The 72089-nt window shown below is 36.1% G+C and overlaps 2 protein-coding genes across 3 annotated transcripts; one reads left to right on the top strand and one right to left on the bottom strand.

The window, feature by feature from the left end:
- Positions 1 to 23522: 23522 nt before the first annotated feature.
- On the bottom strand, positions 23523 to 42433 carry LOC136229875 (DNA polymerase delta catalytic subunit). The gene is made up of 30 exons (XM_066018748.1): positions 42058 to 42433; positions 41858 to 41968; positions 40756 to 40862; positions 40501 to 40660; positions 40168 to 40363; positions 39932 to 40067; positions 39694 to 39831; positions 37564 to 37641; positions 37275 to 37366; positions 36883 to 36949; positions 36719 to 36790; positions 36291 to 36377; positions 35823 to 35942; positions 35629 to 35727; positions 34150 to 34257; positions 33962 to 34057; positions 33745 to 33810; positions 33569 to 33625; positions 32515 to 32602; positions 32347 to 32426; positions 31125 to 31238; positions 28618 to 28732; positions 28362 to 28534; positions 28155 to 28226; positions 26070 to 26144; positions 25882 to 25971; positions 25628 to 25788; positions 24411 to 24484; positions 24237 to 24324; positions 23523 to 24105 (listed from the first exon to the last, which is right to left on the bottom strand). Exons 1-30 carry the CDS (start codon positions 42323 to 42325, stop codon positions 24018 to 24020), a joined length of 3276 nt encoding a protein of 1091 aa, XP_065874820.1. The 5' UTR covers positions 42326 to 42433; the 3' UTR covers positions 23523 to 24017.
- A 24813-nt stretch (positions 42434 to 67246) lies between these two features.
- Positions 67247 to 69030, top strand: LOC136230008 (uncharacterized). 2 transcript variants are annotated; one of them, XM_066018916.1, is made up of 4 exons: positions 67247 to 67263; positions 67380 to 67781; positions 67859 to 68070; positions 68146 to 69030. In XM_066018916.1, the coding sequence occupies exons 2-4, from the start codon at positions 67772 to 67774 to the stop codon at positions 68815 to 68817; spliced, it is 894 nt and encodes a 297-aa protein (XP_065874988.1). In that variant the 5' UTR covers positions 67247 to 67263; positions 67380 to 67771; the 3' UTR covers positions 68818 to 69030. The 2 variants fall into 2 exon arrangements, with proteins under 2 accessions (XP_065874988.1, XP_065874987.1); XM_066018915.1 differs by lacking the exon at positions 67247 to 67263 and having other exon boundaries at positions 67334 to 67781.
- The last annotated feature ends 3059 nt before the right edge of the window (positions 69031 to 72089 follow it).

Below are 72089 nucleotides of genomic sequence, written 5' to 3'. Positions count from 1 at the left end.
GTTCGAACTTCACCATTTTTTCGATTTTCATCTTAATCGTTTTTTGAGCTTTTTCTTCTACAGTTAGCTTGTTTCGTCTGAGGTAGATTCCTCTTTGAGGTAGATTCTTCTCTGATGTAGATTCCTTTTTTGCAGGAAGCTCAATGTAAAAGATGCTTTTGATTTGATTTTGATCCTGAACCCTTCCGGATTCAATCATTCCTGCTCCCCAATCACTTGAAATTCAATCAGAATTGAATGTAGATTCCTCTTTGAGGTAAATTCCTCTTTGATGTAGATTCCTCTTTGAGGTAGATTCCTCTTTAAGGTAAATCTTTTTTGAGGTAGATTCCTCTTTGATGTAAATTCCTCTTTGATGTAAATTCCTCTTTGATGTAAATTCCTCTTTGAGGTAGATTCCTCTTTTGCAGGAAGCTCAGCATAAAAAATGCTTTTGATTTGATTTTGAACCTGAACTCTTCTGGATTCAATCATTCCTGCTCCCCAATCACTTGAAATTCAATCTGAATTGAATGTGATTTTGATGAACTTTATTGCCATTGCTTTAATAGAAATAACTGAGTGCACTTTGGTGAAAGCATTTATCTTTTTTCTACACCATGTGTCTTAACAGGCCTGATAACTGCGTGCACCAAGGTGAAAGCATTTTGCTTTTTTCTACACCATGTGTCTTAACATCATTGATAACTGCGTGCACCATGGTGAAAGCGCTTTGCTTTTTTCTACACCATGTGTCTTAACAGCCTTGATAACTGCGTGCACCATGGTGAAAGCGTTTTGCTTTTTTCTACACCAGGCGTCTTAACAGCCTTGATAACTGCGTGCACCGTGGTGAAAGCATTTATGCTTTTTTCTACACCAGGCGTCTTAACAGCCTTGATCCGCGTGCATTCATGGTCTGTTACACCCACATGTCTTAACGGTTTTGATAACTACGTGCACAAAGGTGAAAGCATTTCGCTTTTTTCTACACCGGGTGTCTTAACAGCCTTGATAACTGCGTGCACCGTGGTGAAAGCATTTATGTTTTTTTCTACACTAGGCGTCTTAACAGCCTTGATCCGTGTGCATTCATGGTCTGTTACACCCATATGTCTTAACGGTTTTGATAACTGCGTGCACCAAGGTGAAAGCGTTTCCCTTTTTTCTACACAAGGTGTCTTAACAGCCTTGATAACTGCGTGCACCATGGTGAAAGCGTTTCGCTTTTTTCTACACTGGGTGTCTTAACAGCCTTGATAACTGCGTGCACCGTGGTGAAAGCGTTTATGCTTTTTTCTACACCAGGCGTCTTAACAGCCTTGATAACTGCATGCACCATGATGAAAGCGTTTATGCTTTTTTCTACACCAGACGTCTTAACAACCTTGATCCGCGTGCATTCATGGTCTGTTACACCTATATGTCTTAACGGTTTTGATAACTGCGTGCACCAAGGTGAAAGCGTTTCGCTTTTTTCTACACCGGGTGTCTTAAAAGCCTTGATAACTGCGTGCACCGTGGTGAAAGCGTTTGTGCTTTTTTCTACACCAGGCATCTTAACAGCCTTGATAACTGTGTGCACCATGGTGAAAGCGTTTATGCTTTTTTCTACACCAGGCGTCTTAATAGCCTTGATCTGTGTGCATTCATGGTCTGTTACACCCATATGTCTTAACGGTCTTGATAGAGACAACTGCATACACAATGGTGAAAGCGTTAGCTTTTCCTCCATATTATATATATATAATTCAGTAGTATGTGTCATAAATAAGGTAAGATGAGAGGTCTATCAGTGAAGTCCTAAAGGAAGGCGGGCCTTCCAATCAGAATGAGGATGAAGGTCGAGTTCCTTGAGGATTGAACCTCCTTGAGGATTGAACCTCCTTGATGGTCGAACCTTTAGAAGGTCGAGTTCTTTGAGGATTGATCCTCCTTGAGGATGGAACCTCCTTAAGGATGGAATTTCCTTGATGAAGGTCGAGTTCTTTGAGGGTCGAACCTCCTTGAGGATCGAACCTTCTTGATGATCGAACCATCTTAATGATCGAACCTTCTTGAGGATCGAACCTTCTTGAGGATTGAACTCCTGAAGGAAGGCGTACCTTCCAACCAGAATGATGACGAAGGTCGAGTTCTTTGAGGATTGAACCTCCTTGAGGATCGAACATTCTTGATGATCGAACTGTCTTGATGATCGAACCTTCTTGAGGATTGAACTCCTGAAGGAAGGCGGACCTTCCAACCAGAATGATGACAAAGGTCGAGTTCTTTGAGGATTGAACCTCATTGAGGATCGAACCTCCTTGATGATCGAACCTTCTTGATGATCGAACCTTCTTGAGGATTGAACTCCTGAAGGAAGGTGTACCTTCCAACCAGAATGATGACGTAGTTTGAGTTCTTTGAGGATTGAACCTCCTTGAGGATCGAACTTCCTTGATGATCGAACCTTCTTGATGATCGAACCTTCTTGAGGATTAAACTCCTGAAGGAAGGCGTACCTTCCAACCAGAATGATGAGGAAGGTCGACGTTCTTCGAGGACTGAACTTCCTTGATGAAGGTCGAATTCTTTGAGGGTCGAACCTCCTTAATGAAGGTCGAAGGTCCCTTGATGAAGATGAAGGTTCCTCGATGACGGTTGACCTTCCTTTATTCATAATGAGCGTTGTACAATGCAATTGCTTTGAGCTTCAAGTAATTTGCATTCCATGTCTCGTGAATCTTAGGCGTTGAACTTCTTTAATGGACGTAGGAGGCTTCATCTCTGAAATGGATTGCTTCAATTTCTCTTTCAGTTATCATGTAACCTAAAAAAATTTCTGATTGTACTTCGAAAGTACATTTGTTAGGACTTAGCTTTATAACGTGGGTCCTTAATATATTTAGCACTTTGTCGAGCTTTTCCGTATGTGATTCACCTTTCTTTCTTTTGATGATCTTGTCGTCTACGCAAGTTTCTATGGTATTACCCAACAAAGATTTGAAGACTTTGTTAACCATCATCGGATACGTGGCTCTTGCATTTTTAAGCCCACGAGGCATAACTTTGTAGCAGTAGGTTCCTCTTTCAGTGATGAATACAATTCTCTCTTTATCGGGAGGATTCATCTTTACTTGATGGTACTCCAAACAGTTAATTAAGTTTGCCTCTGATTCTGAGTTCCTTTTGGCATCAAATTAATAGTGAGAGAATTTATAAAGCCTTAAATTTATTAATAGTTCCATTCGCCCATTCTTTGGAACTAGATTTTATCTTACAAAAGACCAACGGGTGTCATCATTTTGTTTGAAGATACCAGAGGTTATCTTGTCCAGCGTTTCCATAGCACTTTTATTGATGTTTAGAAGGCGTATGAACTCAGATAATTGGTCAACAGCAGAAGTTGGAGCAGAGCCAATTTGCTGCTCGACTTTGTTAAGCTCAGTGGTCAATTGTTGGAAGTTGAAGGAAAGACTTTGAGAGATGTCATCAGCAGTAGCCAAGTTGGTGTTAGGGATTATTGCCAGTTAATCAACTATAGCGCAGCGGAATTGCAGTTTAAAATTTATTTCTAATCCCTTTTAGTTTGATCTTTGTCCGTTAACCATTGATTGAATAAAACCTTTTAATCCGTTTAAGGATATAAACATACCCAGACTGTCTTTTCTAGAGACGGCTGAAGAATCCACAATGTAGTAAAATCTCTGTAGTCATGTGTACGAACAACTATTGAGCTAGAACCGGTGCTAGCCGAAGAACAAAGAAGAATTGGAGAGATTTTGCAATTTTACCAAAATAATTCACTATTTTGGAAAGTGGTGGCCGAACACAATTTTCCACCAAAACAAATATGTTGGCCGAATCTGAGTATCTTTAGGGGGCGTTTGGTTCACAAGAGGTAGGGAAAAGGAATCAAGAAATGGAAACTAAAGGAAATGAAAGGAATATGCATTAATTCTTCAATGTGTTTATCCCTTTGTGGATGTTTGGTTCAAATAGGGAATCAAAACTATTTTTTTAACTTCATATATAATAAAAAAAAAAATCAAATCTTTTACTATAGTTTCCATAAAACGTGAAATAATAACTTCATATATAATTTTTATATATACATGTACCTCTATTAATAAAATATAAGAATTAAAATCAAAAGATAATGAAATAGAAGAAACTGAAATAAAATTAATCAAAGAAAATGCATAAACATTATATTTAAAAAGAAAATAATTATTTTAAAATAATTAAAAATAAATTTCAAAACTGAATAATATGATAAAAGAAAAAAATTTGGTCAAAATTATTTTTCAGGGTAAAAAGGTAAAAATAAATAAGTATAAGGATCAAAAGTGAAATTAATCTAGTAATAAAAAATATAAATAAATAAATACAAAGGATTAAACAAAAATAAAAAAGTAAAATTTAGTCAAAAATATTTTTTGAGTAAAAAAATTAAAAATATATAACGAAAATGAAATTAATCCAAAGATAAAGAAATGTAAAAATAAAAAAATATAGAGACCAAAATAAAAATAAAAAAGTAAAATAGAGAGTAAAGTAGAATTTATAAAGAGTATAGAAGTTTAAGTTAGAAAGAGAGGGGAAAGGGAATAGAAAACCTTAGGGGGATTGAGGAATGGATTAAAGGAGTTAGGGGTAATCCCAAAACTAAAAAAGGGTAAAGAGAATCATGAAATTAGCAAAACAAACACTAACAAAGGGAATGAAACCTCCCCTTTTCCCTTACCCTTTCCTGAAACCCCCAAACCAAACGCCCCCTTAGTTAATTAGGTTTTTAGTGTTTTAATATATATATATATATAGTGTATTCTTAAACTTAATTAGTTTAGGGTTAATTGGTTAATTATAAAACTAATCCAATCCTAATCTAGTTACATAAACAAATACCAATAATATTTATTCTATGCAATTAATTATGATTAGATTAAATTTAATTACCCCAATTAAATAAATAATACTAATTAATAAATTGACGTATTAATTTAATTAATTATTCACCGAATGAAATTTCATTAATTTACAAATTAATTAATTACATTCCGCAACTAATTAATCAATTAAATACTCAACACTTAAGACCATTAATTAATTACCTTGACATTTTACTGTCAATTAATCAATTAATTTCATCTCTCCAATATAATGTTCTATAAGTTCTAACTCAGATGTTCAATGTGCACGATCCTATGGGACTGTCCTTAGCTAGCAGTGGGCTCATGGCCCACAGACAGTAAGTGGGTTCTAGCAAACCATTACTGCCCCTAACCAGAATAGAGTTTCAGCAGTCTAAAGATGCAGAGACCTTGTAGTTATCTCTTAACGTCTTTTACCATTTGATATTGATATGATAAACTAGAGGCATGGCGGCTGTCATCCTCTCTGATGTTTATGATATTTCTTGATCTTAAGTAGATTGATGAATCAGATAAGTAAACTACTTATCAGGGTGTGGCCACACACTTATCAGGGTGCGGCCGCACACTTATCAGGGTGCGGCCGCACACTTATCAGGGTGCGGCCGCACACTTATCAGGGTGCGGCCGCACACTTATCAATCTCATCTATCAAGTGGCATGTGATATCATATCACTGTTATGTGAGTGGTAATTCCATCACTTCACTATCAATACCAACATGTTCACCTGTTCACCCAATCATACTCGTATTTGGCATCCTGTTACAGACCTGTTAAGCGTATGTCAAAGTGAACCAGATCCCACATTGATATTATAATGAAATCTTGTCTGAAGACAGTTAGAGACCTACTTAAGAAAACTAATGACACAACCACCATGTAGTTTTCTCGGGCGGATCGATCCAGTCACATGTATGCAACAGGTACCCATATTCACAACTGACTTAACAAGTGATATGGCTAGTATTATTTATTACCATACAGTCATCGAATATACAAGTTTGTGGTCCTAATCATTCCCATGATAGAATAGACTTGGGATATGGTTTTACGATTGTCAATTAATGGATTCTCTATTCATATTATAGCACAAGGTATAAATGAACTAGATTCATGCCTTTATTAATGTGACACAAATACATTTTATAAGAACCAATGCCTATGAACTAGGGCACACCAACAGTCTCCCACTTGAACTAGTTCCAACCAGGTATTGCCCTAAACACTATAGATCTAGTACTACCAAGTGCCTTGGTAAACTGATCGGTGACATTATTCTCAGTGTCAACCCTCTACAGTGTAATGTCACCGGGTAATGTGTTACTATCTAAGTACATGTTTGGATCTCTTGTGTGACATGGGCTCCAGTGCTTCTGCTATGGTCCCATTAGCGTCACAGAAAACATCAACTGATCTTAGGAGAGTTTGACCTACTCGTAAATCAGTTATGAACTTATCGATCCAAATTGCTTCCTCTACATCATCGCATGCAACGATGTACTTAGCTTCCGTTATAGAATCGACAATGGTTGGCTACTTTAAGGATCTCCAACTAATGGCATCGCCATTCAGGAGAAATCCATATCTAGTATGTGATTGGTTATCATCCTTAAAGCCTCGATCAGTGTAACCTGATATTTCCATTCCTTCTATCCATCAAATACTAAGAAAAACATCCTTGGTACAGTTAAGGTACTTTAAGATTGCCTTGACTATCTTCTAGTGTTCCTTATCGGGATCTAACTGGCACCGACTAGTCATGTTTGGTGCAACACGCAACATATGGCCTTGTACATAACATGGAGTACATGATGGATCCTTGTCTATGTCGATGCCTGACTCAAGCCTAGAAGTTGGTTAGATCTTGTAGATCCTAATCGGCTTCTCATAAGTCTTTCATTGTGAAGCATTTACTCAACCACAGCTTGATCTTGCAGTGTTAATATATTGCCTCCAATGAACAGTATGTCATCGATATATAATATTAGGAAAGTGGGTATGCTCCTACTGAATTTCATATACACACAGGGTTCATCAGGATTCTGTACGAATCTACTTGAAAACACCACCTGCAGCCTTTCGTTTTAACACCCATAGGTGGATCCACCAAGTTCTACACTTGGTTATCACGTATAGACTGCATTTCAGCCTCCATGGCTTTATGTCATTGATCTGAATGCAGGCTTTCAATATGCTCCTAATAAATCTTAGGTTCCTCCTGGTCAACGACTATGAAGTCCCCGTCATTAGTCACGACAAAGCCGTAGCTCTCTGGCTGATGACATGTCTTATTAGACCTTCTAGGTTCCTGTGTAACCGGATTATCCTCCTCAAGGTTTTGAGGACCTATATCGGTTCCCAAAGCATCCTCAGCATAAGCTGCAGGAGTTTGTGAGTCTTGAATCTCAACGAGATCAATATCACTCCCACTGTCTAATTTGGAAATGGATTCCTTTTCCAAAACGATTGCAAACCAAACCATGAATGTTTTACTCTTGGCTGGGTTGTAGAAGTAATAACCCTTAGTTTACTCAAGGTAACCCACAAACTGGCATTTGACAGATCTGGACTCGAGTTTGCCACTCATTAATTTCTTGATGTGTGCATTATAGCCCAAATCTTCATGAATGAAACATTGGGCTTTTGGCCCATCCATAATTCATATGGCGTTCCTTTGAGTGCCTTGCTCGGTGTACAATTATGTAAGCAATTGTTTCCAAAACAATCCCCAAAAGGAGATAGGGAGAGAAGCTTGACTCATCATTGAGCGGACCATGTCGAGCAAGGTCCTATTCCTCCTTTCTAACACACCGTTTGGGTGTACCATAAGGAGTGAGTTGGGATATTATCCCACACTCTCTCAAGAATGAGACAAACTCTTGGCTTAAGTATTCACTCCCTCTATCAGACAGGAGCACCTTTACTTTCCTGCCAAGTTGTTTTTCTACTTCGTTCTTAAAGTCTTTGAATCTCAAAAGAGTTTCAGACTTATGCTTCTTCAGATACAGATACCCGTATCGGCTATAGTCATCTGTGGAAGTAATGAAGTATAGAAACAACAGATCTAGCATTCAGCTCATTAGACAACATACACCTAAGTGTATCAGCTCCAATAGCTCAGTGGCCCTTGTACCAGTTTTGGTGAAAAGTGCCTTATTCATCTTCCTTTTTAAACAAGATTTACACTTGTCATAAGACTGAATGTCAAATGACTCTAGCACTCCACTGATGTGAAGCCTAGTTATGCTTTTCTCATTTATGTGACTAAGATGATAATGACAGATATATTAGGATTTAATTCATAGTTTTAATCCTTTTAGTATTCATGTTATAAATTGAATTAATGCGTTTTATATCAAGGATATATAAACCATTTTCAAGAAATGTGGTTGCATAAACAATATTGCAACATTGAATAGAAATTCTACCATGTCCAATATTAAAATTAAAACCAGAAATATCCAACATAGAAACTGAAATAATATTCCTGCGCATTGCAAGTACAAGATAGCAATTTCTAATTTCCAAAACTAATCCACTAGGTATCTCTAAGGATAATCTCTGATCTTTAAGGCCTCTACATGAGCACCATTGTCGACTCGAAGATCCACTTCACCAGATCCCAGCAACCTCCTATTTCTTTATCCCTGCATATTTGAACAAATGTGAGTACCACATCCAGTGTTTACAACCCAAGATGTAGAAATAGCCAGATTAATTTCAACAACATAAATACCTGAACCAGAAGCTTCGTCCTTCTGTTTCTCCCTTAGCTTTGGACACGCATTTTTCCAGTGTCCCTTCTCATTACACTCATGACAGATATCATCTGTTGAGGCCAACCTACCTTTAGAAGCCGCCGCCTTCCTAGCATTGGGCTTGGCCTTTTGGGCCTTCGCTTTGGACTTGGACTTGGCCTTTCCCTTAGGCACGTTCCCTTTGTTAACCAGCAACACTTCTGGAGTCCTCCTGCAGGATTGCTCAGCAAGTTTCAACATGCCATGCAATTCTACTACAGACTTATCAACACCATACATGTGGTAGTGCATGATAAACTGATTGTAGGATGCCGAAAGTGATCCAAGAATGATGTCGACTGCTAGTTGTGCAGGCACTGGTGAGCCAAGCCTTAACAATGTGTCAATAAAACCCTTCAGCTTTAGCACATGTGTGCTAACAGAAGTCCTGGCTTGCATCGTAGTGCTGCATAGCGCCTTTGTTGTCAAGTATATTTCCTGACGAGCTTGATCTTGGAACATCCTTTTGAGTTGATCCATGATCTCAAAGGCGTGATGCTCCATGAATTGTTTCTGAAGATCAGGAACCATGGTACCCAGCATAATGCATGACACATCTCTGTCATCCTTAACATGTCGGTCGTACTCGGCCATTTGATCAGCGGTTACGCCCCGACCTGTAGGACGAGCTGCTGGTAAGGCAGCAGTTTGCACATATTCCTTCGACTCGTGTATAAGAACTATTTGCAAGTTCCTGGACCAGTCAAGGAAATTAGTCCCTGAAAGCTTTTCCTTTTCTAGGAGTGGTCTGAGTGAGTTGTTGCTTGTTGCAACCATTTAATTTTCTTTTCGTGTAATTTTGATATGGAGTTTAATCTACGTGGAAAAATTACATTAGAGTTAGAATAAAGGGCCTAAGCCAAAGGTCAAATTAATAATCCATTTTAATTTGTTATTGGTGATATTTATTTGGCTATCTTGACCAAGATCCACAATCCATCAACAATAGACCGAGCTAGGGCTCCACCGTCGACCATTGACGATTTGGTAGGATAAACTATCCAATCCTCCGCGAGGACTCTTGGTTTGTTGGGCTTTGTGACACTTAGCCCATCTGTTCTTAGGACCCTCTCTGAGCTAATGCTACCCACGTTGAGTCCAACCACCATACACGCGTTAGCCATACCGAAGTATCCTAACCCTCGACGGCCCACTAATTACTACAGCATACCTGCTAGGGCACGTCATACACTGTAGCACTACCTGGGAGGAAGAGGTGTGAATCTAGAAAGCACTTTTAAACGACTCAATATTTCATTATCCGGATTAATTAAGTGATAGGGCTTTAACATATAATTATCGCGGGTGGTGATCTGGTGATCGTTGCTACTTATATTTCATGTTATACTAAGCAATTGTATAATCAAAATAAACATAGAGACTCTATGGGCCTTATAATACATCCTAGTGAAACTAGATATACTATCTAATCTTCACGGGCTTGCCTCAAGTCTCATTGGGCTCCCACCATGGGCTTGGACCATCTGGACTTCTTCACGACCAATTACTTTTATGAATAGAACCTATTCTAAAATTACATTAATGAAAGAATGGCACGCAGGCCATATTTCCCAAAATAAATTAAATTACAAACCGATTTTAATTTAGAGCCCATAGAACTCTATAACACATTGCTGCACGGTAAGACATACAAATATAATGCATGATCATTGCATTCCAAAATCATCTAATAAAGTTAAGCCGAGTTACTTAGGGTGAAATCGTCAAATTTACCATATGTGACTAAGGCTCATAAAGGCCCAAACGGTTAACATCCATTTGTATGCAAACTTATAATTTTGCTCCCACTGAATTTTAGGATCTTCACATATCTAAAATTTAGCCCTCCCAATTTCAACCGATGTCACGGTCAATTGGACCAATTTCACAAATTAACCATGTTCAATTTCTATACAAATTATCAATTTGATCAAAATTAAATATGCATGTCAATCAAAAACGTTTTAATACCAATTAATTTTTATTCAAAATATGTTTAATAAATTAAACGGTATTAGGGTCCTGATTTTAATAAAATACCCGTGAAAAATTTTAAAAACTTAAAACCAGTCCCTATAATCTAAATTTAGACTAAATTTACACCCAAAACGGACCCGAGACAGTAACGGGGTTGCTGTCCGCGGACAGCTGCCCGGTGGCTGCTGTCTGGCGAACAGCAGCAGTGCTGCTGTCCGCAGCCGCGGGTTTGCTACAATTTTTTTTTCATTTTTGTTGTATATGGATTTTCTGGAATTTTTATTTATTGTTTTTAAAATAAAAATCACCACAAACAAATAAAAAACGAAACAGAAAAAACATAAACGAAACTTTCCAAACTAATTACTAAACATAAGAATTAATAGGAATTTTAAAACCGATTTGGAAAAATAGTAAAAACCAAATCTTATTAATATTTCAATCAATCAAAACGGACTAAAACATGGCTCTGATACCACTGTTAGGGATTATTGCCAGTTAATCAACTGTAGCGCAGCGGAATTGCGGTTTAAAATTTATTTCTAATCCCTTTTAGTTTGATCTTTGTCCGTTAACCATTGATTGAATAAAACTTTTTAATCCGTTTAAGGATATAAACATACCCGGACTGTCTCTTCTAGGTGCACGAACAACTATTGAGCTAGAACCGGTGCTATCCGAAGATAGAAGAAGAACTGGAGAGATTTTGCAATTTTACCAAAATAATTCACTATTTTGGAAAGTGGTGGCCGAACACAATTTTCCACCAAAACAAATATGTTGGCCGAATCTGAGTATCTTTAGTTAATTAGGTTTTTAGTGTTTTAATTTATATATATAGTGTATTCCTAAACCTAATTAGTTTAGGGTTAATTGGTTAATTTGATTATTTTAAATTTTATTAATAAAATATTTGAACAACCTTAATTTGTCGAGTTAAAATAGAAGAATTAATATCGATAATTATCAATTAGAAAATATAAAATTAGTACAGATAGGCTCCTAGCAATTTCACAAGTCTAATTGAACCTTCGATCGGAATTAACGATATCAGTTTAATGTTACGTTACAATTCCGATGACAAACAAAAATTCTTCGATAAAAGTGTTCTGTTTCAAATTTAGTATTTATATAATATTTAAATGATTTTAATTTGTCAATTTAAAATAAGTTATAAATTAGAAAGATTATTACTGATATTTTCCAATTAGATAGGTATAAAATAGAACACAAAATTGTTACAACGAATTTAAATATAAAATTAGTACAAATAGACTTATGATAATATAACGAGTCTAATGATATATTCGGTCTAAAATAGTTATTCCAGTGACAAATAAAAATAAGTTTCAGTTTTAAATTATTTAACTGGCTTTGAATACGTTTTATTAAATTGTTTAAAATAGATTGTTTAAAATATTTATATACTTTTGATTTTGATTATTTGAAGAATAATTATTTATTATCGTGTTATTTTGAAAATTGGGTTGAAAAATGAATTTGACTATTTTATGCGAATTGTTTTTGGATTGAGAAAGTTGTTGCGGTTGTTATTGTTATTATTTTGTGATTTGGATTGAAGTCCAAATATGATTTTTATGTTGTGATATTTTGAAAAAAATATATAAAATGGTTTTGTCCATCTAGGATTGCCCGGGGTAGGAGTTGTAAGTTGTAAGACCATACCTAAGGGCGGTATGGCCAGAGTGCACGGCTGGTAGTCCTAACGTTAGGCAATGCGAGATATGAATGAGATATCTCGATTATTGATATTGTTGATGTATTGAGAAACTACACGGGTGGAATTCGAGGATGGACACACATAAATTTGGTATTACGTTTTTGGCAATATGTGAGAATTTGAAAAATATATTTAATAGCAAGCTTATTTTGTTACAGATTTTGATGAAACGTTTATTTGATTACGAGATGGTTTGTTAAAGCGGATTATTTGATTATGAGTTTGTTTGATAAAACGGTTATTTGTTCATGAGCTAGTTTTGATAAAACGTTTATTCGATTTGATTCGTTTTGATAAAATGATATATATATATATATATATATATATATATCTATATATATATATAGTAATAAAGTGAAATATACAGTTAAATGATTAGCGTGTCGATCAATGTATCAATTAATTAATTAAGAGAACTACCTAAAATAGGTAGAATTACGTGGCTTTGATTCTCGATTTAAAGATTCAAAGATATTCGGGATACGTAGGAAGCTTGATAGAATTATCAAGTCCAAGCCAAATAAATAAATAAAACTTTAGGTAGACCAAATAAATTTTTAACTATAAAGGAAATACATTTGGATTTTAGACTGTTAGAAGTTTGTTGCCCTATTTTCCGTTCATACCCGATGTCGTTTAGGGTCGGGTGTGACATAAGTTCTCCCATCATGGACATTTCAAACTTTGTTTGCATTTGTTTGCTAAATTCTCTACAGAATGTCTCATCCGTAGCACCAAAAATTATATCCATCAACATATACTTGTGCTAAAAGGGTATATTTACCTTTCCTATTGACAAATAAGGTTGTATTAGATTTGCCTCTGATATAGTTTCTAGTCATAAGGAAGCTAGTTAAGCGTTCGTACCCAGCACGTGGTGCTTGTTTCAATCCATACAAAGCCTTTTTGAGTTTATAAACATGGTTCGGAAGCTTGGGGTCTTCAAAATTAGGAGGTTGATTTACATATACCTCTTCATTTATAATCCCATTGAGGAATGCACTTTTCACATCCATTTGAAATAATTTAAAGTTCATATAACTTGTATAAGCACATAAGATACGAATAGCTTCAAACTTGCTACTAGAGCAAAAGTTTCTCCATAGTCAATACCTTTCTGCTGACTGTATCCTTGTGCAACTAGTCTGGCTTTGTTCCTTATCACATTTCCTTCTTCATCTAACTTGTTTCGGAAGACCCATCTGGTCTTGACGGTTTTCTTGTTCTTTGGCAGATGAACTAAGTCCCATACATCATTTCTTCTGAACTGGTCTAACTCTTCTTGCATAGCAATCGTCCAGTATTCATCTCCTTCAACTTTTGGGAAGTTCTTTGGTTCTACGTTTGACACGAAGGCCACATTGTTCAGAAGCCTTAGCTGGCTTCTGGTTCTCACTCTATTTTGAACATCATATAAGATATTCTCCACATAGTGGCCTCTAGGAACTCTTACGTCTCTAGGGAGAGGATTGTCTTCAGCTATGGGTGTTTCAACAATCTATGCATGAGTAATTTCGACAGTAAAAATAATATCAGAGTTAATTTTACCTTCTGACGTTCCAGTGGAAGATAGCTCAGTAGCTTGAATGTTCTCGGTAGGTACTGAGACTAAATCTACTACTACAAGTGTGAATCTTCTTCCGACCAAGCTCAGATGCTGTACAGGCCCAAAAAGATCTAAATGTAGTAGTTCTAGAGGACGTTTGGTTGACACAAGATTTTTATTTTTGAAATATTTTCTAGTTTGCTTTCCAGCTTGATAAGCATTGCACAATTGATTCTTTTCAAATTTCAGAGTTGGCAGTCCATCAACTAATTGCTTTCTTGCTAATTTGGCCAGAAGTTCCATGCTCACATGACCAAGTCTTCTATGTCATAGCCAAGAATTTTCTTCCTTTGAGACAAGACATATTTCTTTTGAAAGCTTGTTTTCTAAGTTCAGCATGAAAACATTGTCTATCCTAGGAGTAGTATGGATTAGAGAATTAGTCTACTGTCTATGAGTTGACATCCAGAGGCATCGAAGATAACCCTTCTGTCTTTGTCACAGAGTTGAACCACGCTTAGTAGGTTAAACTTCAGGCCTCTGACTAGGGAGACTTCATCAATAGCAGGGTTGGTTTCGATGGATCGATAGCCTACTATCATTCCTTTCTTGTCATCTCCAAAACTTACAGTACCACCTCTTTTACGTTCAAGTGTGATGAATTGAGTTTCATCACCACTCATATGCCTTCAATATACCACATTTTCGACTGTTGTTTTGTATAGCCATTTCTATGCCAACAATCCTTAGTGGTGTGGCCATATTTTTCATAAAAGTCACATTGGACATTCTTCTGTGGTTTCCATCCTTTCCTACTGGAAGAGTTGCTTCCATATTACTAATGATGGTGGCTATAGTGATTCGGAGTCAAATGACTCTAAATCGATGTGATATCATTCTAAAGGCTTTTAGATTCCTTCTGAACTTTAGAGACAAACTTATGCATGATTTTTAAATTCTTATCTTGCCTAGTATTGTCCTGAAGGAGATGTCGAATGTCAGAAAGTTTGACTTCCTCAATCTCATCACATCTTCTATTCAGTGCCCTGATCTTCTTATTACACTTTTTAACAAGTGTATAGACATAACAGAGGGCATTTATCATTTCCTTTCTAAAGACATGAAGAGATGTTACCTCAAGATTCTGAGTTTCATTCTCAGAGGCAATTGATGGTTCTGCTTCATCTACACTCTTCTTTTCTGTCTCTATAGCCATGAAGCAAACATGTGTTGTCTTAGCAGCATCAGCTTCTGAAGAGGAAAACTCATCGCTATCACTCCATGTGGGTACTATAGCCTTCTTTTGAGACTTATTGTCCTTCTTCAGTACTAGGCAGTTAGAGCTGATATGAACAGGTTGATGGCATTCAAAATAGATGATGGGTTTGGAAGAGTCCTTCTGAGATTTGCTTTCACCGTGTTCTCTTCTTGGTCTCTCAAACCTTCTGTATGGCTTCTTGTATTGATCACTCTTTCGAAACATATGTTTCATCTTTCGAGTGAACATTGCCATCTCGTCATCGTCAGTAGTGTTGTCTTTTGAAGAATCAGCTTTAAGCACTATTGACTTCTACTTCTTATCTTCTGACTTATCTTTGGCTTCGAAATTCTTCATTGATATTTAGTGAGTCAAAAGGGATCCAATAAGATCATCATACTTATATCTCGTTAAGTCTTAAACGTCATCAATGGTTGTCTTCTTTGCCTGCCAACCTTTCAGAAGGCTTCTGAGAATCTTTTTAACTTGCTCCTCCTCTGAGAAGATCTTTCCAAATCTTTTGAGCTTATTTATGATGTTAGTGAATCTAGCATTCATGTCAAAGATGCTTTCAATTTCAGCTTATTCCATCCTTTGCTGGCTTGCATCCTGAGATTTTATTGTACTCTGCAGCATCTAAAGCACAGTGAAGCATATTGATAGCCTAAGCATTATTCTGGAGATTCTTCAAGTCATCCTCTGGCCACTTATCTTCAGTTTTCATAGTTTTAACTCATTCAACTATTTCATAAGGTTCATAGGGGCCTTTCACTATTGCCAGCCAGGCACTCATATTCTGAGCTTAGATGGAATTTTCGTTCTGTTTTTCCAAAATGTATAGTTTGATCCAAAGAACAATAGGGGTCTGGTTATTGATAATCCTTCTGCAAGGATTTGAGTTGTCTCATTTTCCGAAAGGAAACGTGTGCTATTTACTGCCATTAGGGATCTGGATCAAGATAGTTATATCTTAATAAACAGAGCTTTAGACTCTGATACCACTTGTTGGTCCCTTGTGAGATAGAATCTAGTTCCAAAGGGGGGTGAATGGAACTATTAAGTAAATTTAAGACTACATAATTTCTCAAAAAATTAGTTCAATTGCACAAGCCTTCTCGGAATCAGAGGCAAACTTTGATTACTGTGTTAGACAGAACCAAAGCTTAATTATGCTTCTTAACGTTTAAAACATTAGGTCATTTAACTGGAGTGGCCTCTATATGACTTTGTTAAACACGCTATAAAGTACAATAGTCAGAAGCACAAGTTATATATATAGAGACATAAAAGCAAGCGATATAAATATGTCAGAAGGAAAGGGTTAGAGAAATAGTTACGCATCGATTTATATTGGCTCGGCCTCCTACCTACATCCAGTCCCCAAAATACCTTCTCCTAGGTTTTAATCTACTAGTGAACTCTTTCCAACAAGTAGAGCATAAACTCTTACAATAGATACAGAGGCTCTGTAAAGTACCTTCCTTTACACTCAACACTCTGCTATCTATCTACCTCTCTTGTTGTTCACTTATAACCTAAGTAAACAAAAGAGCTTCTGAAATTTTCTAAGCTATTGATAGTTTGTTCTTACTCAGAACAAAATGAAAGAACTCAGAGCTATTACACGAATGAATACAATAAAAGTGTATATGCTTTTCCTTTCCTTTTGGAAGTTCAAGAATGATTCTCTCTAGATTTTAGCGTTGATGATCAAGTCCAAATGAAGCAATTGATGGGGCTTTTATAGTGACACTTTGAGGCTAGTTATTTCGAAATTCAAAATAATTGTTGGAGGGAAATGGCTCTTCAGTCGCTTTCATTCTCAGTAGTGTTCACAGTCAATGGTTGTTCTTCTCTTTTCCATTGTGTCTTCGGATGCCATGCTTCTGAGTCTTGGCAGAGGCAGTCTGACTGTTTAACCAAATGAGGTAAAGATTCTAAATTGGGCAGGGAATAAGCCGTCTAAAGCTTCTGCTTCTTTCCTTATTTGGTGATACAATGTCAGTGGTCCAAAGTCAACGTTGATCTTGTATTTAATGCCTTGATCTTATTTCTTCTGGAATCAGTCTTCATTTAGGCGTGGCTTCTGCTTCTAGATCCTTCTAGCTATTGGGCTGAAGTTGATCTTTGGACCTTTGATCTAAGCTTAAGGCCTTTGATATGTCTTTCTTATTTACATTTAATCAAAAGCATACATAAATAGGAATTAGACATGTTCAATGACTTGTTAGCTCATCCAACCCGCCCGAGCCCGCTCTATATAAGTTGAGCTTGGACGTGCATAATTAATTTTTTGTCCGACCCGATCCAAGCCTGAATATAAAATGGGATGGCTTTGGGATTTATCTCAAAACTCATCCTTAACCCGGTCCAACACGCCTTTTATAATTTATATTTTACATTTTTAATTGTCATCGTACAATTGTATACAAGAGAAGAAATTTGATACATAAATTAGGTTCCTTTACTTTCATTTAGTTTTTTTTTTCAGTTTTTGTAATGCTTTGAAATATTAAATGTTATTATAATAAAATTATTTTATTAGTGGTTGTGCTTTGTGAAAATATTATTTCGTGTTTTTATTTTTATGAATTTTACATTTTACACCAATTTTTATATAGTGAAAAAGTTTAAATTCTATATTAAAAAAAATTTAAGGAAAAACATTGGGTGGCCTGCGCTGGGCCTCAGACTTATGATTTTTTCTCAGGCTGAGCCCGGTCCGGACCCAGCTTTTAATGAGTGTGGGCTGGGTTGGGTCCGAAAATATGATTTTAGAGCTCAGTCCGATTGAGCCTGGCGAGGCCCAACCAATGAATCGATCTAATACGAATTTAGAATAAAAAAGATGATAGAAAAGAGAAAAGGAGAGAAGGGAAGAGGTAAGGAAGTTCATAATTCTCATCCACAACCCGTCCTTACAACTATATGGGCTAAATAAAGAATTTGTAGTACTGCTAACATCATAGTAGTACTAGTCTACAATTGTGCACATATAGCTGATATAACGACCTAACATGACAAAATAACACATGTCACTCTAATAAGACAAACAAGGATAATTCCTCTAATAAAATAGCAAAGTACTAAATAAAACAATAAATACTAAAATTAATGCAAAAGTCATCCTAATCCTTATTCTTTTTATGTTGATACGTGATAAATCCTCCCCCTTGAGAACATTCTTGTCCCCAAGAATGCATAAATTATGAAAACTGATTGAGTGGCATAGTCTGGTCCTCCCCATTATCATCAACAGCAAAAAGCCTTGCCCAATGAATTAGAAGTTGAGGCACAGATTGATTCCCAATGATTGCGTGTCTTGTGTTGATGACCTTTAAGGGTAGGAAATCTGGTGGACCATCCTCCAAGGGGGTAAAGTAGTAAGAATAGGTGTCTTCGGGTCAATCTTCTTCAACAGGGATACATGGAAAACTAGACGCAATTTGCAGTTTGAAAGAAGTTGCAATCTATATGCCACTTTACCCAACTTAGCTAAGATTATGAATGGGCCATAAAACTTGGCAGACAGCTTCATTAAAGCTCGATGGGCGAAGGAAGATTGCATGTAAGGTTGGAGTTTATGGTAAACCCAATATCTAATGTTGAATTCCCTACTAGTCTTGTGTTGGTCAGCAAATTGCTTCATGCGATTCTGAGCCTGCAAGAGACATTCTTTGAGTGGGGCATTCATATTGTCATGGGCTTGTAAAAGGCCCTCTACAACTGTAACTGTTGTAGAAGAGAGTGCTAGCACTGGAAAGGAGGGCAATGTGCCATAAAGAGATTGGAATGGGCTCATCTTGAGTACACTGTTGAAACTGGAATTATACCAATATTCAGCCAAACCTAGCCATTTACTCCATTGTTTAGGTTTCAAAAAAACACATACTTTTGAGGTAGTTTTCTAAGCACCGATTCAATCTTTCGGGTTGTCTGTCAATTTTGGGGCTGGTATGCACTTCTGAACAACAGTTTAGTACCCATTAACTGTATCAATTCCTTCCATAACACCCCTGTTAAAATCATGTTTGTCACTCACTATACTACGAGGCATACCATGTAATTTAAAAATGTTGTCCAAGAAGACTCGTGCAACAACTGTAGCTGAATAAGGATGAGTTAGAGGAAGTGTGAAGTCTTAGTGAATTTGTCAATTACCACTAATATTCAATCATAACTGCCTGACTTAGGAAGTCCTTCGATGAAATCCATAGCAATATCCCTCCATGCTGCTTCTGGCATAAGCAGGGGTTGAAAGATGTCAGGGTAAAAAGCCAAATCAGCCTTACATGGCTGACAGACATCACATTCCGTTACCCATTGGGTGACTACCTAAGCCATCTGTGGACAGTGAAATCTATGGTGCAATCTAGCTAAAGTACCCCTGATGCAAGAGTGTCCACCCAAAGGAAAGTTATGACAAAATTGGATGAGTTTAGCTCTCAACATAGATCATGTGTTTGTACCTCAAGATGTCCTTTTGGTAAGAGTAATTGTGTCGATGACCCTGTTGGACTATGAATTGTTGAATAAACCTAATTGTTGTCCCATCTTGGACATAGGATGCTTGCACCTCTCCCACCCAAGTAGGTACCACTATAGTGATTGCTATGAGCTGGTTGGGGGCTTGTGTAACCTCTTCAAACCGTCGTCTGCTACCATGTTCTCAACTCCTCTTTTATATTGTATTGTATACTCTAAGCCTAAGAGTTTAAAGATTCACTCGTGTTGGAAAGTGGTATGCAGTCTTTGCTCTAGCAGATTCTTTATGCTTTCTTGGTTTGTTTTGATGATAAATTTGTTGCCTTCTAAATACCTTCTCCAGGTAGACACTGCTTGTAATACTGTCAGGAATTCCCTTTCATATGTTGATAGTTTCTAGTTTCTAGGACACAAGGCTTTAGATAGATAACAGATGGGGCATTGGTGCTACATCAGTATTGCCCCAATACCTGAACCACTGGCATCACACTCTAAGGTAAAAGGTTTAGTGAAGTCAAGAAAGGCCAACATCAAAGCTTCAGTCATGATTTGCTTAAGAGTGTGAAAGGCTTCTGTAGTAGTTGGGTTCCAAAGGAAGTGGTCCTTCTTAAGTAGCTCAGTTAGAGGTTTGCATTTGACTATATATCCTTTTATAAATCTTCTATAATACCCTGTCAAACCCAAGAACCCCCTCAATCCCTTGAGAGATTTAGATAGGGGTCAATTGCTCATGGCAGAGATCTTGGATGGAACAGTAGAAACACCTTCCTTGGAGATAATATGTCATATATATGAGATTAAGTCCACCCCAAAATCACACTTGGATCTTTTGGCAAACAATTGATGCTCGGTTAGGAGTTAGAATACTTAATTCATGTGATATGAATGAAACTCAAGACAGGGGCATTACCATGAATTCATAATGGCCTATGTGCGTTTTGAATGTTGCTTTTTGTATGTCGTCTTCCTTCATTCTGATTTGATGGTACCCTGCTCTTAAATCAATCTTAGGGAATTTGGTTGCGCCTTGCAGCTCATCAATAAGCTCTTATATAACACGTATGGGAAATTTGCCTTTCACTGTTGCCTTATTCAATTCCCTAAAGTCCATAAAACTGCCATGATCCACCCTTCTTGTTAAACTAAAATCACAGGTGATGCATAAGGGTTGCTCCTTGGTCGTATTACGCCTGAAGAGAGCATTCCTCTACTGACTTCTCTATCTCATTCTTTTGTTAATGAGTACATGTAGGGCCTTACATTTACAAGGTCAATGGCACATTTAAGGGGATGAAATGGTCATGTATTCATTTAGGTGGTAAGGGTGAAGATGATTGGAATATGTGGTTGTGTCTATAAGAGGTGTTGTATAGAATCAGTAGGTGCAAGGTTAGGTTCATGGTTAGGTACTGCAATCTCCTTCAAGCCTTCTTTAGCTTCCTTACTTTGCAGGACCACAAATAGCTTATAAGGTGACTCCCTTCCATCCAATTTGTTAACAGACTTTAATAACATCAATTTGAGAGTCATTTCTACCCCCATTCCCTTGAGTGCTACTTGTTTACCCTCTTGTTGCACCAACAATAAATTGTTTGCAAAATCAAAGGTCAAGTATGTGTAACTCTGCATCCAATCCGAGCCTAATATCAAATCATAGTCTCCCCATTCTCACACTCTCAAATTGAAACTAAATTTAGTGTTCTGCATAGTCCAGTTGCAGTTGTTACATTTGGAATTAATTGATAAGTGCCTACCATTAGCAATAGTCATAGTTGCTAATTTCACCATTACCAGGGGCAACTTAGCTTCATTAACTAGTTTCAAATCCACAAAACTGTGGGTACTACCACTATCGATAAGGATCATAATCAGTTTGCGATTAAGGGTACCTTTCAATTTCATTATGGTATTTATCACTCCTCCACTAAATGCATTGATAGAAACTATGATTAGTTCCTCCTCTGGTTATTCCTCAACTTGTTAGATTCCTATATGTCCCAATGACATTTCTAGATTAAGCTCAATCAACTCTTCTTCTGCTCGCCAATAACTTTCTGTTAGTACACTAGTGTCTAGCGAACTATCGATCCCCATATTTCCAACATGCTCTCAGTGTCCTCTTAATAGGTATGGATATTGAAATCTGGTTTAGTAGATGTAGAGGTTAATGTGATAACCGGAGTGCTTGGGGTTGGCTGTGTAGTGTTAGGGATCCAATGTTTGCTTATGTTCATAAGTGATCAAAAGGTGGGTTTGGGTTTTACCATCTCTAGCATATTCTTGAGATGATTCTCATAGGATTTGGTCTGCTTAATAACATCGTAAATGCTAAAGAGTTCAAGAGGTCGGACAACATAATAGAACTCAGGTTTAAGCCTAACAATAAAATTGGCAGTGTAAAACAACTCCTTAATCTAAGGATGAGTCTTCTCCATCTTCAATTTGAGCTTCTCAAACGTGTCCTAATATGCACTCACGGTGGTCTGTTGCCTTAGTTGGGGTAATTGCTCCACTATGTTGGTAACTGTAATGTCTTGAAACCGTTTGCTCACCTCCTCTACAATCTATTCCCAGGTCACACCTTACAATGCGTGACCAATTTTTGTACCACTTCTCAGCCCGGCCATACATATATATCCCTGCAAGCTCAACCTTCTTTCCCACAACTGAAACTGTTTTGCACATTTACTCACCTAGTTATCAACATTTGCTCCATCAAAGGATGGAAGATCGCATTTGGGCAACATTTTGTTAAATGTTGTGGTCTTAGGAAGGGAAGGTTCTATGATAATGAGTTACTAGGGTCACTATCTAAAAGGCTATCTAAAAGGCCTTTGTTTGGGTTAGGAGTAAAGGTAAACAGGACCGAACCGAAAATCCAAAGACCAAAAAACCGAACCGAAAAAACCAAACCAAACCAGACCGAATTATATTTTGGTTTGGTTCGATCCTAATTTTTAAGCTAGTTTGATTTTTGGTTCGGTTCGGCTTGATCTGATCCAAAACCGAACAAAACCAAACCAAAATATAATATGTACTACTTTTAGTTTTAAGGTTTTAAATTAATTAACTAATTATATATAGAAAAGAAAATTCTCTTTCAACTAATTATATATAGAAAAGAAAAACTATTTATATGATTATTGTCTTTATATAATTGTTTAGTTAGTGAAGGCACAAGTAGTTGTAGGTCACTAGTGTTTTTAGACCAAACCAGACCATGCTCACCCCTAGTTAGGAGCACTCTAGGGAGCCTTGAATGGGGTTTGAATACGGTCATAGCTTTGGTGCTGGATGGGTGTGTGTCTGTGTTTGGGGATAAAGTGGTAAAGGCCTTTTGAAACATTTCTTCCATAGAATGGTGAGAATCAATATGCTCCTTCCTGAGCCTACATTGTTCCAAGTAAATTTCTTCCATCTGTTTCTGTTGTACCTTCTATACCGCTTGCATACTGTCCAGTTGTCCTGCAATGGCCTATGCACGAATCGTGAAACTAGGCGACAAAAGCTTTGAGATGTGCTTCTAAAGCTTCTATGGCATTCTTAGCTTTTCTAACTATTGCACAAATTCGCTTAGCAGACAAATTCACCATTCATAGAATAGTCGAAGGATTGTTCGCTCTAATACTAATATCAGGGTTATGTTGACAAATAAGAATTTAGAATAGAAAAGAGGATAGAAAGAAAAAGAGAGAATGTTCAAAAAAATAGGAGGGGAGAGGTAGGAATCTATAGTACTACTGACATCACAGCAATACTATTCTACAGCTGTGCATAGAAAGTTGTCATAACAACCTAACGATTAACACACAAAACTCTAATAAGACAAACAAGGATAATTCTTTTAATAAAACAGCAAAGCTGTAAATAAAACAGTAAATACTAGAATTAACACAAAAGTCATCCTAGTCCCTATTCTTTTTAAGTTGATACGTGATGTAAAGAGATCTGAGGAGAAATTAGGAGAAATACAAAACCTAAAAGAGAATGGCATATGAAATGATAAATTGATACTAGAAAAGAGCCAAAACTCGCTCCAATCCTCTTCTAGTTCTAGTAGCAGCAGCACATCATGCGAGCAAAATTTACAAAGCTCTGCATAAATGTTTACTTGCATTCTCGTTAACACTTCTTAAGGTACATCAAAAGTTTGTCCTCTTATACTCCATATCCCAAACCATCAAAAGTCTGTCATTTTAGACTCCATATCTTATCATGAACCCTAGGAACTGTCAAATGCCTACCTGAGAATTTGAATTTTGCAATTTTCTTGGATCCCAATACTCAAATCAAATGCTCAGGTGAGTCATAAGATACTAGAAGTCCCATCTGTCTAACTGCCGCTTTGCTTCAGCCATGTCTTTCTGTGCCTTCTTTCTACGATAAAATATCGGGCAATCCCGACTGTAGATTCATAAACTATTAGTACTTCAGCTTCACAAAAGTTGAAATTATGGGATTGAAATAAAGCAGCTTTTTTATGCAATGCATGATTTACGTTGTGCTATTTAATGGTTGAAAAGAATGAAGCAAACCTCGTGCACAGAACATCCTGATGAAGCGAGCCTTGGCACTCTTGGCATTGTGTCCATAACCTCCCAAACAGCAACTCTAGATCAGACACTGCATTCAATCTCACATGATGTTAAACACAATCATCACTTTATGTACGCAAAATTATCAAGATTAGGGGATGAAAAGATGCTTACTTTGAGAAACTGTTTTGCAGTACAGCTCTGCCTCTCTTCCTTTACAGTGTGAGCACACAGTTTTCTCTGAACCACTAGTTGAAACACAAATTTAAATTTTAGTCTTTCCCATACCTATCCACACGAAATACCAGCAAAAAGACATTTGATCCCTATACTTGTCCAAATATTAACATTGAGCCCCCGAACTCCAATTTGGTATATGTTCAGTCCAAGAGATTTTGTTTTGGTTAAAATTTAGCCCTGCAGTTAGGTCTGTAACACAAGTTGCATGAAATGGTGCATCTATCAACTAACATATATCCATTTAATGGATGGAATGGAACCATCCACGTGGGACTTAATTTAATGACAATCAACATAAAGGAGCTGTATTTGAACAAATTAAGTACAGAGGATTATGCCAAAATTTGAGCAAGTACATAAGCCTAAAGTATACTTTGTGCCTACAAATACCCTTAGATTCCAACCTGATACTTAAAGAAGAAAATCTCGTGCCAAAAATTTCCAGTTAAGTGGGGAGAGAGAATAGACATAGTTTGAGGGATGGAAAATTTGAGAATCATAAAATTGAGAAAGAAAGAAGAATTAAAAAGAATAATTAGCCTCAAAATTTTAGACTGTAAAGCAAAAGGGTCAATACCTCTAAACCCCAATTCAGATGAGCAAGAGGCAAGACATGCAAGTTCAATAGAAGAGGCAACTAGGACAGTGCTTGATATATATATATATATATATATATATATATATAATTGTTTTAATCAGGTTACAAGAACTCAGGGTAACCAGAAACTTGAAAAATTTATAAACTAATCAAACTATTAAAATAAAATAAAATAAAATAAACCTTAGTTCAGTTTAGTGATTATAGGTGCACTGCTCCAGAATAATTTTGTTAAGAAAATAATGCACTCTATATGCAGCATTGCAGCTATAAAACATAATATGCTGTGGTCTGGTAGGAATGCCATATACTCTGGTCAAATAACTCACTCTACAATATCCATTAGTAATTTATATTATATATATCTCAAAAATCATTGCCAGACACTTGAACATCTTGATCAGAATGAGGAATCAATGAGAGTTAATAACAAAAAACAACTAGCATTACTGGAAGGAAATTCATTTATTGGGTTTACTGGTCCTTTTCATGGGTGTGGGATATTGAATGCAGGTAGGCATGTGAGGAAGAAGTGAGTTCAAATCATGCATACCTAATTACAGCTTTGCAACCAATGCAAGTGAGTTGTTTCTTAGCATATTTCATAAGGCCACCAGCTGTAGGAGTTGGGATGGAAATTGATCTTGTATGACTTCCATGGAGAAGTTCATTACTGGCATTCTTCAAAATGGGCTCAAAAATTCTCAAAAGTGGCTGTATGCAACATGAACAAATTTACTTCACATGAGACAGAAAATTTAAAGAGAAAATTACTATTTGAAGGCATACACGATAACCCAAACTGACCTTGCTAATTTGGTTTTCCAGATAATATTGTGGGTCTATTGGTATGTTATTTTCTAAGACATAAATAGGATCCTCTGATCTCTCATAGGCCTGTCAGTAGCATATCAAATTTAATAAACACAAGCAAATGATAACTAATTTCCAAAATGAAAAAAGTTGAACAAAACAAAGTATCCCCCAAAAAATACCTTAGCACCCTTTGCAGCTTTTATAATGACATAGGGTACTCGATCTCCAACATTCGGTGCTGTGGCAGGATCTCTCTGTAAATCACAAAGATAACAAGCTTCTTTTAGGCTCTGGAACTATCAGCAGTTGGCTAATCAAGTAGTTTTGAATTCTTTCTGTAATATAGTATTTGGACGGATGGAATATAAGCATTTGTACTAACCAGGCTTTGATCCGTTGTAGACTAGAGTGATTATTATAGCTTCTCCCTCAGTTATGTTACCAGTGGCATTTACAGTACTGTTTAATATTTGTGCACATGACACGAAAGCATTATTTTCATTTTCCCCTAGACTGGTAGTTAAACTAGGAGGATGCTTCATCCTCTTTATGTTATCTCTCTTTACTCAACATGATTAGACGTCATTAATTTTCATGGTTCATAGCTGCTTTCTCCATAATCAAAGATTTGTATTCTCTCGGGTACATATACATCGAACACTAAAAACTACACACATATCACCTCAGGATATTGGCTATTTTCATAACTTCAAATGAAAAGTCAAGCTTATAACTACTTATTAAAGAAAAACGGGCAAATTATTATTGGTACAATTAATAGAACACGTTAGAAAAACAGAAAATCATGCCCCTTTTGGCAGAAATGCCTCACAGGTAATAATATTGCCCCTTATTAATATTTAAGCATAAAAAAGGTGCTCAAACCAGGTATGCTGGAAGCATGACTAGCTTAACTGGGAAGGATTTGACCGCATAATCTGTGGTTAACCATAAGATGTCAGTTGACCAAACTCTGATCACGAATTGTAACTTGGATTTCACACTATACTTCAAATTTCCTTTTTTTATTTGCACTTTGAAGAGTTGGTCAACCCAAAAACTTCAATAGATAAGGCTCCAGGAATAGTTTTTATTATCTCTCGCACATCCATAGATGCTGGAATGCCCTTGGACTTAAAGTGTGTACAAGCATATGTCCCATACCTTGTGCTGAAATTTAATTAATAAATGGGGTTGTCAAAGACTCCAAATCTACAACTCTTGCTCCAGGAGGCTTTGATAGCATGTCAAAAAACCACTCAACCCAGAAGCTCATAGGTAAGCTCCAAGAATAGTTTTTATTATCTCTAAGGTTGAAAAAAAAGGCATAATATTCATTTGCCTCCTCAAACTAAGGCTTCAAAGTCAATTAGGACCTTAAACTATTAGAATCATCAATCACGTCCTGAACTAAGCAAAGATCATCAATTGAGGTCTCATCGAAAATCACTCAGTTGAATAGTTTCAGGCCCTCTTCCCAAACCCACTTTGAACCAACATAGAGATTATTACAGTCTACATTAAATAGTCACAATTTCTGATTTTAAAATAGGATGAGGACTCAATTGATGATTTTTTCTTAGTTCAGGGACCTAATTGATGATTTTGATAGTTTAGGATCCTAATTGATTTTGAAGCTTTAGTTTGGGAAGCTAAATGGATGTAATGCTAAAAAGAAAATATAAAGAATTCCAATGCTAACTTCCTAGATATTGAATTCTATAGTTCATTTCTATTGGGTGATAGTTCTACAACAAATTGAGAGCAACAAGTTCAATAAAAAAGTTTTGAGACAAAAAGAAAATAGATCAAATAGCACTACCGCAGGAGAGAGAAAAATAAAAACAGACAAACAAACAAACAAATCACCATAACATACAATAAACAATCTGAGAGAAAGAAAATACATCAAATTGTCAAATTGTCAAATAGACCTTGACAAAATTGTTACAATTATTTTTGCCCAATATATAATGGCACCTTTTTTAGCAGATCCAAACTAGTTAGGATTAACATATGGTTGTTGCGTATGATGGAAACTTCTTGCCAATATTTTATACCCACATTCAAACTTAATCATCTGTCCTCCTGATCTCTTAATTTCTATAGCTTTCAGTTTTTTCCCTTATCTAAAAAATAACAGAATTTTGCTTTTTCTATCAAGAGGATTGATGCTTTTAATTCCACCTACTCTAAACAACAAAAGGACAAGCATTTACAAAAAGATTACTTATACACATAGAGGAGTCAATAAAATAAAGTACCTTGCGCATGCGTTCAGCAAGTTCTACATGAGCTGTCTTTACTTCGTAGTTATCTCCAGCCTTTGTTAGACCCTGTTCAGCTAAGAAATCAGTACATAAGATGTTCATGTTGATGAGGGAAGAACTTTCAGATGCACTCAAAAAGCCATTTAAGGACAATAAGCAAAAGCCTATTGGTAGAACCACCTCATCAATACAATATCCCACCTTAGTAATCACCAGAAGTGACAAATCCATCCGGTTCATGAGAAGATCAGAAATAGTGTGCTTCACATATTGCACAGCACCAGGCACATCTCTGTCAATTAATATCTTATGAAGGCACTCAGTCACGAGATTCTTTACCAATAAACAATTGTCTCTTCGAACTGTTTCAATGCCTGACCATTATTTTTGAGACATCATTAAAAAATGCCTCCTTTAATGCACAGAATTCAAATGGCTGAAAAGCTTGAATATTCACCTTTAGTATCCATTTTGTCGAATTTGTCTGGATTCGTCCAGAATAAACCGGCGTATCTCTTTTTGCTTATCAACAGATATGGATAATAAACCTTCTCAAACTCGAGCTTGATGGGCTTTACATGCCAATATTCCATAGACAGGAAAAAAAGGTTTACCAATAAATAAATAAATAAACCCTGATGGTTGAAAGTTCATAACAACAACAAAGCTCCAAAAACTTAGTATCTATATCAGCAATTAAAAACACTCCGCATGGTGTAAACCAAAAATTAACAACTATAGTTGAAACCATGGTCAGCAAATTCCTTGGTTTCTCAATGTTGCTGGACCGGATTCCCTCGACCTTAATAGAGGCACTAAACTAATTTTTGCAAAAAAAAATAAAAATAACTCCAACCTAGGCATAATTTTTAAATTTGACCCATTGCTGTTGTGTTCCCACTAGAGCAATTTTCTCTCCTATCCTCTTTTCTCTTATTAATCATCCCACTTAAAATTGATCTGGTCTCACTGTCACTGGTTCCATCTTCAGATTATTCGTAGGTATATTTGTTGTCAAGTAATAATTACAGCTACTTCAACGGTTCCAACAAAGGTTAAGGCAACAAGAAAAACATATTTGAGCTCTTTGTAGGGGCTCTTTGTAGGGTTGACAATGGGTGCAAGTATTCCCCGTCCCAACCAGGGATTCGCCCCTAGGGGGACAGGGAATCCCCGAAAAAGTTCTCACGTGGTGAGTATGGAGATTTTTTTAATCAAGTTGGGATGCCCATCCCTGCCGAGCGGGGATCCCCAAAATTATTAGTAAGATACATATTCTTTAAATATTAATATTAATATGTACACCGAATAAATCTAATTATAACACTTAACTAAAAACTTTATACATAGTATTTGTATTTACTTAAAATATTGAATTATTATAATTATCTTTTATTACTTTGATGTTTTATTTTATATAAAATTAATTTTTAATTGATATTTAAAATAATAAATAAATAAATAAAATAAAATCCTCAAAGGGATCCCCGCAGGGCAGGGACGGGGAGAGATTTACCCTGGACGGATTAACCAATCCCCATCTTGTTTAGCTGTTTGATATTGTCACGGAACCTATTGACCCAAAAGCTTAACCTGATAGGTAAGCACCAATAATAGTATTAATTAGTATAATAAAAGAAATTGTCCGGATTTGAATCCTTGACCAGCTCTTTGGTGCTAAGAGGTTCTAGTACCATGTCATGTCACTGATTGACCCAAAAGCTTAAGATGATTAATAAACCTAATATAGTATTTATCATTACCTCTAATAGATACATTCTACAAGTTCAAAACCATCACATGGGCTTGAAGTGTGAACAACACACGCCCATCTTACAATGTGTTGAAATTAAATCAACAAATTTGCTAGGAATCGAACCAAAAGCTTAAACTGATAGTTAAAGGTCCAATTCATATTAATATCTGAGAAAATCTCCACAACATAGAAAAGAAATACTAATTATTACTATCAGTTGTGTTCACATGGGTCCTAATGACCAAGTGAATTTGGTCATTCACCGTTAGATCTAAGCTCATTTAATCTAAGCCTTGGGATGCTTTGAATCTCCTCCAGCTTAGATTAAATGAGCCTAGATCTAACGGTGAATGACCAAATTCACTTGGTCATTAGGGTCCATGTGAACACAACCGACTTTACTATTTGATATATTAATGCTCAATAGAAATATCAAAATAATAATTTATTTAATTATACATCCGACTATACTTGTGACACCTTGTTTTCGTTTCTAAAATTAATGGCAGCAATTTGCAATTTTTGGATATATATATATTAAGATTTCGTTTCTTTGATCCTAGATTTGAAACTTCTATACTGCACATAAAAAGTCAAATTTCGTTGGAGCTTTTCACCCAACACAAATTTCTGGGGCCCACACGTCCTACAATATTGTGCAAAAGAGAGATGGAGACTATTCTGAACCACAATACCCAGCAATTAGATTGTTAGCTTTTACAAGATTGAAAACAGAAAAGAATGTTTAACAATGTATAAAATTTAATTTTGTTTTCTCTAATGAATCATTAATTCAACTGCCAAATCAGTTGAAGTTGTGGCTTAATTTGCCCAGAGTTTATCAAACAGATAATTTAAATCATCATATTACAAAAAATTGAAAACAAAACTTATGGAAAAATCCCACGTTATGGATCCTATACTTGGAAAAAATTGACAATTTAAACCCTATATTTCTACTGTCATATTTGGCCCCTGTACTTTTGTTTTCAGGAACATTTTTCCTTCTGTCAGGCATGTCCAAAACATGCTGTTTAAAACATGAGGAAATTACTTTGGCCACGCACAAATTAACTACATGTGTAAAGCATGTTTAATGGATCCGTTTAATAAGGGCCAAACTTTTCCAAAGGCCAACGTAACAAAATAACAGTAGCTAAGACAGATTTTCCCAAGGGGTCAAAAATTGTCTTTTTCTGAAAACTTACCTTTATGAAAGTTCCACTGATGTGTTCAGCAGCTTCTCTTCCCAATTTCATTGCTCCTTCAACGGTAGGAACACCAAATTGTACCATAACAGAATCTGTATCCCCATATATAACCTGAAATCATTACCCTGATCAGGTTTACATGCCCAAACCCAAAAACAATCAGAACCAAGGTATTTGACCCGAACTGAACATAACCAGATACATAGAGAACTTCAAAGAAATAAACATGAGCAAATAAGTCAAATGGAGAAGGCTGAACCCACATATTTAGCGCATAAAGGAGTCATTACTCAGCAATATTATGTTCTATTATCTTTTATTTATGGAAAAATACCAGAAAAGTTCCCATAGCAAACCTTTGCTACAAACAAAACAATCAAAGATAAAATAATATGCCAAAAAAGCCGGTTACATGAACTAAAGTAACAGAAATGATATAAAGATACAGAGGCAAGCAAAGAAACACAATAACTCAATAAGTGAATGAGTAGGAGTTTTTGGAGAGAAACAGATAAGCCACAGTTAGAAAAAAAAAATAATAGGATAACATTAAATATCTCATACTTGTTAGTAAATGCCTAAAACAATGGAATCAAATTAAGCAAAAAAAAAAAAGTCTAGTCCATAATTTGTTTATACCATATAATACCTTCTGTATGGTTCATCATCCACATAAAATAATGCCTATTAGTACATCATTATCTCAGCATATTAGATGCCAATTCAACAAAACAATAGTACCCAAAGAGGTATCTACCTTATTGAGTCTCCATTATTTACAACCAGCAATCAAACATTCTTCTCCTTCATAAAAGATTATCATTTTTTATTATTATTATATACACATGCACATGCACGCAAGTTATCCACTTCAAATAATTCATATTTACAACAGACGCATTATAACAGTACAATAAATCAACTTAATAAGCTACTCGATTTTCTCTTAATGAATTGCACGATAACCATTTGAATTGATATTTTGTAAAAACGGACAGTAAATGCCAACAAGGCCACATACTATTACAGCATAACTTATATTTTCTTAATTTGGCCAAACACTATAGCAATTGGACTATTAAAAACAGACTGGCCATTGACCACTGAATAGGAGATTCCAATAGATAATCATGAAACAAAAGAATAGAACTTATAACCTGTCAATACAGAACGGGCTCTAACAAGCAGAAATTGCTAATTTAAGTTCCAGATGGCATACCTCAGCATTGTGTTCATAGCCCCCTATTATGGTAAACTTGTCTTCCACAAGTTTTTTTGTGTGCTCAATCATTTGTCGACCTTTACAAAGAAAGAACATGTTAATCCACAGAGAAATATTATGTAGTTTCTCGACATTTGGTTAGTAATTATTTCATGTTACATATACCATAGCTTGTAACACTTGAAGATATCTCTAAACATGGCAATTGACCAACTGTAGCCCCTGTAAATCCATATACAGAATTTGCACTGATCTGCAGAAACACCAAAAAGCAAGGTGAAACCAATAATAGCAATATGGATGCTAAACAATCCTAAGCCTCGACAACTGAACTTTGAAAACAATAAGGTGCCGTTATGGTTCATGGAATGGAATAGGTATTACCAAGGAATAGAATAGGATAGAATAGCTTTTTCTCCAGGAAAAAAAAAAAAAAAAATAGGATAGAAAAGAATAGGTATTCTTTAGAAGTACATGTATATTTGGTTGGTGGAATGGAATAAGATGAAATAGCTAGTTTTATAGTTCAAAAGACAAATTTACCCTCAAGTGTAATTTCTTATTTATTTTAATTATTACCTCAATTATTCAAATATTTAATATATATTATTATTATTTAAGGAAAAACGTGGAAAATGATAAAAACGAATAAAAAACGTAAAAAACGCGAAAACCAAAAAAAATGTAAAAACATGAAAAATGCAAAAAGAATGGGAAAAACGTGGAAACGCGAAATGTGAATTTTAATTATAACCATCAGTCTTTCACGTTTTTTCAATTTTTCGCGTTTTTACCATTTTCGCGTTTTTTCCGTCTTCATGTTTTTTTTACGATTTTCGCATTTTTACCTTTTCACGTTTTTACTGTTTTCACATTTTTCATGCTTTTCTATTTTTACTATTTTCGCATTTTGCACTTTTTTTCGTATTTTTACCGTTTTTCAAGTGAAATGTGAAACAAATGATCAATAGACATGAGAGATGTAATTTTGGAATCAAAGAAAATGTTAGTTATGGAATAGCCATTCCTAGCTTAAATCAAGGAATCCCTATTCCACCAATTGTGGAATACAAATTCCATGGAATAGCTATTCTATGAAAAAAAAAATGAACCAAATGGGGGAATAGAGATCCTTTAGGATAGCTATTCTATTCCTCCTCTATTCCATGAACCAAACATGTTCTAAGGTGTTTCCCGATGGATGAGATACTAAGCTTACCTTCAATGCTAGTTGTCGACCATCTAAAACAGCTTTCTCCAATGGATCCTTGGCTTCCTAAAATTATATATCGTCATATTAATATAATAAGACAAAAGGGGAAACACACTATCAGAAATTCACAAAGGTGCAAAAACACAATACAAAATCAAAATTCAAAATGAGAAGGTAGTTACTTTCAAATCTGCTTTAGCTCTTCTTCTAGCAGCTAATAGTTCTTCCAGAATTTCAGGAAGAATTCCCTGAAATGATAATTACAACAACTTAAAAGTCTGAAATTTCCATTCAATTCATGGTCATAACATTACATATGTGAGAAGATGTCAGTAAATAACAGCAATGATGTTTAATTTATTGCTAACAAAAGAATCAATATTATGGATTAAGCTTAACCTTCTGCAGATCTGATTTGACAAATGTTTCACCAGATGGAGTTCTGTTAATACATTCAGGTGGAAGGTTCAGTTTATGAACATCTTCAGAAGTCACCTTCACCATATATAACAATTAAGAATCAAAGGTAAATATTTGGAATGAAAAGCTTCTCATTTAAAAAGAAAAAAAATGTTCAATATCGTTACCAGTGTGCAATAACATAGATTGTATGCCATCATTATTGAAGGATACAGAGATGCAAAATCCAATGTTGCAATTGGCTTTTCATAGAATCCTGCTTTCGCCTCCAATACCTGAAATTATTAAATACCCAAAATGTAGGCAGATATCCTTCAACTCTAAAGCAAAAGAAGTACAATACAATCACCAAGAGATAGTTAATGAGGAAAATCATTTCATCAAACTTCATGAGATCTTTTAAAGCGGATGACTATCTTAGAAAAAATAATTATATTTATAGCCTTTATAAATGTACGCATAACCATTATAACTTAAACTCTGAATACTGTAAAGTGTGAAGGTTGAAAACAAAGTTTGAAAAATACCACCCAGGTTTATATCAGAGTAATTATAATATTAGAGAGAGTAACAAAAGACAATGGTCTGGTTGTTTCTGAATGCTTAACTTAATAAATGATCCTTCTACTCTCTCTTCTTCATATTAAAAAAAAAAATTGAATCTAAAACACAAGCAGTTATTTCCAGCAAATTAATGTTTATGGTAAACAAGTGAGCAAAAAACAAACACCACAATCGAAAAACTCGGAGCATGAGCGAAAGAAAATACAAGTAAACCCTCTCGAGTGCTAAACCAAAAAGACATTTATCAAACAAAGTTCAGTCCCAATGGAAAAGTCTTGAGAAAGACTAAGTGCCTTTGCCTTCAAATAGGAGCCATTAGCGCAATAATATCCATAAACAGCATTCTCAATAAGCCTTCAATTCCTCTCAAGAAAAGAAGGGAGACAAGCAAGACAGAAACAAGATATATGCATGTACACATAGAACACAGTAAATCAATAATATTAGTACAGCAAGTGTAACAAATTCTTCAATCATCTTAAATTGAAGCTTGAATATCACAGGGTTAGAAAAGTGATAAAAGAAAATTAAGATGATTGGAAGAATATAAAATCATCTTCATTACATTTTTTATGGGAATCTGCTAATTAGCTTCCTACGACATTAAGGATTAGGACTTTGAACTTTGCTGCAAAAATCTTTTCTAAGTCCAATTCTTATCTAATTTATTTATCCCTCTCAAGAATATGCCATCATACAAAAATGGGAAAGCTCATATTTGAACTTCTGATATCATACAAAAGGTTACCACTGTGATCTTTGAGATGAGAAAAAATATGGCCTAATAAGGTCTACTAATTGGTTTATTGTCTGTCATAAAGGATGCTGAAGCTCGTTCTCACTTATTTCTACATCTTGAAGGGGCATGAATAATTTGTGCTTTGAGGATTATTCAACAAGATCGTATTTTTTATCTAGTGTTGTATTTTCAGTTCATCTTTTCAAGATGATTCTCTCTACTCCATGGTAGTCCTCTTTTGCACAATTCCACACCTTTATCTTTCTCCTTCAGGCTTTAAACTATATTTACATGCTTATGGGAAAGAGAAGGTGAATGAGTCTGCATAGATATATAAACTCACAGTGGCCCCTTCATATGTTGATTGTTCAGATCCTGCCTGTTTGACATTGGGGATAACAAGGTTCTTCTGTTTAGCTTTCCTTAGAAGTTGAGAAAGGACCTGAAAAATGAGGGGTTGACACCCTAAATTCGATTAAGCCAATAATCAACTGAAGCACCAATCAATAACTCATGTATTGTGTAATTTTTCGTAACCTTGATACTTTGTCCCCTCGAAAGAAGGAAAGATATCGGGACACCTGTAACACGAGCCATTTCCACATAATTGTAAATGTACATCAGCTTGTCCAGAAGCCGTTGTGGGAGATAAGCATCCTGCAATTTAAAGAGAAGAAATTGATTATCCTCAAAATTTTGTATGTGATCTCTATTTATAGGACTACATTTATACACAAGTAACAGGGACTCTCAGTTCATTATGTCAAGTTGAATGATCCTAATATCTAGATAGAACGAGTCTATGCACATTCCCAGGTTAGATGCTTAAATATATAATCATTCGGTTAATGCATTCCACAGTCGCAAACATTTTCCACAATAATGCAGATGTGTACAGCACAGTTAAAATATCAGAAAGATGCAAGAGATTTTGAAGAGAGGCAAGCCTAGCAAGGAAAGTGATGGAACAAGGGAATAGAAGATATAGTCAAACTAAATACACACCTTCAAACAATATACAGCAAGGCGCCTCCTAGTCTCTGCATTCCCATTCTGAAGATCAGATATTATGGAATGGTGGACGTCCTCTTTCTGTCGAATAATATAGTCAGTCAGCGACATCATTACAAAAGACTCATTATCACTAATGACAATAAATAAGAAAAAGGTTAATCAGATTCTGCAAGAGAAAGAATGAAAAAAATAGATTATTTCCCATTGTTTTTGCTGTCTTCGTTGCCATTCTTATAAACAAGCATTTAAGGACTAAACTCACACTATACTCAACTAACCAATATTATATACCCGGTGAATTCTGGATGATGCATGCCAACAATAAAGACAACATAAAATAAAGCATAACCACTTTATGTGGTGATCCCACAAAAAAAGGCCAAATCCAGCAAATTTCATAACAAAAAATCTGAACTTACCTGCTCAGATAGAAAGTGTGCTGAGACAGAATTTAATGAGTAAGAACTTAATTTATAATCTCTTTGCATGGCCTGATAAGAAAGAAAAAGGAATAAATTAAATGTATAGTATATCATAAAACAAAGTACTTAATCACTCAAAGCAGATATTACTTGCACAATACCTGGAGCAAATCAAATTGAACCCTCCCATCCAATGTAACTTCTTTACTTTCCCTGGTTCCATATTGTCTGAAACACCAAAAGAACAAAATGGACCAATATTTCTGTTAAAAAGAAACTTATATACAGTGCACAGTAAGTCTAACTAAAACTCGTAAATTAAGAAAAGAAACTCAGTTCATGACTTGATTGGGATACTATCATCAATCATGCACCAAGCTGCAAGAAATTTAGGGTATTAAATGCTAAACACATCTTCTTGCTTTATCCAACTTCTCTAATACCAACCTCGATGGAAAAACTATAGCACAAGTAAGAGAGTGAAATACAGAGAGAGGAAATGCCCTTAATCCCATTAATAGCATGACAACTATCACAGTAGATATAGCACTACCTTGATGAGAAAGTGGTATCTTTCACCCGGACCCTGCTGTTCCTGGTGCGGCCTAATACAGGAAATTCTGCTATTCCCAACTTTTCAGCTCTCTATAAACCAAGGAAAGTAAAACATTATCTGCAAATATGATAACAAACACAAAATAACAATTCTAGTTGGAAAATCAGAACTTATATGGAAACCTCGAATATAAAACAAAGTGCCCTCAAAAAAACGCTATAAAACAAAATAGACAAATTTTCCACTAAGAAAATAAACAAGGGTAACAAAGGAAAGTTCTAATTACCTCAATGAGATATGGCAAGTCAAATTTGCAGATATTGTATCCAATTATAACATCTGGGTCCACTTCACGGATAAAATCCTGCATGAATCACCATCTTGCACATTAAAATGCTCTAAACACCCATTTGCTACATGAAACTAGTAGCATTCTGTGTAAGCAGGGTTTCCACAATAGAATCTTTTTGTTACATGAAGCTAATAATAATTATATACAGTAGGTCTTTTCACAACAAACAGCAATATATTTGCCTGACATTACAATTCGGATACTACTATGCTAGAGTTCCATATTCAAGCATTACCCTTATCGATTATCTAAAGAAGCAAAAAGAAGCATGTATACCATTCCCTTAAGATGGACAATAGCTTGACAAGGATTCCACCAATCATAATAAATATCAAACCGAACTGTAAAGTACGAGTTTGATTAGTTTCAATGCATACTCACAGATGGCTCAAATTATTTTGAAAGTTTCACCAACTTTAATTTATTGTTGGGTCTCACGCTATCCATAACTGCTAACCTAGATTGCTAACAATCTAGGCATAACAGATTATATTGAAAATGAAATTAGGATTTTATTTCAATAATTTATTGGGTAAAAAAAATAATAATAATAAATAAAAATAAAAAACTATTGAAAAATTCAAGGAACCATTTAACCAAAAGCTTAAGGTGATAGCTAAGGCTCTACTAGAATACTTCTTATTCTGAAATTCAATGGATAAATGGGGTTGTGAGGACTCAAACTTTAGACCTCTTGGTTTAGGAGGCTCTGGGTTAAGGAAGCATTTAACCAAAAAGTTCAATCTGATAGATAAGACTCTAAGAACAGTTTTTATAATCCCTAACATAAAGGAAGCCAAATAAGGACTATCTAATGGACTCTTAACAGCTAATATTCCAATCAGACACTACATGTGCAGCAATTTGATCTCTATAGCCACTATCACCTAACATAAAGGAAGCCAAATAAGAACTATCTAATGGACTCTTAACAGCTGATATTCTAATCAGACACTACATGTGCAGCAATTTGATCTCTATAGCCACTATCACCATCAAAACAACAAAAAGATAATAGTTGGAAGCATTATTTGCAAAAAGAAGCAACTATGCCTCACTAGTATATCACAAGCTACAAGAAACAAAAAAAAAAAAAAATCCTATTGATCAAACAGAGATAGGTCAAACTTTTTTAGGTAACTTGCAGAATACAGTCCCAAAGGAAATAAAAGATTTAAGGGAAAAGTTCAGAAAAAAGAAAAATAATTTGTGGTTTCACACTTTGACACTTCATGGACTGGAATTTTTTTGTGATAAAATGGTATCTATGGTTTCAATGATAGAAAAATAAGAAATTTTTGGTAACACTATTGAAGTTGATGATGTCGAGGACATTTTTGTCTCAACAGTTTTCTCTCATGTAATTCATTTAAAAAAAATACTGCACAAGAAAAGAATTTTGGAACTCATTGTCTGCTCTCAATCGACAGAATTTTTCAATGAAGATGGCGAATTGAAGTGGTCTAGATTGTCTGCAGAAATAGCAAAATGGAATACCTAGGCAACGGAAAGTGATTGGACAAAAATGCTCTCCGACTTTAATAGCTTTGCTAAAAAATCCTTTTTTTCAGACATTGAAAACCACAGGTATCATTTTGTCACCAAAAAATTAGACAGTCCTTAAAGTGTCGAAACGCGAAACCACATTTTTTTCAAATTTTCCCAAGATTTAATTAGAGACCAAAGATAGAACCACTAGAGATGGAAAAGTAAGACAAGAAAATGATCACAAACCTATGCTCACATATAGACAAATGCATACTTCTGTATTATAAAAATGTGCTTAAATGTTCTTTCATTAGCACAAGTATGCCATTTGACAAGACTAGCATTTTACTTATCTTAGATGTTTGCCAAATTTCCTCCATAACCAACATTCTTAATGCTATAACAATCATAGGAAACACAGTATCATAAAAGAAAACAAACAAACAAAAAAAGTGATTGGCCACAGGTACAAGTTAATAAAAAATAAAACTACCTCGGAAGCATGGGACTAGACCTCTAAAATGAACTCGCACTTACATGGTATAAGAAAAGAAAAAGCAGAGGCAAAATTTATACCCTCCAAGCTAGTAAGACTTCCCTCTCTGTATCAAATGCCATCACATCTACACCAACGATAGGGGAGCATGAATTTAGGGTCATCACATTACGGATAAATGGTCGATCCTCTCCCTGCAAAGTTACTAGATTGGCCACCTGAAATGAAAATTTCAATTTCAGTCCAAAGAAACAATCAGCATTCATTAACCAGATTGCTTGACTAGAACAAGAGAACAAATTGAAACTAGATGTAAACCTGAATAACAGGATCATGAGTAGGCTCAGGAAAATGACCTTTACGGCCAGCACACTCAATGTCAAAACTCAATATTCGAAATGGAGCCATTTTGGAGAATTCCCCTTCAGGGGCATGACTGATCAATTCTGAATACCTGGGGACAGAAGTTAAGGAGGAAACATATCTTAAGCACGCTTATTAAGGTCAAGATTACAAATATTCTCCAGACGACACATATCTCATGCCAAGGATACAAGCAATCAAACTCTAATTGACAATAAGATAGGCCCTTTAATGTCTTCTTATATTTTCCAGCTGGCATTTCAATCCAATTTCCACCAACAATGTTGCAGTCAATCATGAAGCGGAGAGCAAAGAGAACATTGCTTTCATATGTCATGAAGCTCCTGGTACCTAGGCCATCAATGTGTATGCCTTTGTCAAGAATACCTGCAAAGGATTAGAAAGTGTCAAACATGACCATCAAAAGTGAACCGTGTTGCAAAACACCCTTTTTTGTATTCTTTGCAAATTCATTTAAATTCAAAATAAGCAGATATTGCATCAAAAAAATTCAAGATGTTTACCGCGACAGCTGGCTACCATTGTTGGCAATGCAACTACAATCTTAAGAAAAGGATGCAAAGACTGTTGCTGGTAATACATAATGCTCCTTTTGTGCACCATTTCTATTCGTCGGACAAACTTGGGAACTTTACTGCTCCTATTCACCTCCCTCATTCTCCCCTTAAGCACCATGATAATCAAAAGAAAGAAATCAATTCTCTCTGTGTGTTTATATGTATACACTTTTAGTCTAAGGAAGTGCTAAAGCCAGGTACCTCAAGAATTTGTTGAAAATGGGATATGTCATCAGGACCCATTCCGGCAGGACAGTTGATGTAAAAATAGGGCTCAAATCCATGAACATTGCAGCAAACACTGTGTCCTATCGACATAAATTTTATTAAGAAAAAATAAGTTATGTAAGACAACTTCATCAACATATGAATGTAGTAGATTGAAGATGCTTTATAGCAAAGTACTGAAGCAACAAGTGAGAATCATACTTCCAGTCATACAAAAGAAGCTATTGATAAATGATTGATTGGCAAGTAAAAATGGGTTCTTGAGAAAATGTAAGAAAGCAGCTATGTGAGAAAGAGGCATGCATTGTCACTTCAAATTCAATAGAAAGAACAATTATTGTTTGTAAACAATATCGTTGATAACTATCTACCCATCTTCAGCTCAAGTACAGGACCATACCAATGCCAACCAAAGAAATTAATTTAAAATTTCAGTTACATACTTTAAAGGTCTAAATTTAGAGATATGGTGCTAATTAGCCAAACCTTGGAATGTATCAAGGCTGTAATCAAAGATGCAAAATCTTTCTTATTTTCATTTACTTAGATTTGGACACCACAATAGGTGGAGAAACAAGGGAAGCAAATCAAACTCAATATATCATTCATAACATATCACGCCAATATTTTAACTCCACTGATGGCATTGCGCCTCAAAACATATATAAATCAAAAGATGACCAAATTATAACTATAAAAAAATTTAGAAGGTATATTTTTTAAAGGAAATTTAGAGAGTATCTAATCAAAACTTCCCCCATAATTTTTCATTATCAATACAAGTATTTTTCTATAGTTACTTTCTTTTCACCCAAAATAAACATTACTTAGTCAATAACTATTCTTGGATTATGGAAGCAACAAAATGAAAACAATTGGCCATAGACACCTAAATGGAAACCACACTGCCATTAATCGATGGAAAGTTTCAAGCAGACCTCCATGCACCTACAAGTAGAAACTTGGATAGGAAAACAGAATCTCACTTTAATGAGTTTTATGGTCTTTTTGTCAGAAGCATTACAGTTAAACAACACTAGGGAGAGAAAACTGAATTTGTAAATTTTGACCTTACCTTCCCTTGTGACCCCAAAAATTCTGATAATCGCAGCAGGTCCTGCCCTATCAGGCAACAGTTCCCTGTTACTATCTCCAATCACGTAATCAATCTCCAATTGCTGAAATGCTGAACAAGAAATAAATTTATTAAACAATACCAAAAAAATTAATGTAAACAAGAAGATGCATTTATCGTGAAACACCAAAGACACTCACTGATGCTCTGAGATTGGGATATGTAGGCGTGAGAGAGAGCTGGGCGAGCCCACTTGATGAGACGAGAAGCGAGTGCCTCCCGCTTCTCAGCATCACGGAGAATGAGGTTCTCCTCGTCTTCAGCAATGAGGGTTTCGTCAAGGAAAACATCTTCGTCCAAAAATTCTTCTTCTACATTTGCGACAGCGTTCTGCCTCGCTACTGGAGGAGGTTGTTTCGGTTGAGACGTCGGCGGTGGACGTTTCCTGCTGGTGCCGTTCCGATTCATAGATGTAATTTCCACAGGGGCTGCAGACGTCACTTCGCTGCTTGGAGAAAGCGAGGGAAAGTAGAAAGTGTAGAAAGGGAGGTGTAGAAAGGGAGGGAAATCTTGGTAAGTATGGAATGATATATTAATTAAGCTAATAGTATATTTTCTAGTGATAATTACTAATCTAACTCAATCAAGGACCCAATTTATATATCTAACCCACCTTGCCTTCAAGTTACCAAATTATACACTTTCACCAATTTTGGACAAAACTACCCTTATTTGTATATAACAACCATCTCCTCTTTCCCTTTCATTTATTTTCACATTCTCACATCAATATTCATCAACTCAACCCAAGATTAGGCACATCCATACCTCATTCAAGTTCATGTAAGTATCATTTCTTCATTTTTCATACACATTACTAGAAATACACAGTTGGTATTCGAATGTATTTGCTTGAATCTTGACATTTTCCGATTCCGCCATTGTCGCCCGATGTGTCGCATTCTGGTGCTCAAATGCGACACAGAGAATCAAATGCGACAATTATAGCTTGTCGCCTTCAGAGCCATGTCGCATTTGCGGCCGCATTTGATGTAGCATGTCGCATTTTGATATAGAATGTCGCATTTGCGGTCGCATTTGATATAGCATGTCGCATTAGATGTCACATTTGAGTCGCATTTTGATATAACTAGTCGCATTTGAGTCGCATTTACATATGAATTGGCTTTATTATGTTTTAATCACGTGTCCATTTTAATAAATGTAGAAGTATGTCAACCAAAGAGAGGTGTACGTGTTTTTTGTCTTGGAACGGACTGTGGAGCACAGAGGGAACTGTGATGACATACGTGGGTGGTAAAGCGAAGTTGTTGGTTTTGCCAACAGAGATTGACTTGCAAAAGTTGAAAGAGAAAGTTTATGGTGCACTTCGCGTTGATTCAGCCTCGTATGATCTCCAAATGTCCATGCAGGCGACATATGGTCCAAATAAACTGTGTGGTGGGATAGCACATATTGATGACGATGTCATGGGATTCATAGAGTATTGCCGAATGAATCCGACCGATTTGATTCCACTGTATGTTACTCTAAACATGCGAACAACAGAAGCTTCAGCATTGCGACCTAACAAGGATGGACATGTTGGTCAAAGCAAACCAACGGAAGTAGTAAGTAATGATCCCACCATCGAAATGGATGCTCCTATACATGGTAAGGATGATAACGATGGTGGAAATGGTATCGATTATCAGAACTACAATAATGATGATTATCTGAATAATGATAATCATGATCATTATGATAATGATTATTGTTACGATAATGGTGACAATGTGGAAAATGAAGATATCACTCGGAATGAAATTCCTATTAAAAGTGTTCATGAAATAGCTAAGCAATCTGAATGCGTCCAACGTATCCCATATGAGGATGGTGATGAAGATAGAATGAAAAGGATGACTGATCCATTTCGATGGTGTCCAAAGCCATGTGCTGCGCCCGTGAATATGATTGCACCTAAGCAATCAAACGGAGGGACTACTTTGAGGGTCAATGATATATTTTCAAATAAAGTTGAATTGCAAGATTCACTTGGAAAATATGCAATTGAAAATTCGTTTGAATGGAAGGTTTACAAATCAAACAAGTCTTTGTTTGAAGTGAAATGTAAAGATGTGGACAAATATAAATGGAGGGCTACCAGGTTCCAATTTGTTCAGGCTTTCAAGAATGGATGATATGGACATACACACTTGTGGGAGAGATCAGATATGTCCGCACCATAGGCAAGCGTAGAAACGTGTTGCAGGGATACTACACCGAAATAGGTTTGATTTGGAAAATCGGGTGCATCGACCAGAGGATATTGTTTTCGATTTTGAACGAGATTTTTCCGTTAATCTCTCTTATATGCAAGCTTGGAGATCAAGACACTGGGCATTGGAAGCTCAGAGCGGTTCGCCGGAGGAATCATTTATGTTGTTACCGGACTACCGTGAGATGTTGAAGAGTACAAACCCGGGAACCGTGACACATATCGAGACAGATGATGATGATCAATTTAGATTTTTCTTTATGGCTATTGGTGCTTCATTGGGAAGTTTCAAACAACATATTCGACCTGTCTTAGCCGTTGATGGAACTTTTCTAAAAGGTAAATATCCCGGCATATTATACATTGCAGTTGCCATTGATGGGAACAAAATGATCTTTCATATTACATTTGGAGTTGGCCTGAAAGAAAGTAATGAATTGTGGCTTTGGTTTATGAATAAATTGAAAGAGTGTCTGCATGATGTTGAAGATCTAGCCATTATATCAGATCGAAATCAAAGCATTATACATGTAGTTAATTTGGTTTTTCCTAATGCTGTACATGGGGCATGCGCTCGTCATCTGCAACAACATGTCAAGGCCAAATTTCGTGGAATTCGTAAGATAGATGAGGCGTTTTGGAAATGTGCAAAATCCTATCAGGTATCTGATTTTGAGGAAAACTTTGCGATACTTCGTGCACTACATTCTAGTGCTGCCGACTATTTACTGCAAGCTGGAAAAGAGAAATGCTCACGTGCATTCTTCTGTGGTCATCGGTATAACATTATCACCACGAATGTAGCAGAATCATTCAACGCGTGAATGGTGGAGGCTAGACGTCTACCAATCACAATGTTTGTTGAGTCCATACGCATGGCACTACAGAAATGGTTTTACGAGAGACGTACAGAAGCAGGTTATAAACGTGTCTTTTATTTTATTTTATTTATAATACATAACTATTTATGAGATTAATATGTTTCTGCAGAAGAACGTGTGGGGTATTTGGCCAAGTTGTCGGAAAAAAAGATGATAAATCATGTGTAGACAGCAATATGTTGTTCGTATTTCCCTATGGATAATCACACCTTTCAAATCGATGATCGGGTAAAGGGGGGACTTGTTGATTTAAATGCAGGAACATGTACGTGCAGAAAATGGCAACTAGCCCAATTTCCATGTGAACACGTATGCAAAGTTGCTTCCAAAGCAAGGATGGATAACGCCTATAGGTGGGTGCACCGTTACTACACCAATGAGTCACTTAAGTTGGCATGGGGTGAGTCGATATATCCACTTGGTCACCAATCGGAATGGAAAGTGAACGAGAATCCTATGAAGGTGCTTCCTCCTAAGAAGGAGGGGCGGTCTGCTAGTTGTCCAAAAGGTCAGAAAAGAAGGTCATCCGTGGGTGAAGATGTAATTCGCACAAGGTGTAGCAGATGCGGGAGCATCGGTCATAATCATTTGAATTGTCCCTCCATGCTTCCAAATACCACACGGCTTCCTAGTGTAATCTCAAGTTCAGCAAGTTGTTCTAACACTACTACCTCGAAGCATTTATGATCGAGTTGATTAATATCATTTGTCCTTAACATTGTGCTTGTTTTAAGACTTTATGATTCTAAGGGGAAACCAACTTTATAGTGTACCTTGTATTTTATGATTCTAATGAAGCATTGATGGGTTGTCTCTGTCGCATTTGAGTGTTGAATGCGCTCCAATGCGACAATGTTGTTTAAAAACCTTGTCGCATTAGATCGCATTCCAGTCAAATGCGACAATGTTGTTTACAAACCTTGTCGCATTTGAGTGTTGAATGCGCTCAAATGCGGTTCAGAAAATTCCTTGTTGAATTAAACTTGTCGCATTTGAGCGCATTACAGCAAAATGCGACAAGTTTTTTAAACAACATTGTCCTTTGAAATAATAACATAGAACACAATAAAATTACATAAACATAACATAATATATAACAAAAACATACTATTACAATATCATTTGAAATTATCTAACAACCGGCCATGAAACAACTCAATTGCAAGGCGCAAACGGAAGAATGTGCCATCCGTAGAGTTGTATGGATATTCATATGAGTCATCATGCGGGAGATCATGTAATCCACTTAAGAATTGTGCGTTTATGCAAGTCCAAATACCACAGTCATTTGAGCCGGACATTTGTTGTGGCACCCTTGGAACTCTACTCCAAGTGATCATCCGTCTCACATTTTCACGTCCATCTACAAAATAGCCGCTCAATTCCATGACTCTAACAATGACTTGTAAGGGTGTTTTGAGGAACGCATCCAAAGGTTGCTCCGACATGTTTGAGATAAGGTTGTCATATATGTGAAGGTGCATAGACCCCAACTCTAGCACTCCTAGGATCCAGTGCTCTTGCTTGTAGTTGATCGGAATAAACACTCTTTTCACTGTGTGCCAAGGGCGAACAAAATTATCTTCATCACCTTTTACCCTTTGTATGAAATAGTCTGCACTATCCCACCCTGGTTCATTGAACCCCTTCACATATATGACTTGGCCCATTAATCCAACAAAATCTGTATCAACTATACTCCATTCTGCATCCACCCCAGTTTTAAATGACTGTCGCCTCAGTAAATACAGCCAACCAGTGATATGCTACAACAGTGATTATGTAAACCTTTAATACTATAGTAAAAGACAAATAATTACAAATGAAAAGGGAATATTGGATAGATTAATGTTACCTCATTGAAGATATACGCCCCCTCAAGCAGAAGGGTATTGAACCACTCTCCATCAAGCCGGTACATATCTAAACCATCCAAATATATTCCCTCAGTTGATTTAAGGTCGTTGATCCACACTTCTAGCTCCCCTACCAAACATGCATCTATTCGGTGGCGCTGATCATCAACATTACAAATCACTGGTCTTTCCTCAAATCCGTCAATGTATTGGCCACCATATAAGGCTAATGGATCGGTGTACTGTAATGGATCGGTGAACGGTGAATTCAAATACTTGCTCACTTTAGGAACCCGTTTACCTCGTCCACGTGCTCTCCCTCTACCTCTAACTATGCCTCCACCCCGGGTTGGACCTTTATCTTCACATTTCCCAGTCCCTCTACCTCCTCGGGTTAGACCTTTATCTTCACCTTTCCCAGTCCCTCTACCCCTCATTGGACCTTTATCTTCTTTTATGGCAACCACCTACAAAAGGAAAAACATGGTAATGAGCTTGTCTCATTGAAGCTGTAATGTAATATCTTATCGCATTGGAGGTGAATGCGCTCCAATGCGACAAGCTATTACCTTAAATCTTGTCGCATTTGGAGGTGAATGCGCTCCAATACGACAAGCTTTAAGGTAATAGCTTGTCGCATTGGAGCGCATTCCACAATAAAATGCGACCCAGAGATACGATTTCATGTATAAATGCACGACTTCTACCTTTTGGACTTCTTGGACTTGCTACAACTTTGGTTTAACTTCTTTGACTTGTTCTTTTGGCACTTCATGGACAACCTCCCCTACTTGGGCAACTTCCTCAGGAACAGAATCATCAAGATGGACAACTTCCTCGGGCACAGAATCGTCTAATACGACAATAACACTCTCAACCTCCTCTCGATTTCCACCTATATTAACCTCATCGCCCTTGGTCAAATCCTCTTGAACCATATCTACCTCCTTCTAAACGTTTCCATCTTTACTTGGCTCATCTTGAACCATAATAGCTGCCTCTTGCTCCTTTCCATCTTTACTTGGCTCCTCTTGAACCATGTCTACCTCCTTCCGAACAATACTGGCCTCAGCCTCCTCATTCTCCCGAACCTTCTCAACCTCATTCGCATTGTCTTCATCGATCTGATTAGTATTGGGTCGACTAGTCGCCTTTAAGTCTTTTATACCCCCCTCAATCAATGATACTCGTTCCTCTAGGCTGCCCAACCTACTACCGACCTTGCTAAATTCTCCCTTGCACCACCTATGATGCCTATCAAGCACATCCATCAGAACTTTCTAGAGTTGATATATCCCGACCGTTTGTGTTCTTGATGCAATGATATATCTATCAACTTCATCATCTGTTAAGCCCAAAACATACCTAAAATATCATATATAAATACATTAAATTTACATTGAAATCGTGCTAATTATATTCATTTAGAGTACTTTTACGTCTTTATATACTTCTTTGATGCAAGGTACTTAATTATTTGGTTAAATCCAAATATGAGCTAAAACGGAGCAAAAACGAGGGAAAAACCTAAGTTACGTGCCAAAAGTACGTGTTAATCAGAAGACCGATTCAATGAGACGAGAAGCGGCCGATAGACGGGGGAGAACGTTCCTGTCGCGATTGAGATTCTCAGAATCTCAGTCGCGACACGCTAATCTCAAACACCGAAGATCGAAGTTTTCAGATTTCTCCATTGCTCCCTATCTCGGTTGAGATTCTTAGAATCTCAGTTGAGACGGCGAAGAATTCTGCACAGCTTTCACATGTCAGAAATCCAAAAAACGCATCTGTTCGTTTGGATAAAAGCGACCCTTCACCAGCGGACACGACCCTTCAATTACAACCATTCACCAACTATAAATAAGTGATCCATTTCAGAATTCAAGTGTGGATTAAGTTGGTTAAGTGGGTTATGAGAGTTGTTATTATGTTGAAGAAACTCTGACTCAGAAATGAGTCAGATTAGTTTACATTTCTGTAAAAGCAAACTTGTTGTACACAAGTTGTTCTTAGATTAGTTATAAACACAGTAGTGATTAGTTTAGTTTTAAAGATTGTTCAAAGACAAGTTCTCATTCTGGTAGTGGACCTAGCGGTCTCTATTCCGAAGATTCAGCGAGAAAAACTAACGGCTGAAGCGCAAAAGGGTCTGACAAACCTACAGAGTTTGAGGGAAAGATTGACAACCCGGATCTCAAAGATTTCGTCAAAATGCTATCCATGTTTCTTCCTCTCTGTTAACTTGTGAAGATTCACAATTCACTAATAATACATTTATTTTATTCAATACATTCTTCCTGTTGTTGTTTTGATGTTGTTCTGACAAAATGATTTTCAAAATGATAAATTGGTGTTTTTATTAAAACGTTTTATACAATCATATTTACAAAGAAACTTTGTTGAACACTTGAAAGAATTAGTTTTTACGGATGATATGATCGTGAGCGCGGCTTATCGGATATAAAATACTAATTTGATTAAGGTAGAAATCTGCTCTGATCCAGAGAGATTTCTACGGTTCAAAGCCCATTAATTGCGTAAATTCTTGAATTATTACATGTTCATAATCTTACCAAAGTTATAGTTGCTTTCTTTGCTTCATGCGAATAAGTTTTATACACTTTTTATTCTAAACACGAAAGTTTCTGTCTTGTAATCAAATCTCAAGACAGAATTGTTCTCTAAAGTTCAACATATAATTCTCATCTAATCCTAACCAATACAAACCAATACAATTAATTAAACGATTTTCTTAAGTTAAACCTAAAGTCGAGAATAAAACTGAATTAAAATAAGTTTTAGTTAAAAAGCGTTCCCTATGGGTTCGATATCTTTTATTACTACAAGCATATACCGTGCACTTGTGGAAATCGCTCAACAAGTTTTTGGCGCCGTTGCCATTTATATTTTTCGTGTTTTATTCTCGACTCTTGGTTTATAATATATGTATTTATTTATTTTATAGTTTTTTATTTTATTTTTGAGGATGGTCGCTAGGACTAAATCCTCGTTGTTTTTTAATGTTTGCAATTAGATGTTTGCAGATAAAGAGAAAAAAAAAATCCAAGTTTCTCAAAAGATAACCTGTAGATTTGATTATCAATAAAATTCACAGAAGGAGTCTACAGAAAAGAAATTAAGCATGCAGATACATCAGAAGGAAAAGAAAATTTTATGAAACAGGATGTCAGACATGACAGATGATTTTTCCAGAAATTTTATCTCCTCCTAAACACATTTACCTCTTTTCTATACACGTAATCCTTCACCAAAATATCACATCTCTTTGTAAAAAAAAATTTTTATTCAATTCCTACATTACACCCACATAATTTTTTCTTTTATCATGTCATTTCCTTAAACACCTACATTTATCTCTCTAAGAAATAGCCGATCAACTTTTCTCAGACAGATATATTAGAAAATGAGAATAAGGAATATAGTCCTTGAAATTATCTTATCCACCAAGAAGGAATTGTTGATTTTTACCATAGTTTCAACAGTTTCAGTTCATGCACGTAGTTCTTGTTCATGCGCGAAACCAGAAGTTCGGGCATTTAACCGAAATCATTAGATCCTTAAATTGAGAAACGCTAAACAAGAAAGCGCTTAAAAAATGCTAAAAAAAAGACAAAAAAATATAATAATAATTTCAAAATGTGGGATACAGTTCTACTTTCTTTTATTCCCACTTGAAATTATTCTCAGGTAAGTTAAATAGACAGGACCATTATTTAAAACCGGTCTAGGTAATTGACTCTGTCCATAATTTTGATTCTCCTTGAGAATTCTTAAGGATTATCACATTTTTAGTTTTTAATATTTCATATTCTAAATTTTACATTTTATTTTAGTTTAATTTTTATATTCATCTTTAGTTTAGCAATAACGATTAGATTAGAAATAAAAAAAATTTATTGAAAGATATTGAAAATATGCTATGTATCTTAAATATTTGTACTTAATGAGGAAAGTGTGTTTAGATTTAAAGAAATCTCAATTGAATTAAAATCACACATAATTTAAGTTTCTGATTGTATAGAGATTTTTAAACAAATCTCTACAGTGATTTTTATTTGACGTTTTATAAATTTCTGAACTTAATGAGAATTTTTAATTCTCAACTGAGATTTTAAAATTCTGTATAGAACTAGGGAGGACCAATGCAAAGCATTCCTTGCCAATGGGCAAGACGAGTCGCGATCGATATTGCAATTTCTCGACCATGACACGCATAATTTTCAATAAGATATCTTTTGTTCTATGAAAATTAATTTATTTAGTTTTCATATTTTTAATTTTTAGTTTTTCTTATCTTTTGTTCATAACTTGTATTTCTATTTTTATTTTTATTTTTATTTTAATTTTAGTTTATTTTATTTTATTTTTTATTTCTAGTTTTGTGTACAAATAAGTTTTGTAAAATAAAAATCAAATTTAGTCATGTTTTGAAATTTATTTCATAAAGAATAAAGTGTTTCTAAAATTTTTTAGAAATCTCTGTTGAGATTCTAGAAATCTCAGTTGAGATTCTCCATGTTTTAGAATTAGGGAATTCTCAGGAGAGATTCTAGAAATCTCAGTTGAGATTTTCAGTATTTTAACACTTCGAAATAACTGTAGAGATTCCATAAATCTCAGTTGAGATTTTCAGTCAGTTTTATCTAAAAGGTATCAGTTTGACACCTTTTCATTTTGCAATAGACACAACTTTTCACTTAAGTAACCTATAAATTCCAGTCGATTAAGAATTCATTTATTTCACTTCATCTCTTTCAGAATTCTGAATTTCTTTCTTCATTTCTAAAGGTTACAGACACTTTAATTCTCAAACATGACTACCTCTCTGAAAAATTCTAAGAAAAATACTTCTGCTCATAGCAAGCGTGTTGACATTTCAAAACGTTATGGAGCATGGTTTCCCATCTACAATCATGATGAGGGACGACGATATTTGAGGTTTAGATATGCACAGTTTTGTGGAATGCTGTATATGGACGAGTTCCTGAATGAAGAACTCAGGATCAGCGATGATATGAATCGTTATCTGAAAAACTTAAGATGGATCAAGTTTGCATCAATGATGTTTCCTATTATTGGAAATTGGATACTAGAGTTTCTGTCTACTGTTCATTTCGTCAACAAGAGGCGTGTTCGTCTCAGTTTTCGATGTGAGGGTAAGATATTCACTTTTGGATATCCTGAACTTCATGATTGGTTTGATTTCCCACCACGGGACACCACTCCATACCATCCTGGCAGAGATATGACTTCTACAGATATCTGGAGAATGTTGACGGGATTTTGGAGATTCAATCCACGTCTTGCCTTCAACAAATCAATAAATTCTAACTCCATGTTGTATCTTCACAAATTTCTCTGTCATAGCCTATTTGGTCGAGTCAGAAGCAATGTCATCCAAGATACAGATTTGTATGTTTTAGGAGATATTTTCCAAGGCAACACAGTTAATTCCTCAAAGATTTTAATGGAGGGATTAGTTGCCGCTTCACGTTCGAAGAATCGAGAAATAGGGTTTGGGAATATTATATGTGGAATAATTCTAGGAACCAAGGGATCAGTTTCTGTTCCTTGGACTGTTGGGGTTTATGTCCTATAGATAATTGTTTTAGGATATAAATTAATGAATAAATTGTTTATTTAATCACTTGTTTAATCAGATATATAACATTAAAATGTAACTATATATAAAGGCACAAATCTTTCATAAAGAAAGTAATCCTAAGTTTATTTAAGTAGTTATAAAGTGTTCATACAAGCATGAAGTGAGACTATAATTTATAATAGACCAATAGACTTAAAATCAACCCAAGTCAAGTAATATGTTATAGAGGTTGGCATATTACTGTTGAGACTTGCATGTAACAGTGTTTTCTACCGAGACAGAAAGCTGATCTCACAAGCTTTAGATATTTAGATATCTAGACAGTTACATGGATTCGGTGAAGGAGTTCATTAGGATTGGGACCCGACTTGAGATAACAGCATGGATTAATTTATCTAAAAGTGTCAATTGTTCATCTCATTGGTATTAGTAGGTATAACTAATCCTCAGACTCAAACATTCGTTAATTAGTGATTCTGGATTATAGAGTCTGATACTTTGATTCTGTGCGAGCACGATCCAACAGGTGAGAGCCTGGGGTGTGTGAGAGCAGGGTTGGGTATCACACGAAGTAATTGTAGAATAGTTAATGTCAGATTGAGCATTCATCACTCCCGATAAGTGGGAGATATATCCAAATGGCCGCTTGTGGTGAATTGACTAAAATCCTTGCAAGGTGATAGAGTTAAGAGTAGAAATGAACATTTCACTTAACTTATCTTTTCAGAGTGAATTCAACCTGTACAAGTAAAACCGGACTCTTCGTTATATGTAACCTTGACACGTTCCATGGTTATAAGGAATTGACCGACAGGATATAGTTGATGAAGGACGTATTATACTGTACCTAATACAGAAAGGTTAACGTCAGTCATCAACCTGACTTCTTAATTGCTCTGGGGGAATATCATAGGTTATGCTAGTAACAGCTCGCGACGATATTCCGTTATATATATGTTGGAATTAATCGTGATGAATAATTTCAAAGGATATATATGGCTAGTGGCAATAAAGAACCTAATGGGTCGCATATGGGACTTGGAATCGGAGGACGAAAATGTAATTAGTGAGACACAATATGGGGGGCGAAATTTATATATATATTAATTGGGGGACAAATTAATTTGATTAATAATTATAATTTGATTATGGTTATGAATTAAATTAAAAGATTATCTGATAATATTAATTAGAAGGTTTTATGTGATTGAAACTCTAATTAATTATCCCTAATTATTAATTTGATTAATAATAATTATCTAGATATAATTAGTTATTATTTAGATAATAGTAAAGTGTTTATTTAATTATCTAATTAGGAATCCTATTCCGAATAAGATTTCAATTATTTAATTACCTAACACAATTGGGATTAAGGTTTTTGAGAAGTTTATAAATAGACTCCCTAACCCCATAATTTCGAGCCACACAGTAAAAGAGGAGAAGGAATTGTTCCGTCGTCGTCTCGGCTAATTTACTTTATTTCTTACTCCCTCTTTGATCTCGTATCGATTTCTGTTAGAGGCAATCATTGCGATTGCTATTTATTAAAGGTTGATTACTGATTAGTTTTTGTTTTTGTGTTGAATCAAACGTTCGTGGTTCACGAGTTGAAAATAACAAGTTGTGGGCACTTCGTTTGCAACGGTAAATAGTTCTTCGATAAAGGTATTACTTTCTATCACTCTTTATATGAAATAACAATTAACAGATCTTGGAAAAGGGAAATAGATAAAATTTTATTATTCCGCTGCGCCTAGGCTTGTCTATTTTCCTTCATGGACTGATAAGGAACCCTTTCCTATTCTTAATTACGAGTTTCTGGAAAATGAGGGACTTGTAAAAAGAGTTTTTCGTTCTGGTCCAAAATTTCTTTCTCCTGGAGAAAGACAAATCTTCATACAATAGAAGATTAACAGGGCCAATGCACGGCGTATTCCAATTCATAGGGATACTGTTTAAATTTATAATGTTTGATTGTAAATTCTGTATATAGATTTATGGGAAAATTACAAAACTGGGTCAAATAGGAGGCCATTTACATATTTAACCCATTTACTAATTTTACTACATATCTAGACTGATTTTGTGTGACTTTCCCATAATACCCTCAATATTTACGCGCGGCTCGCTCTATCCCGTCTGACTTCGCATATTCGACCATATGCGAAGCCTGCGAAGCTGGTGTTTGGATTTACTTAATGAATTTAGTTCGGATATGCGAAGCCTGCGAAGCTGAAGTTTGTTTTGCTTGATGAATTTAGTTCGCATATGTGAATGCTGGATATGACTTGAAGCTAATTCGCGAAGTGGTATATAACAAAAAATGGCAAACAACAACGGATTCTAACATTAAAATCATAACATTATCAAAATTTACAAGAAGATTGCCACAATAACAACATTCAAATCATAACATTATCAAAATTTACAACAAGATTGCCACAATAACAACATTCAAATCATAACATTATCAAAATTTACAACAAGATTGCCACAATGAACTCTCCTAACGAATCATTTCAAAGTGAACCTAACTAATCTGGTACCAATATTGAAACAGATGAGTAATCTTGGTGGGCACCGTGAGACACATCCATCCCAAAAGGTCTGGAATTCCAGACCTTTTGGGATGGACGTGTCCCACGGTGCACACCAAGATTACTCATCTGATTCAAGATTGGTACCAGATTAAGTTAGGTCCACTTTGAAGATTGTCACCATGGGATGGACGTGTCCCATGGTGCACCCTAAGATTGACAAAACCTCTCCTAACCAGCCACTTTAGGAGTGAATGTGTCAGTCTTGGGGAAGTTCATCCCTATACAGGAAGGAAAATCATCTCCCCTGCAGCCCAGTACACCACCTTCCAGAAAGGGATATTATGTATTCAACCATCTACAGAAAAAATTAATCGTGTTAGGCAGGGAAAAGACGATTTTGGCTTCACGAAATGAAGATTAGCGAAGCATGCGAATGTAAATGTGCAGGGTTTTACTTCGCATATCGATGCTTTCGCGTAGTCTGCGAGGTCAGAAACGTGACTATCTACGTCGCATATCGATGCTTTCGCGAAGTCTGCGAGGTCTGAAACGTGAGGATCTATTCACAGACTTCGCGAACTAATAGATTCGCGAGGTAGATCCATACGTTTCAGACGCTTTCTCTTCGCATATCTTCGCGAAATCAATGATTAACGAAGTAGATCGTCACTTTCCAGGCTCGTTCTCTTTGCAAAGCTTCGTGAAACCATCGATTGTGAAGTGAATTCATGAAAAACGCAGAAAAAAAACCAGATACTTACATTTTTCGTCCTTTTAACCCCGAAAAGCGACAATAACAATATGATAACATGGGAAGAACAAAGGAAATAACGTAGAAAAATCATTTTTTTGATGGTAACAAGAAGAAAGAAACCAAGCAACGAACATGAAGATGAAAAACCATGGCTTCGTTTTCTAGGATTGGGAAGTTACAGAATCAAGAGATGAAGAGATGAAAAAGAGAAATTCATTGTGATTTTGACTAAATGGTGCAGATTTCGTGCAATTTAAAGGAAGAAAGGAAGATCAAAAGTCTTGAAATCATTAATGAAGGAGCAACTTTTCGCATAACCAAGGAGATAGAGGGAGCAGCGATTCGCATAACCAAGGAGTGGTGGAAGTGGGAAGGTTAGGGGTATTATGGAAAAGTCACACAAAATCAGTCTAGATATGTAGTAAGATTAGTAAATGGGTTAAATATATAAATGAGCCTCCCATTTGACCCAGTTTTGTAATTTTCCCTAGATTTATTTCCGGTTTTGTGTATATATGTTTAATAAGTAATTAATATAAATATGTCATTATGATTAATTCTTTCATTAATTTCTTATTTATTAAGGTAAAACCTTTGGTTTTCCTTCAATTTAATGTTTCAGTTTTGTTTGTTTCAGTTTCAAGAATTAAACTTAGCATTAATGTTACTTAATTACAAGAGGAATTGAATTAATCATGTTGATATTGTCAACAATATCCAGTTTTTAGCCAGAAATTTCGGAATCTCAGTTGAGATTCTGAAATCTCCGTTGAGACAGCAAAGGAACAAATTTTTAGAAGATTTAACCCCCCTAGAAAGCTCGCTGTCGCGACTGAGATTTTGAAAATCTCAATCGCGACACGCGAAGTGTATGACAGGATTGGGGCAGTTTTTTAGGTTAATTCCTATTTCTACTCAAATTACATACCTATTAATCTATCCTATTTAATACCTATAACTTACATCTATATACATCACCTCTATTTACAGCAATCAATCATATTTTACTCTTCCCAAAAATAAGATTCACTCACCCTCCCAATATATTTTTACCCTATTCATCTTCTTCTTCCCTAAAACCACAAACATTATCTTACTCCACCATTACCTAATTTCTTTCATCTCTTTCACCAAAATCACACCAAAATGCCTAGACAAAAGAGAGTTGCTAACAAAACCAAAGCAACCGAAGCCAATAGATTACCAGTTCAATATGACGCACCGTTCGATATTGTTACGGAAGCGGAGGGCCGGAAATTTCACCGTTTTTCTAATAGCAAGATAGAATTCATCGACATGCCTTTCCTAGATACTGAAATGGTAAACGAATTTTCTTTTACCGAACATATTGATGAATTTTTATCCGTTCTTGGTTGGAAAAAAATTGCTAGTATGCGTTTTCCAAGTAGTAAATCGCATATTATGGAGTTTTTGGTCACTCTAACTTATGATAAGAACAGAGGTATTATTTCTTTTCGAAATAATGGTATTCGTTTTGAGGTCGGGTATGCGGTGATGGGAGCATGGTTTGGTTTTCCTACTCAAAATTTTTATTCAAAACCAAAGACTTTTAATGCACACACGGTTTGACACTCTTTAACCGGCTTAGATGTTTTTCATCCGAAGAACACTTTTAGTAAGTTAATTAAGGATAATTGTATCTTTTTCTTTCACAAATTTTTATCCTTTTCTTTATTTGGTCGGGTTGAAAGTTCAAAGGTGAAAGTTCGTGATTTGTTTGTGTTGGATTGTATTTTTAAGAATTTGACCATCGATAGTATTGGAATGATATTTACTAATTTGGTCCGAGCTTCCGCTTCCCGTAATAAGCAAGTGCCAATGGGTAATTTAATTACCGGTGTTTTGGGTGCTCGGGGTGAATTAGCGGATTATCAAAATATGCCTCATGTTGGTTTGCCTTCCTTGGATATCACGACACTTCAAAGAGCCAATTTATTGAAAAAATTGGGACCACCCGCATTTATATCCTATGGGGATCGTACAAGACGTGTTTTTGCTACTTTGGGTGGCGACGCTTCAAGTTCACAAGGATTAGGTGCCCAAGAGGATGATGAGGAATTTGATGAAGAGGAGGAGGAGTAGAATGTTCATGCTAATGCCCAAGAGCAAGCAAACGAGGAACCTAATAATGAATAACAAGTTGGATGGCAACGTGTTTTGACACAAATGAACGAGCATAACCGTCAAATGCATTTGCGGTTAGATGAAGTCGTTGCCAACAATACCCAAATGAGTTCGAGGATAAACATGGTGGATGCTAATATCACTACTTTGAGACGTGAGCACAAATCTACTCGTCGCCGGTTGCTCTCATTCTTACGACGCCAAGGAGTTGAGACTACACCTTCACCACCGAGTTCACCTTGATAAGTTTTATCCTTTCTTTCTTTAAACTCATTATCATTATTATTATTATGTTGTGTTCCGTTTGGTACACTATTTCTACTTACGTTTGGTACAATTTTATTTATGTTTGGTACAATTTATTATTATGTTTGAATGTTATCGTACCATATTTTTAATTCATATTCGTATGATTTAATTTCGTACTATTTTTCGTGTTATATCAATTTTTGCACCAATGAGGACATGGTCCAAATTAAGTGTGGGAGGAGATATTTCATATTCGTTTTAATTTTAAAGTACGAATGAATGCAACGAATGAGAATGAATGCTATATATTTAAGTATAAATGCATGTTGTTATTAATGTTTAAGTAATGTATATAATGCAACATTTTTATAAACAGGAATGCAAAGTTTTTTGTGCAACATTTTTCAAAAACAATGACATTCATTTTTCATAAACATAAATTTTTATTACGTATATATTTCATATGTTTCAACAATTCAATTTTCAAAATAATGTTTAACATATTTTAAGGTTATCATTATCGTTAGAAATGATATTTCTATACGGACAATATTCTTTTTGAAATATTTTTACAAATCTCCGAAACGATTTTATCAAAACAAAAACGTCTCGAGTAAATATATATAAGTAAAATTTCTTTAGTTTCAAATCTCTATTTTATATCATGAGTACATGATAGATATAAATCTTATTTTCAATTTTCAATTAGGTTTATAGGCATAAATCAAACTAACAACTTTAGCTTTTTAGCTTGGTATGATTTTCGTCTTACATTAAAAACCAATTCAAGTTTTTAAGGAAACTTTAGCCATAATACATGTTGAATTTCAAGTCAATATAGGATGAATGTGCTATTTTTCTTTCCCAATTTTATTTACATGTTAATTAAATTAAGTAGTCGTATTCTTAACTTTTGGCCACGATTAAGACCAACCTTATCACAATCGAGGTATGAAAGGAAAGAAAAAGTAAATAAACGGTACTTTTGGCCACGATTGCGACCACCCTTATCACAGTCGAGGTATGAATGGAACGTTAGAAATTAAAGCAAAAATTAAACGTGTTTAAAGTTTTAAGTAACGATTACGTCCACCCATGGTATGGTCGGTACCTCTTAAGCGAACACAAAAGCAAATTAATTCATATAAAGTCACGGACGAGACCCCCCTTATCACGGGCGTGACTAAGTAAATATATTAAACCTAAGTCCTTAATAAATCTATATTTGTAATAGTTTAGGTTTGGGAAAGGAAATTTTGTGCTTTGAAATGCCTTGAGACGAAAGATTCAAAAACATGCGTGCTTACACCGTCCCGAATACTTCAATGTAAAAATTGAGATACAAGACGAATGATATATCTCTTTTACACTAGCTAGTTTGATACTTTGCGTATAAATTTACCATGTAAAGTTTTTCTTTCGGTTTAACTAATTTAAAAAGGAATATATGGATATATGTTCTATTTATAAAGAGATTGATTAAAGAATAAATTCAGTGAAATTTTTCTCGGGACTAGCAAAAGCTTAAGTGTGGGAGTTTGTTAAGCCCAAAATATACCTAAAACATTATATATAAATACGTTAAATTTACATTGAAATCGTGCTAATTATATTCATTTAGAGTACTTTTACGTCTTTATATATTTCTTTGATGCAAGGTACTTAATTGTTTGGTTAAATCCAAATAGGAGCTAAAACGGAGCAAAAACGAGGGAAAAACCTAAGTTACGTGCCAAAAGTACGTGTTAATCAGAAGACCGATTCAAGGAGACGAGAAGCAGCCGATAGACGGGGGAGAACGTCCCTATCGCGATTGAGATTCTCAGAATCTCAGTCGCGACACGCTAATCTCAAACACCAAAGATCGAAGTTTTTCAGCTTTCTCCATTGCCCCCTGTCTCGGTTGGGATTCTTAGAATCTCAGTTGAGACAACGAAGAATTCTGCATAGCTTTCACATGTCAGAAATCCAAAAAACACGTCTGTTCGTTTGGATAAAAGCGACCCTTCACCAGCGGACACGACCCTTCAATTACAACCATTCACCAACTATAAATAAGTGATTCATTTCAGAATTCAAATGTGGATTAATTTGGTTAAGTGGGTTATGAGAGTTGTTATTATGTTGAAGAAACTCTGACTCAGAAATGAGTCAGATTAGTTTACATTTCTGTAAAAGCAAACTTTCTGTACACAAGTTGTTCTTAGATTAGTTATAAACACAGTAGTGATTAGTTTAGTTTTAAAGATTGTTCAAAGACAAGTTCTCATTCTGGTAGTGGACCTAGCGGTCTCTATTCCGAAGATTCAGCGAGAAGAACTAACGGCTGAAGCGCAAAAGGGTCTGACAAACCTACGGAGTTTGAGGGAAAGATTGACAACCCGGATCTCAAAGATTTCGTCAAAATGCTATCCATGTTTCTTCCTCTCTGTTAACTTGTGAAGATTCACAATTCACTAATAATACATTTATTTTATTCAATACATTCTTCCTGTTGTTGTTTTAATGTTGTTCTGACAAAATGATTTTCAAAATGATAAATTGGTGTTTTTATTAAAATGTTTTATACAATCATATTTACAAAGAAACTTTGTTGAACACTTGAAAGAATTAGTTTTTACGGATGATATGATCGTGAGCGCGGCTTATCGGATATAAAATACTAATTTGATTAAGGTAGAAATCTGCTCCGATCCAGAGAGATTTCTACGGTTCAAAGCCCATTAATTGCGTAAATTCTTGAATTATTACATGTTCATAATCTTACCAAAGTTATAGTTGCTTTCTTTGCTTAATGCGAATAAGTTTTATACACTTTTTATTCTAAACACGAAAGTTTCTGTCTTGTAATCAAATCTCAAGACATAATTGTTCTCTAAAGTTCAACATATAATTCTCATCTAATCCTAACCAATACAAACCAATACAATTAATTAAACGATTTTCTTAAGTTAAACCTAAAGTCGAGAATAAAACTGAATTAAAATAAGTTTTAGTTAAAAAGCGTTCCCTATGGGTTCGATATCTTTTATTACTACAAGCGTATACCGTGCACTTACGGAAATCGCTCAACATCATCCCCTTCCTCATCATCTTCAGCTCCCTCACCACCCTCTTCCTCATCACCTCCCTCCTCATCATCACCCTCCTCATCATCTTCCACTTTCTCCTTACCTTTCCCTACTTGGGAAAATATTGCATCTATATCAGCTTCCCGTCCTTCAACTTGGTCCACCAAATACGTGTACCAATCCAACTCTTTTTCTTCCTCCTCGACCACAAGACGGGCGTCTGGAGGATCAGCAACCTTACATTGCAAAAAAATAGCGATGTATTGGTAAACAAATACACAATAAATAGAAAACACAGAAATCTAATTGAACTTACAGTAAACGTTTCTCTAACTATTTGGTTTAAGGGGGTTACTCTCTGGGTCCATCTCAGCAAACGTGGAAGTGGGTTGCCACTTCTCTTGCTGTAATATGCATGAGTCACCTTCCACAACTCAAGAATCCAACTCTACAAAGAAGAGGTATGCTTTGATCATCACTCAATACTTGTAATCTTGTCGCATTCTATTTGAATGCGCTCAAATGCGACAAGGTTATATTGCTAACCTTGTCGCATTGGAGGTGAATGCGCTCAAATGCGACAAGGTTATATTGCTAACCTTGTCGCATTTGAGCACATTCAACAATAAATGCGACACATATGTATACACAATAATCGCATTCGAGCGCATTCATACACCAAACATATATATACAAAAATCATACACCAAATCAATACCATATATAAAAATACAAACCATAACTGGAATACGTGTGCAAATCCGATAAGTTGATATGGAACACGTCCCCTATTTCCCGCTACATTTGCCTTGACTATCTTCATTCTTTTCCTAATGGCCCAGTCCAATGTCCTATATGTCTCCTCCCAAGCCAACGTACCCCATGGAAACTCATTAAACAGTTTTGGATAATCTGCAAGATCCAATATCCAATCCCTTGCATGCCTATCGTTAGTCTTGTCCAGTACATTGCCATGCACAAAGTACAGCATGGCAATCATCACAGCATCTTGGTCAAATCTGTCAGTCGCATCCTTCTTCTTCCATTCTATACCACTCAAAACTTCCAAGAAGTTAATTATCGTTATTGTATTATATTGCTTGAAGTACTTCTTTCACAACCTTTGCGGCATCTATAATTCATTCATCCTTTCCATGAATGCTCCCGTGTTTACCCCAAACCTTAGACCACTAATCAGGCCAAACTCCCAATCTCCAAACCTCATATCAACTTCACCCTGAACCACATCTCCATGTGTTTACTTTCTTTATGTTTAATCTCCCGCGATAGGACATGATGAACTATTGCAGAAGAGAAACTAGCAATCTTCATATCCAAATATTGACCAAAACATGTTTTCCTATAGATTTCTAACTACTTTTCACTCAAGTACTTCTTTATCATGACCCCAGAATCCAAATTAAACCTCATTGTTATTTGAGCATCCGAATCAGACGCCTTAGGATATTTGAAAATGGAACTCTGTTTGCCCTTTTTGGCCTTTTTGGCTTCCCTAGGATCATGCTGTAACAATTTCAAACATACACATATTAAATTCACTAACAAATCTGACATTATGTATAATTCCTTGTTTTACTTACAACCTTGTCGCATTCGTCTGTGAATGCGCTCAAATGCGACAAGGTTTAAGGTAATAGCTTGTCGCATTTGAGCGCATTTAGGTAACAAATGCAACAGGTTTATATACATGTACAATGCTCGCATTTGAGCGCATTTAGGTAACGAATGCGACAAGGTTTCCACGGTAGCCATTAACGTCGCATTCGAGCGCATTCAAGCTTCATTAATGGCGCAAACAACAAAGAAGAAGATGAAGTATGCTTACCTTATGTTTCGTTCGTCCTTCCTATTCGTTTGCCGTCGCCGTCGCCTTCCGTTTTCTTGCCATCCTCACCGCGCCACAGCAGATGAAAACACACCGGAGGTAGGAGATGAAAATATAATAAAAATGCAGAGAAGAACGGACCGGATTATATATAGTGATGAAAATAAAACGTATAATGCAGTTGAAACGAACTGAAACTGAAGAAGATGAACCACAATGAAGTTGAATGGGAAAGGTTAGGTGAGGAAGTCGAAGTGGAAGCAACGAGAGGTAGGAGATGAACCTTCAAACTAGAATAAGGGTAATTTTGTCTAAAATGAGTGAAAGTGTCTAATTTGGTAACTTGGAGGCAAGGTGGGTTAGATATGTAAATTGGGGTCCTTGATTGGGTCAGATTAGTAATTATCCCTATATTCTACCTTTAATAGTTTTTATTGCTCCTCCTTTTTTTGAATGGATCATATATCCGTATCTAACTTTTTTTATCTAATAAAGGTCTAATACATAAATAGCCCCCTGAACTTGTCCAAATGTTACAACTGCCCCTCAACTTTCAATTGTAACAACTTACCCCTTAAACTTGTTCAATTATAAAACATAACCCCAAATTGGGAATTTTTTTACCCCGTACTTAGCAACAATAAAATCGTTTCTCCGGATTCGTATCATGCTAAAGATCTGATTATCACACTCCATGAGCATTGCAGATTTTGCATTTCACTTGTTTTTTCAATTACAGTCCATGTCAACAATTTGGGGTTATAATTTACAATTGGACAAGTTTAAGGGGTAAATTGTTACAATTAGACAAGTTCGAGGGGTAAGTTGTTACAATTAAAAGTTGGAGGGGGAAGTTGCAACATTTGGACAAGTTTACGGGGTTATTTATATATTAAGCCTCTAATAAAATAATACATATTATTTTATTTTTTTTAAAAGAACGTGAAAATACGAGCCCACGTGAGTTAAAAATAAAGGAAGGAAGGAACCTTCCTCCGTTGAAAATTGGGTTGTTGCGTACAACCCTTGAAGTCGCGTTCTGGACTTTGCGACGCCGACCTGATGCTTAGAGCTGCCTTTTTCGCTCCATTTTCTTCTTTTGTGGTTCTTATGTTGCGTCCTTGCTACTTTTGAGCATTTTACCTCAATGAGATAGTCATGGTTTGGTGGCGAAGAAAGGAGCAAGAGATCCGGATGGGAATTTGTTGGTTCCTTGTGTTGGGAGAATAAGTTCCTAAAGGGGGTTAAAGGAACTATTTAAAATTTTAATAGATTTTGACTTGGTAAAACAAAATACTTTCTCACAAGGTTCAATAGCACAAAACATTGTGTGCGGTCAGAGACAACTTTAGTTGATCAACAGTTAAAGTTGTTTTTGACATTGGTTCAGAATATAGCACTTGGAGGTCTATTTCTGAACACAACAGATTATCTAATTACTCAGCAGGCTAAGTTAGACGATCACACAGCAAAGATAAACGCAAATATAGGAGATAAAGGTTAGAAGATACTACTCAACAGTTTTATCCTGGTTCGACCTCCTACCTACATCCAGTCCCCGGAATTCGTCTTTCGAGCTTTAATCCACTACTGAGCTCTTTCTGGTAGAGCACAAACCCTTACAATAGTCAATGAGCAGTTACAGAGTACCGTACTCTATATACCTATACTCAGAACTATCTAGCCCTTATTGCTAAATACCAAGCAACTCAGAGTCTCCTAACTGACTATAATAATTTATAAAGGTTTGTTCTAAGCTAAGAACACTTTGATTGTTTACACAGAAAATAAGAGTTTGTGTAATATTGCTTTTCTTTGCTTTTGCTGGAACTTCAAGAATGAATTTGCTCAGAGCTTTTGCATGTGAAGATCAAGTTCCAATGAAGCAAATGACAGGCCTTTTATAGTGACACTTCAAGGCATCAGTCATTTCGAATTTCGAAATAACCGTTGGAGGGAAACAGCCCTTCTGTCCCTTTCGTCCTCAGTAGCCAGTGCCACGGCCAATCACAACAATGTATTCTCTGTCATTCTGATTCTTGATCAGCAGCGCTTCAGTGCTTTACACAGAAGCTTCAGATTGTCTCTCCATTTTTGGCAAAATTTTCAGGTTAACACAGCGACATCTTGTCTGTTACTTTTGAATCTTTCCTCAAATGGTTAGGCTTTGTATACACATTAATAAGTCAACTTTTTCTTTGTCTACTTGCTTATTTGGTCTTCTAAGTCAGCAACTTCGTAGTGGAGGCAAGGTTCTCTCTTCTGGATCCTTCTTCTTGTTGGGCTGAATCAATTCACAAGCCTTTGATCCTTTTGACCTTTTTCTTCATTTACTTCGGCCTTTGATTTTAGCTATTGGGCTTTGGCTTTAATTTAACTTTCTTATAATATCAATTCATCCAAAACTCAACAAACACATTGATATAACATAAATCAAAGCTTTAAATTTAATGTGTTAACAATTATCTTTAGGGATATTAACTTTAATTTATATATGTTTGTCAGATCAAAATTAAGGTTGAAGTGGTGTTTCAACAGAACTTACACCGCCAATTCGTGGGAAGAGTTGCAAAGGGTGCTCAAGGCCTAGTTTTATCCAAAATTCGTAGAGCTTGAGAAGAGAGTAAAGCTTAGGCACTTGAAGCAACGAGGAATACTATTCACATTCTTCTTTTGCTCGTATCCGACATCAAATGGGATGTCTCGGTGGCACTTGTCTAATTAGTTTTAATATATATTAATGACAAAAATACCCTTATAGCCCGGGATTGAATTTAGCCTCGTTTGATTTAAAATAACAGAAAAATAAATTTACCCAAATAAATATACACTACCTGAACAATAAAACATGAGTATGCCCATCTGTCCTTATCACAGATCTGACATAGTGCCTGATTGGTAACAAGGATCGTCGATCGGGATCTACGTTGCCGATCGGTGGTCACCCTACGGGTAGACCCTCTGCTTACATTCAGAAACCCGAAACAAAGATGACAGTTGTAAAAATGTAAATAAATAAGTAGCAGAGAGTAGGGATGGGCTTTTAAAACCCTTCAGAAGTTACATCTAAAGCGCTTTTCCAGTTTATGGAGTGTGGTAGGCTGACAAACACGAAGTTGAGACTTGAACAGCAACCTGGTCCCATGCAATAGAAAATTAAGATGAATCGAAAGTGGATTTCCACGTACTTGAACCAAGATTTACCGGTAAATGAGAGGTTTTGAGCCAAAAAGAGCAATTCTAAAAGTGTAGTGACTTCAGAATTGACAAATAGTGAGAAATAGTTGTGATGAATGTGTTTTCTCTACTATAAGGCTTGAAATGATGTTTATCTTAGGTATAGGAACCTTCAAATGTAGTAAATTTGGTGTATAAATGGTGTGTTTCACTCTTTTTTCACTCAGTTTCAAGTGGGTTCACTCACTTTCCCTAAAAATCCTTTATTTCGTTCATTAAACCTTTCTTTTTCAAATGAAAAATTGTTGTCCCTCTGCTCCCTGTCGGTTATTTCCACTTAAGTAGTGGAAATCTTGGCAGAACTGCCAAGAAAACTGCTAAAAACTGCTCCAAAACCGTCAAAAGTCGTTGATCGGCGACCAGGGTACCCGATCGATTACTTGGTAGCCGATCGAAGACCTACGTGGCAGACATGTATTTTTAAATCTCAGAAAGAGTAGTGTCTAAAAGATTTTGATAAAATCAAAGTAAAACGAGCTAAAAGAATGCAGAAAATGGGGTCCCGATCTTAGCTCGTATCCTGCACAATGTGACGTGTGAAACTCACTTACACAAACTGTTAGCAAGAGTGTAACATAGACTCATCACTAGGATCGAAAAAAGTCTATGCTCACAACAACATTTTCTACACCAACCCTACCTTTATGTGGAAGCATATAAGGATTCTCGATTGGGCATGGGTACTTTTCCCTGTTTTGAAGGATACTTCCCCACACTCTAGTCAAGACAACTTGGTTTGACCTAAATTAGGACGGCCATGCCACGACCCTTTTTCCCTCATGGAGTTATGCGAACAAAAGTGAACAAGGAGGATGTTCTTATTCAATGTTCGACCCCCTTACCTCATTTGGCAGACATAGTCTTTGAGTGCAAGTGGCATCCAGAAGCCATTCATCTTTAGTTTGAATATTATTGGTCAGGTTTGTACAACAAGCTCCTGTCCACTGACCCTAGCATTAAGTATACTTTCCTTTGAATTACTTTTATTAGTGGACCTTTCTTCTCCATTTCCTAACATAGTTTCTTCACGTTGCAGCCATAGCAAGAGCCCCTTAAGTAGGATTAAAACAGAAAATCAAGGTGGAGAAGACCACACAGAACACTTCCGTTTCTAAGAAAGCTAAGGGTGGACATGTTTCCAAACCCACACCAAGTAGAAAATACAGGTGTAAGATCTCTCAGTTAACTGCTGAGGCTAGGGTGAAAATCCTAAATGAAATTCCTTCTCTTGTTGATCTTTCAAAGGACGAAGCCAATGAGTCTGAAGATGTTGAAGACCTAGTAATTGAAGATGAAAATGATGAAATAAGCGAGAAAGATGATGAATTTGAAGAAGCTGGGGAATTGGACAAAGAAGAGGAAGAAAGAGAACAAACTGAGGTTTAGACTGATGAAGTAGCAGACCTTTGAGCCACAACTACTACTGCCATGGATTCATGTATTATTCTCTTTTCTTTCCTTGGTATTGATCAATATATGGCTCCGACTGACCTTAATCTTTGCTTACTTTACAAGATGGCAATGAAGAACATGAGCCCAGAGAACAAGAACTTGAACCCCAAACTGCCACTCCAGCCTTTGATTCTGTGAAACAAACTCCTACCAAAGACTTTGGCTCTATCTCTGATCCAAATTATGAGTCAGCAGAGACTCCTTTTGCTGTTAAAGTCAATCCAAATGAAAGCCCTAACCTTAATTTCTCTATCAGAAATTCTCATACTTTTCAAGTAATTACTCTTCGCTTGTTTTTGACGTTAATAATGAATTCTTGCCATGTTCTCTGATTGATCTTTTCCTCTTAGGGCTCCATGACAAGGGTGGCACGTCCAAGACTAACAACACTTGTTGATCCATTGCACCAATTGGACCTAAGCTTCATGTCAAAAAGGATCTCGGGTCTTTCTAGCAGTCATGTGCCCGCAGCTTCTGCCGAATCTATTCAAGTGGCGAATGAGACTATCATACAGTGCTTGATCCTTAAACTAACAACATTAGACTCTGCTCAGGTGTCTTTCTTGAAATCAGCCATCATGATTTTTTCTACATCCTTGACATCCAAAGACAGCAGGGATCTTCTTACATATTTGGCTCAGAAAATATCTAATTTCTATGAAGAACTGCACTCTGATACCACCAGTCTGCTTCAATTAGAAGAAGAAAATTCACTACTGCACTCCATTAGAGACATCAGGGAGAGAGCAGCCACCATAGCTAAACTAGACCAAGAGAAGGAAAGGCAATATGAAGCCCAAGAGAAGGAGATCCAAGAGTTGCAAGAATGCATTAGACACATCAAGGTCAGTCAGAAGGCTGTGTACCGTGAAAGGGCTCAATTGGCTGTGGAGCAACAAAAAGACCTTGCTAAATTGGCGGTCTTTCAAGAGAAAGTTATGGCTGATCATGACAAAATGGAAAAACAAGTGCATGAGGTGGATGACCTCAACTTGAAGTGTGTTTCTCGCTTGGAGGCCTGAAATGAATTCAAGAAGATTGGCCTTGAGAATTTGTAAGGATTATAAACAAATGGTACATTTGGGAGTACATTTTTGGATAATTTGGTTGGTTTTGATGTGGTTGAGAGTGCTTGAACTTTTGAATTGCACTCATGTTTTTTTACCTTCTTGAATATGTTTCAAAACAACATTTGATATGAAATGGCCTATGGTTTATGGCCGATATAGATTTAATCAGTACTGTCCCTTTCGTTTTTGTTTACTGCTTGGTATAAATCATGAGCCCCAAGAAGCAATCCCCAACTGTATAGACTTTACACACAAAACATGACAAAAGCGGCCCCAAAGGTCTGCAATTTTTATTGCTTATGCTTTTGAATTTAAGAAGATGAACTGAATAATAACGAACCAAGAAAACAAAGACTAGTTTCATGGAAGAGCAAAGTGACTAAAACAATGAGGATTAGATCCAACTTAGCATAAAAACTCCATGCTATAAGATTTGAGCTCCTTAGTTATAACTTCTTGAAGATCCGTCTTGACGGGTGCAATCTCGACGGCTCTCCCACATAGTTGGGTAGAAATTTTTCAAATATTTCTCGTTTTCCTTTCAACCCTTCGTGGATCTTAAATGGACCTTCCCAATTAGGGGACCATTTCCAAAGCTCTCTATCCTTTATGCTAATGGGCAACATTGATTTCCACACTAAATCCCCAACATCGAACGATTTGCACTTCACCCTTTTATTACAAGACGTGACTATATTCTTTTTCTGAACTAGCATTTTATTAAACGCACTAAGCCTTTCCTGCTCCAGATCTTCTAACTCAATCAACATGGCTTTAGTGTAACCTTCCACAGTTAGTCCGGCTTGTCGAGCCACTTTACATGAAAGGACTATCAACTCCATTAGAAGAACAACTTCATGTCCATAAGTTAGAAGGAATGGACTAGTGTAGGTTGCTTCCTTTTTTGAAGTTCTATATGCCCATGGAGTTTCAAAAAGAGATGAGTGCCAATTTTGTGGACTTTCTGCTAGCATCTTCTGCAAAATACCGATCAAGACCTTATTAGAAGACTCTGCTTAACCGTTTGCCTAGGGATAATAGGGCGAGGAATTTAGTAACTTGACTGTGACCCCATTTTCTGCGTTCTTTTAGCTTGATTTACTTTGATTCTAACAAAATGTTTTAGACATTAGTCTTTCTGAGATTTAAAAATATATGTCTACCAAATAGGTCTTTGATCGGCTACCAGGTAATCGATCGGCAACCATGGTCGCCGACTGGCGACTTTTGACAGTTTTCAGGCAGATATTAAACAGTTATGCCAAGATTTACACTACTTTTTTTTGACTTAATTTCAGTAGATTGAATCAACAAACATCATAATACAAAGCTGGGAGAATAAAATCAGGAGGATCATAAGACCACTCCTTTGGTTTTGAGATGGAACGAGCCGCACGGGCTAAGGCGTGGGCGACTTTGTTTGTAGAATGACAAACAAAACAAACTGAAACATCCGTAAAAGAGTTCAAAAGAAACTTGCAGTCACCAATAATCAACCCGTAAGCTGATCGAAAAGAAGGCTGTTTGACATGGTTCACCACATTTGCAGCATCAGACTCCACAATAACAGCATCAATGCCTTTCCTCTTTACCCAGCTCAAGGCCTCTCTAATACCGATAGCCTCACCCTCTTTGGGACTGTAAATACCAGCAAAATGAAGAGCAAGACCCCCACAAAAAGATCCAGCGTTGTCCCGAATAACAGCCCCAATACCCAGAAATTCAGCCCCTACCATGAGAGAAGCATCCACATTAACTTTGAACTTTAGAGCCGGCGGGCGACACCACACATCAGACACACCCCTGAACACCCAAAACACTACAGACATCACTGCGACTCCCATCATCCGTACTTTTACTTAACAATATGGCAGACTTTTGATAATTTACAACCTGCCCATAAGCAAGTTCATACTCCTGCAGAACTTCTTGAACCACAACACTCTCCTCATGACAAGCCCTGAAGAACAAATAGCAGTCATCAGTGAAGAATAGGTGACTGACCCTCGGGGCTTGACGAGCAACTCGACACCCATGCCATAAGCGAAGCCTCTCTTTTCTTCTTATCAGAGCACTGAGTCCTTCCGCACACAGAATAAACAGGTAAGGGGATAAGAGGTCCCCTTGCCTAACACCACGATAAGGAATAATCGGACCCAGGCTCCTCCCCTCTACAACAACATTATACCGAACCGTTGTGATACAGGTCAGAACCAAATCAAATCCATTTCTCATTAAAACCAAAACGGTAGAACATAGCACGTATATAATGTTGAAACACCTTTCCACATGATTTTGATTTGACAAAATTATTTAAGTTAATCCCATGATTAATGTATTCCAACAATTAAATTTAAGTGATTTGATTTAATTGTACTAATGTGTTTGTTCAATGTTGAGTAAGTTAATTAATAAGAACATGAACTAAAAATCCTTAAGAGAAAGTCAAGACAAAGTCAGAAGATACAAAACACACAGCTGGAGCTAAGTAGAATGCAACTCAGCTTGAAGAAATAAAATGTCTTCTTCAGAAAAGCTTGAAGGCGAAGCCGCTATGTCAAGCTGAGTGATCGTCAGGTCAGCTTCAATATGGATCAGCGTTGAAAACAAAACCTGTCGTATTCTGAGCCAAATTCAGAAGACACAGAAATCTGTAGGATGGACCTTTTCAAGAAGTATGGACTATTTGAAGCACACAACAAGACAAACCTGGCATCTGACGTAGACAGAAGACAGGATTGGCATGCAGCACCGAGTGCTGACCAAGTGGTGACGAAAGAAGAACGTTTCCCCATAACGGCTATATCGGGATTCAAATCATTGGAGCCTCGGACATCACTATAAAAAGGCCATTCCAACACTTCAATCTACACAAATCTTCATCAAGTATATTCATTGATAAAGTACAAAATAGAAGCTCTGTCTTGAAAAGAAAAAGCAAGAACTTACACCAAACTCCTATCTTTGTGTAAAAGTCTAGAGTGATTTTATTCATCTAAAGTGTTCTTCACTCAGTAAGAACAAATTATGTATCATTTGTAATAGGTTAGAAAAGAGAGGCTGAGTACTCGGTTATAGTACTTAGTGGTAGAGAGAAGCTGAGTACTCGGTTATAGTACTCAGTGGTAGAGATAGGATTGAGTAGACGAATAGAGGACGGTACTCTTGCATACTCCGTTGCTATTGTAAACGGTTTGTGCTCTACCTTTAAAGAGCTCAGTAGA

Source organism: Euphorbia lathyris, chromosome 5 (genome assembly GCF_963576675.1).
Source record: "Euphorbia lathyris chromosome 5, ddEupLath1.1, whole genome shotgun sequence".
Lineage (NCBI taxonomy): Eukaryota > Viridiplantae > Streptophyta > Magnoliopsida > Malpighiales > Euphorbiaceae > Euphorbia > Euphorbia lathyris.
This window is presented reverse-complemented; position numbering and strand designations above follow the sequence as displayed.

Excerpts from the sequence above, each read along its gene's own strand:
- LOC136229875 (XM_066018748.1), bottom strand. The coding sequence starts at position 42,325 with ATGAATCGGAACGGCACCAGCAGGAAACGTCCACCGCCGACGTCTCAA. Across the intron at positions 36,950-37,274 it reads GATACCACTTTCTCATCAAG|ACAATATGGAACCAGGGAAA; the intron begins GTAGTGCTATAT and ends TTGGTGTTTCAG. Across the intron at positions 25,789-25,881 it reads TGGAAAACCAAATTAGCAAG|CCACTTTTGAGAATTTTTGA; the intron begins GTCAGTTTGGGT and ends TGTTGCATACAG.
- LOC136230008 (XM_066018916.1), top strand. Across the intron at positions 68,071-68,145 it reads GAAATTCTCATACTTTTCAA|GGCTCCATGACAAGGGTGGC; the intron begins GTAATTACTCTT and ends TTTTCCTCTTAG.